Raw genomic sequence first — 72,089 nt, 5'->3', positions numbered from 1 at the left:
TGTCCTGTACTTGCTTGGCTGTACCAATGCTCTGCTGTTGGGCTGTTGCCCTTATTTATACTTACCCTTTTTCACCCAAAGAAAAGAAAAAAGAACTTATTTGCGAATGAAGGAATGTCGAAAATGTCGTGACTGCATTTGGACCTACCGAATTGCAAGTCCTTGGACCAATCATATTTAGATTTCTTTCACTTTTGAAAAGTAAAATTTTCAGTTTTCTGTTATAAGAGAAGAGTTTCCTTGGTAGGTTACATTTGGGTATCTTAATTTATCACATTTTGATATCGTAATGGCAGTAAGAGCAGATTAGAAGACTCAATTTATCTGTTGTCAAGGTGACAATCCCTTATTATATGCTTCATTTTCAGTTAAATAATTATTCAATTTATCATGGATTATCTAGAAAACTGGATATATATATATATATATATATATATTAGATGAAGATAAATGATTGCTGGTTTTTCATTGAATTTATGTTATTATTGACTGCTTATATATGTTAGGCTCCAAAGCTTTATGGGCTTGATTTAGAAAACCAGCTACATAAAAATTGGTTGACAATTAACCAGTTTCCTTCTTTGGGTGGATTACTGTGTCTATTTGTAACTGTGCATGCACATTAAGCACAACAATTTTCTATCTTAATATTTAGTGCATTGTTGCAGGTGCTGAAACAATAACTACTGGAATTTCAGGAATAAAAAATGCTACATTTAAATGTTCCCTTTCTGAGTTGAATTTTACAGATCAGGGCAATGGAAACATTTTAAGCAATGGCATCAACCGTCAAAGCGAAAATCTGAAGGGTGAAATTTCACATGTCTTAGATGCACGATTTAAGCTTGTAGGTGAAGGAACAAGAGAAAATGAAGAGAGTGAAGAGGTAGTGATAGAACTGGAATTCGAGAGGACAGTAGAGGATATGGACACACATGCATTGTATTGTCCTAATTGTAATTCTTCCATTACCAAGGTTATTCTTCGTAGAAAGAAACGTCGCGAGTGTCTATTGGGATGCTTATCATGCTTCACTATATTCATTCCTGAAGGTAAAATTTCATTGCAGTCCTGTCGATAGTTTACTCTTTGTTCCCATCATCTTTATCTGCTGTGCAGTTTGATATTACTTCTGAGCAATGATTAGTCATATAATGATTTGAGTAATACATTCATGGTTATCTATACTATATACTGCATTTTATTTTACATCTTTGTTATACTGAACAAGGAGTGAGTATCAAATTAATAAGGTAATGTGCAGCATAGTTTTCGACTTTTATCATCATTCTGTCACTATATAAGGGACCACAATGCTTTATTTGTGGGCATTTTAAGGTTTAATTAATTAGGTGTGCTAGTAGGCCAAAAACTTGTTATGCCACAAGCTCTGCGATTAGTCCACTGATCATGACACAAAGTTTGAAGCTTTCAGGTGATTCTCAAAGCCTCAAAACTTTTAAGCGGAAGCTTAATTTACTTAGAATGAGAAAATTTTAAATCAAAACCTGTCATAATAAGAGTTGGTATTTTCCTGACTGTTATTGGCAGCAACGGTTAGTGTTTAATGTTTATCATAGCATCTGACATCTTCTGGCCAATTCACATCTTCGATGTAGACCAGCTCACTCTTCTCTGTTTGTTTGTTTTTTTTTTTTTTTTCTGTTCAATATTCATATAACACATATCTTGTAAAAGAAATGAATTTATTTTGGTGGATTTTTTTGTAAAAAAGAGTTCTAACTTCCCATGTTTAAACTCCAAGAAATCATTGATTGAAGATATTACAAGTGTCAATAGCATTTACTAAAATCAAAAGCTGAGGCATCCTATGATTGAAGATATTACAATCACACCAAAATCCAAGCTTGATCCTTCAAAGCGAGCGGAGATGATGGGTGGCGACATCAGTGGAGAAGAGAGAGGAGGGGTGGTGGCAGAAGGAAGTGAGAGAGAGATGAAAAGAAAACGCAGAGAAAAAAAAAAAAATGAAAGGGGAAAGAAGATAGGGGCAAAGTGGTCATTTCATGATAGTATATATTTTGATTTTTTATAATAAATTAAAAAGTAAGGGTAAATTAGTAATTGTGCTCTTTAGTTGGTCGGAAACTAGCTTCCGGTGGCCTTTAAGGGGGCATTTTGCTTACTTTTGATAGTTCAAGGGGGGCAACTTGCTTCCTACAATAGTTCAAGGGGGCAACTTGCTTCCAAAAATAGTTCAAGGGGGCATTGTGCAACCAATGGGATAGTTTGAGGGGTTTTTTTGCTCTTTTGCCTAAAAAGATTTATCATAATTGTTGGTTATTTTCCAAGTAAAATAGAACTAGCACTGTAGCACAGTGCACGAGGCTCCTGCCACTGCGATGTACGCAGCCTTGTCTCTGCATGAGGCTAGACTATTGTTTAGAATGCATCATATATCTATCATCATATATCTATCTTCCTGTAACTTCTCTTCTGGTTCTATATCAGTAAGCCAAGAGACAGATATAGCCTTTGGCATATTATTTTGCCAAGAATGATTATATTGCTGATTTGTGTACTGCAAAGTTTTACTATTGCTGGTGTATCATTGGAAGTTTAATTACCACAACCAAATAGTCTGCAAACATTAAGTGTGTTTATGTGTGTGTGAGCACTAACAAAACAACTAACAAAATTTAAGGATGTGTACCCTCTCAACACAACACATCACTACTCAATTTATCATTACTATTAATTTTTTTTTTCTCCTCCTTTATAATAGGCACATTGTTAGGATTGCATGAGCTGGAGAGAGGTCACATGTCGTATTAAGTAACAAAGAAAGGATAATTAACAAGCATTGACTAATCATATTGAGCCCCATGCAAGGTCATTAATTATCTAGGAAAATTGTTGTAAGGAAATGTGAATGTCTGATTTAATTATGTAAGTACCATGATCAATGTTGTATTCTTTATGAAATCATGATCAGAAAACTAAGTTGACCTTGACCTGCATTTCTGAAGTCAATTAAGGAAGAAAAAAAAAAAATAGTATTAGTTATTAATCAGAAAAATCACATGGACAATCCACTATTTCTGCGCTAATAAGATGAATTTAAAGGAGGGAAAGTTGCAAATTCAACTTCTTTTGGAGCAAATATTACAAAACTAACAACTTTTATCAAATATTTACAAGATTTGATAAAAGACCAAAACTAATTACAAAACTAACACATTTTACTGTTCATTTTTATTTATGGACCAAAATACCCTTCAGCAAGAAGCTTTGTAGAGCGCAATTCAGTCATTTAATGGATAAGGGCTGAAGGGCATTTTGGTTCATGAATAAAAGTGAACAGTGAAATGTGTTAGTGTTATGACTAATTTTCTGTCTTTTGTTGTAATATTTTCTAAAAGTTGGTTGGTTTGCAATATTGGCTCCGAAAGCTGTTGAACTTGCAATTTACCCTAAAAAGAGGTCCCATGCAAGTATCATGTTCTGTTTGTTCATAGGTGAAAAGTTGTAGCTTGCATTCTTTCATCTCAGTCATAATATAAATTTATATATAATATTATATATATTTGTTCATATTAGTCATTGACCTAAATGTGATTATATAAGAAGAGTATGAGTGCTAAAGATGAGCTATAGAAGCATTGCAGCTCTCTTAGTAGAAGGTAAAGCAGGTGAGCCTTTTGTGCTTCTGGGAAATGGAAGTAATGGAACAGCGGAAGGAGGTGGAGGAGGAGGAGGGGGAAGTGGCTTTGCAAAGAAAGCATCCTTGACATCAAAACAATACTACTAAAGAAAGAGAGGACAAGGGAAGATTGGAAGAGACTGTTGACCTTGACAATGATAGAGGTAAGTCACAAACTTGTACTAACCACTTTTAACTATTTGTTCACTCATGCATTGTACTAAGTATCAAGTTGTTTTAATTTCCTTGCTTGCCATTTTAAGTTTACTTCAAATAGGTTCTGCAGACAACTCATGCAAAATGATGAAAATGACAGTCCCATCCTCATTGTCTCAAGTACCTTACCCACACTTAGACTTCAGATTCTGCTTCGCATGGAGATATTGATCTCACTATTTGATTTTAATTCTATCTATACTTTCTAGACTTCATGTTGTTGGCTATGCTTTGATAATAGTCTGCATTGTTGGCTTGTCCTGTACTTGCTTGGCTGTACCAATGCTCTGCTGTTGGGCTGCTACCCTTATTTGTACCGTTTCTCAATCAATATACTTACCCTTTTTCACCCAAAGAAAAGAAAAAAGAACTTATTTGCGAATGAAGGAATGTGGAAAATGTCGCGACTGCATTTGGACCTACCGAATTGCAAGTCCTTGGAGCAATCATATTTAGATTTCTTTCACTTTTGAAAAGTAAAATTTTCAGTTTTCTGTTATAAGCTCGGTAGGTTAAATTTGGATATCCTTAATTTATCACATTTTGATATCGTAACGGCAGTAAGAGCAGATTAGAAGACTCAATTTTTCTGCTGTCAAGGTGACAATCCCTTATAATATGCTTCATTTTCAGTTAATAATTATTCAATTTATCATGGATTCTCTAGAAAACTGTATATATATATATATATATATATATATATATTAGATGAAGATAAATGATTGCTGGTTTTTCATTGAATTTATGTTATTATTGACTGCTTATATATGTTATGGTCTAAAGCTTTATGGCCTTGATTTAGAAAACCAGCTACATAAAAATTAGTTGACAATTAACCAGTTTCCTTCTTGCTAACTAGCAAATGTTTCAGATTTTTTTTGTATTTCTTTGGGTGGATTAATATGTGTCTATTTGTAACTGTGCATTCACATTAAGCACAACAATTTTCTATCTTAATATTTGTTTCACGTACTGGAATTTCTGGAATAAAAAATGCTACATTTGAATGTTCCCTTTCTGAGTTGAATTTTACAGATCAGGGCAATGGAAAGATTTTAAGCAATGACGTCAGCCGTCAATGCGAAAATCTGAAGGGTGAAATTTCACATGTCTTAGATGCACAGTTTAAGCTTGTAGGTAAAGGAACAAGAGAAAATGAAGAGAGTGAAGAGGTAGTGATAGAATTGGAATTCGAGAGGACAGTAGAGGATATGGACACACATGCATTGTATTGTCCTAATTGTAATTCTTCCATTACCAAGGTTATTCTTCATAGAAAGAAACGCCGTGAGTGTGCATTGGGATGCTTATCATGCTTCACTATATTCATTCCTGAAGGTAAAATTTCATTGCAGTCCTGCTGATAGTTTACTCTTTGTTCCCATCATCTTTGTCCGCTGTGCAGTTTGATATTACTTCTGAGCAATGATTAGTCATGTAATGATTTGAGTAATACATTCATGGTTATCTATACTATATACTGCATTTTATTTTACATCTTTGTTATTACTGAACAAGGAGTGAGTATCAAATTAATAAGGTAATGTAATGGCATAGTTTTCGACTTTTATCATCATTCTGTCACTGTATAAGGGACCACGATGCTTTATTTGTGGGCATTTTAAGGTTTAATTAATTAGGTGTGCTAGTAGGCCAAAAACTTGTTATGTCACAAGCTCTGCGATTAGTCCACTGATCATGACACAAAGTTTGAAGCTTTCAGGTAAATCTCAAAGCCTCAAAACTTTTAAGCGGAAGCTTAATTTACTTAGAATGAGAAAATTTTAAATCAAAACCTGTCATAATAAGATTTGGTATTTTCCTGACTGTTATTGGCAGCAACGGTTAGTGTTTAATGTTTATCATACCATCTGACATCTTCTGGCCAATTCACATCTTCGATGTAGACCAGCTCACTCTTCTCTGTTTGTTTTTTTTTCTGTTCAATGTTCATATAACACATATCTTGTAAAAGAAATGAATTTATTTTGGTGGATTTTCCGGTAAAAAAGAGTCCTAACTTCCCATGTTTAAACTCCAAGAAATCATTGAGTGTTCAAAGACTAGGACTTGCATTGCTCAAGTTACCATAAATATAAAAGGTTTTGCCATCTATAAATGTGAAGGGAGGCATAGGGTGATAAAGCTTAAAGAATTGGAATAAATCCTTCTATCAGATTACATTGGCGTGGCAAAAGCACTACTAGTTCCTCTGCTCTTTACTAAATCTGTAGAGCATCAGAGGTCACATTACTGTTATGATCTTAATTAGTTTCTTAATTCAAGCGGGGGGAATTTTTGTGTTTGGAAGAAAAAATAACAACCCGGCATCAGATCCATCTCTTACCTTGAATGCAGCACAGCCTGATCAAAGTGGCCAAACATATGCAATAATGGAGTTCAAGGACCTGTGCCACCTGGGGATCACAGAATCGACGTAGTAGGGGAACCAGGTGATGCAATTAAACAGAAAATACGGGTTAAAAACTCTGAAGTAATGAGTTTTAGTCTTTCAAGTGAGAAATGTTAAGAAATGATTATTTGGAGATGCATACCAAAAAAAGGGATATTTTTAAAATGAGTTGAAATTAAACATTGGCAGCTTTCACTAACATTAGTAAGAATTTCTTTTAGTACACGGAATAGAAAATTGGAACTTATGCAGATGAAAAACCCATGAAAGGGGCCGAACCTCCCACAAAGCCACAGAGTGAAATTGAAGATATGAAGAATGATGAAGCCAAACAGCCTAAAGGTTTGTAAACTATAATCTCTCTGCAAATCCTGCTAACCGTGTCTAGTTGTGCTATTCTCTTCCAATTACCATTTTAGTCTTATATTTGACAATAGGGTTTTTCTGGTGTTTATTGGTACTTGTGAATCAGAAGTGGATTAGCCATATATATCATATATATATCAAATTAAACACAGTCCAATGTGAAATTTAGTTCTGCCTCGACTCAATGAATTTCCTTGTTTTATAATGCCAATTGATTGAAGTTCCAAAGTTATGCTTACATTATAATGTATAAATTAGTTACAATTTGCAGTCGAGATTAGTGTATGTAGTAAGTTAATGGTTAAGGGCTTCTGTTAATATTCATTTGCATTTTTTTTTTCTCATTACAAACATTTTCCATTTAGTCTAATGCATCATTCATATGACTTTCTTAACATATATTTGATATCTCGGACAGTTGTTCCAAAATATAATAATGCAGGAGCTGATGCGGCAAGGCTTGAAGAAGGGCAAGCCTAACCAGGAGAGCTTTATAGCGCACAGAAAATTCGTGATCATCCAGAAAAAGCAGCTGAAAGCGAAACAAAAGGTTTTGATATCCTAAAAAGCATTGTCTATGGCGGTTTAGTGGAATCAATTGCAAGCCTTAAGTGTTGTGTCATCTGCCGCTGGTGCTGGTGCTGTTGCTGATGCTACAACATGTAAGTGTTCAGAACTTCTATTTTTTTTGGTTGTCTACACAACTGTAGGAAAGGTCAGTATATAAGAGTTGGATTTAGTTCTTGATAGGTACTAAGTTTCATATAGTATCAGCTAGAATTTTTTCTATTTCCAAGTGTATTGATCATCAACTTCCTTTACATTTGAGGTTATTTGTTTAGCCCATGTTTATGGTCAACATATGGGTAATAATATAATTGATGAAGTATCTGATAAATTAAAACAGCAGTTGTTAATTGTGTAGAAGATTGTATAAATGCCAATCCTAAGGTTATTTGTATAAGCTAAATAAGTTCTTTATAACTATTAAAATGATATGCCATGTGCATGAAATATCTGTATTACAAAGCCATCATTACGTGATTCATCAATTGCTCATCTTCCTTTGAACTCAAACCTGATCTACTTTTACTTTTGAGTATATGCTGATACAATACGGAAAGGTTGGGATAGACTTGATACTATTTTGCATGAAGAGGCTGCTCTCGTGCTTAAAATCAGGTTCTCCCACTAGTCAACTCAAGATTTTTACCATTCCACCAAGCAATGACCCTGAAACAATGGTATATCACCTTTTGGAAAAATGTCTACCAGTTTATGGACCTACACTAGTGGACTATTTTTAGAATTTACCTGCATGATAATATCTCCTAATTATCTAGCTTCTCTGATCAATATGAAAATATATATATATACACATTTGTTTAGATGTAAGGATAATAGCATTTCTAGGATACTTGCACATTTTTGTCATATTATAATATTAATTTTGAGATATTTGCATCTGTTTCTCACACATTATACTGTTTTACAGCTATTGCTTTTCTCATTTTGGAAAACAAGTTGCTAAAAAGATTTTGTCTTGAGTTGTTTATATTAACTGTTCCTCTGCCATTTGATTTCAAGAAGTTGTTTACATTTTGCTAAAAGATTTTGTCTTGAGTTGTGGCAGTGAATATTGTAGCTTTGGGATTGGCAAATCTGATTGGTGGACTTTTCATCATTGGCCATAATGTGAGTAAGATTCCATGTCAACATTGCTGTGTGTGTGTGTGCGCGCGCGTGCGCGCTGAGCAATACAAACAGTTCACATTAGTGGCTGTTGGCCACCAGTAGTGAGTATAGTTTTCACTTCTAGAGGAAGATGGACTTGGAGTTGGAAATATAAACACTCCCAAACAGTTCATTTTTGTCTCCATAACATGAAATGAACAAGCTATGTAAACACTCCCAAAAATGAGAAAGGATCTTCACTAATCATGTATTTCAGAATCCTTTTTCTTATTATTTTACCCAAAAATGAGAAAGGATCTTCACTAATCATGTGTTTTAGCATTTTTACGACTTCACGTCATTGACTTGCCATTCTATTTTCTGTGAAAAATCCCATAGAATGGTATTTGACTTGTGAAGTTTGGGTTGTAAACATCCTGGAAGCCAATCCTTTGAAACTTTGTTTTTCTTGATTTTTCATATTATGTAATTCATTGATTAGTTTATGTTAATTTTTTTTATAATTTTCCATATTAGTTTCATCTTTAAATTTGCTAATCTTTTTCTGGAATTTGGACATACATGTTTATATCCACAAAATGCTAATATAGCTCCAAAATATCAACTTCTCCTTTCGCTGCCTCCACACGCTCCAACGGGCCTCAACAACTGCAAACGCCAAATACCAATCACGTCCACCAAAATGTTTGAACTTAGACAATAGGAATGATCTGAGTCATCATGTCGGACGTATTATCACTACTATGTGATCTTATCTATATAATAATACCCTCTTCAAAGTTATCGAGCACTTAAAAGTTACCGAGCAACGAGAATAATTATAAAACTTCTTCCTTCAAAATGCATTCACATATCACATTACAACAAGAAACAGATTGACCTGTGCTCATTTGGAGTAGTATTGATCACTTTAGGCACTATCTCCTTGTGAGAAGGAATTAATTTGGTGAGCCATCTCATTCAAAATAAGATTTAGAAATAATTGTAGCTTTGTCAAGTGGTAGATTGTAAGTCAGATTTTTCCTTTGAAGGAACTGTTTTGTGTGGTGAGAAAAATCCAAAAAAAAGAAAAAAGAAAACCAATGTATGTAACATATCTCTATTAAAATCAAGGTGATTTGTTGTTTATATAAAAGAATATTTAAAAAAAAAATTAATGTTTTTAATATTTCATAAAACATAGGAGTTAACAGATTGACATATGAACGATGAGACTCTCTTTGGTTCACATATTGGGTCCTTGTAAAATTTTCCTACATTAAATCGGTCAAAATGAACTTTCCTTTCATGCATGAAAAAGGTGGGTCCCAACTCTTCTTACTCGCGCAATTGCAAGGCAATGACAAATGACACTAATTTGAGCCAAAAACAATGCATGCGGACATATTGATGTTGACATTGTACGCCAATCAAACATTGTTAGAATGTAAGTTATTGTATACACGTACTCCCTCGATTCAATAGTGCATCCACTTTTCAATTGGAACAATTATTTTAGAATAATTAAAAATAAAAAAAGTGGACAATTTTTATAGGATGGAAGGGAATACTCCCTTTGTCTTAGTTTCCAAAAATTACGATTTTTTTTTTTCTTTTTTTTTTTTTTTTCAGACAGAGGAAGTATTATATAAGGGCTATATTACTCGAGTAAATGAATTCAATTTGAACGGCTACACTTAAAAAAGCTGGCCCACGTAGTTAATGAATATTAACGTATTAACTTGACTTCAAATGACTTCACAAGATAATGACTTGTCCGTCTATTTTTCATAATTTCCAACGACCACCGTGGGTTGGACGTTATTTTTATAGAAAATGAGAATTATTTGACATGATCTACAGTACCCAAAGCTTTATTGGTGTATTTAGTCTATGTTGATATGTCTGTGTATATGTATATGTGTAAATATATAATTATGTATATGTGAGGGAAGTTGCCTTACTTGACTTTGTGCCTCCACGCGGTAAGCAACCCTATAAATTAATGTGACATGAAATTTTGAACAAAACCAAATATGGCAGTTTTTCAAAAGCACTACATTTTCCTTTTCCTTATTCTTGTTTTCTCTTCACTTCCATCTACAATCATATCATCAGGAAGGACAGAAGCAGAAGCTCTTTTAAAATGGAAGAATAGCTTGTTATCTTTTAATAGTTCCATCACTTCATGGTTTGTCACCGACTTAAAAAATTATTGCAACTGGACTGGTATTGTCTGTCACAGTGCTGAAACTGTATCCGAGATCAACCTCCATTCAAATTTGAATGGAACACTTGCCCAATTCAATTTCACTTCATTTCCAAATCTCACCCATTTCAACCTCAGTGGCAACCAACTCAATGGGCCAATTCCATTTACAATTGGCAATCTCTCCATGCTCGTTGTTTTGGACTTGAGTGACAATAATTTTGAGGGTATCATACCTTCAGAGATTGGGTTGTTGACAAAGCTTGAAAACCTTAGTTTCTACACCAACAATCTCAGTGGTACAATTCCATTTCAAGTCAGCAATCTACGGAAGGTATGGCACTTGGATCTTGGAAATAACCATTTAGAAACTCCAGATTGGTCAAAATTCTCAGGCATGCCTATGTTGACTCATCTTTTCTTTGATTCCAATCAACTTACCTCTGAATTTCCAGATTTCATACTCCATTGCCCCAACCTTACTTTGCTTTATTTGTCATACAACCATTTCACTGGCTTAATACCTGAGTTGGTATTCACCAATCTTGCCAAGCTTGAATATCTTATACTCTTCGACAATTCATTTCAAGGGTTATTGTCAGCAAATATTTCAAAGCTTTTGAAACTCAAACATCTTGGTCTGGGTAACAATCAGTTTGTCGGACCCTTACCTTTGTCCCTGTCCAATCTGTCCAAGATATCTAACTTGCGATATTTACAACTTCAAAACAATTCCTTCACTGGTAAAATTCCACATAAAATTGGCCTATTGACAAACCTCACATTCTTGGATCTATCTATGAATTCACTTACCGGACCCTTACCTTTGTTCCTGTCCAATCTGTCCAAGATATCTAGTTTGTACATATCGGATAATTTTCTTTCCGGTGAGATCTCACCTTATCTTGTCACCAATTGGACTGACTTGGAAATTTTACAACTTCAAAACAATTCCTTCACTGGTAAAATTCCACCTGAAATTGGCCTATTGACAAACCTCACATTCTTGGATCTGTCTGTGAATTCACTTACCGGACCCTTACCTTTGTCCCTGTCCAATCTGTCCAAGATATATCAATTGTCCATATCCCATAATTTTCTTTCCGGCGAGATCTCACCTTATCTTGTCATCAATTGGATTGACTTGGAAATGTTACAACTTCAAAACAATTCCTTCACTGGTAAAATTCCACCTGAGATTGGAGTCCTGAAAAAATTGTGGTATTTGGACCTTTCGGCAAACCAACTCTTAGGTCCAATTCCTCCAACAATTGGGAATCTCACAAGCCTCGGTTACTTGAACCTCTTTCACAACCGTCTTAATGGAACAATTCCACCTCAAATTGGAGTCATGAAAGAATTGGAGTATTTGGACCTTTCGGCAAACCAACTCTTAGGTACAATTCCTCCAACAATTTGGAATCTCACAAACCTCAGTTCCTTGAACCTCTTTGACAACTATCTTAATGGAACAATTCCACCTCAAATTGGGAATTTGAAACTACTGTTTGCTTTTGATCTGAGCAAAAACCAATTAAATGGTGAAATCCCAGCTCAGGTTGGTCGCCTGACTCAATTGTCCTATCTAAGCCTCGAATCAAATGAATTCACGGGTGAAATTCCACCTACCATTTGCAACTTGAGCTCCCTCGTGGTTCTTAATCTATTTAATAACAGCTTGGTCAATGTGATTCCACAATGTCTGGGAAACTTTAGCCATGAACTCTGTGTGCTAGATCTGCGAATGAATCACTTTCATGGGACTGTTCCAGCAACATTTACGAAGTGTAATAATTTGAGAAATCTCGGCTTGAGTGGAAATCACTTGGAAGGGCGGGTGCCGCGAAGTTTGGTCAATTGTAGACACTTGCAAGTTGTTGATCTATCCAACAACAACATAAGTGACACATTCCCCCATTGGATGGATGATCTTCCAGAGCTGCAGGTTCTTGTCCTGCGATCCAACAGATTTGGAGGTGCAATAGATACTTCCACCAGTAAACTGCCCTTTCCCAAGTTGCGAATAATCGACCTCTCTCACAATGAGTTCACCGGCCCCTTGCCTGCAAAATATTTCAAGAATTTCAAAGCTATGATGAATGTTGATGAACATAAACTGAGTCGTGAATACATGGGGGACTATTATTATCATGATTCAGTTGAAGTGGTGGTGAAAGGGCTAGAGCTTCAACTTTCGAGAATCCTAACCATCTTCACAACTATTGATTTATCGAGCAACAATTTTCAAGGGGAGATTCCTGACTTCATTGGAATGCTTCATTCGCTCCGATTGCTCAACTTATCTCACAACAATCTTGCAGGACATATTCCATCGTCTCTGAAAAATTTGACTGGGCTTGAATCATTGGACCTCTCTTCAAACCAGTTAGTGGGGGAGATTCCTTGGCAACTGACAAGCCTAACATTTCTTTCATTCTTGAACCTTTCGCAAAATCATCTTGTTGGACCAATACCTCATGGTCAACAATTTGATACATTTGAAAACAATTCGTACTCTGGAAACCAGGCCTTGTGCGATTTGCCGTTGACAAAGAAATGTGCAGACGATGAAGAATCACCGCAGCCATCAACATTGCCACATAAAGAAATTGATTCAGATTTTGCCAGTGGATTTACTCGGAAAATTGTGGTGCTGGGATATGGATGTGGGTTTATATTTGGATTGAGTATGGGTTGTGTTGCCTTCTTAGCTGAAAAACCAACATGGTTTGTAAAGATTATTGAAGGAAAACAACACAAAACTGGGAAAGGAAGGAAGAAGAGTGGTCAAGGACGTGCTAGGAATGGAAATTAGCAAACACAACAAATCAACTAGCACTGGTAATGTTGCTTTCTAAATTATCCATTTTAGTTTTTGTATTAAAATCAAGTTCTATGCGTGGATGTTACTAAAATGTTCAAGAAATGTTGTTCTGTTATAATTGTGTAACATTTTGAAATCTCCTTTTATTTTTCTATTTTTTTGCGTTTTTCAACTTCGCCCCTTTTATTTTTCTATTTATTTGCGTTTTTCAACTTCGCTAAGAGAACTTCATAAACTCTCCTCACTTTTGACAACATACTCAAAAGCTTTCGAGTTCATGAGGCTTGTTAGCATTGGTATACTGACTTTGCATTTACAAGATATTAATACTGTAGAATACACTGGTCCTTGTGATTGTAATCGATCAACACTTAACACCTCCATCTGCTCCTAGAAAACAAAAAAAATTAAAAATCTATTCAGAAAATTGAACTAGGCAGATCCTAAAATTTAAAATGTTTTATATTGTGTTATTTTACTTTTTAACTAGTGAAACACAGTATAGTTTTTTCTTTAGTGCAAAAGCAATTTGAGAAATTTCAAATAAAATTAAAAAATAAAAAGTAAAAACAATAAGAACACCCTTACTGAGAAAAAGAAAATCAAGTTCACCTGAATTGACCTTTATTGAGAAGTTCAAGAAAATCCATGTTAGAATTTCAATTTTAATCATGCTTTCTTAGTTGAATCAAATTCTCTTAAATTCATAGTCTAATTCAATTTCCTTTTAAATCATGCTCTCTTAGTTTAATCAAATTCTGTTTAGTTAGATTCCTAGTCTAATTCAGCTTCCTTAATTAATTAGATTAAATAGATTCCTTATTTCTTTACATTCCTTTTCCAATCACTTTCTTACAATTTCAATCCACATTCATTTCCTTGCAATTCTTCTTAATTAAAAGTCCTTCTCTCAAGTCTGGTACACTAACTTCAAACCAAGCTTTTGGTTATCATTTTCTAAATTTTGCCAATTTAGTGGTTAACACTTTGTGCATCTTCTAAGAAATTTTCAACTTTTTAGGAATAATCTATACTGATTTAGTGGTCAACACTTTGTGCACCTTCTAAGAAGACGATATTGTTTGTGAACAGTGTCTAATATTAAGAGTAGACTAACTTATAGTGGTTGACTTGGCAAAGGACTCGTTCACATGTGACATGTAGGCCATGTCTTAAATGCAATTGCAAGACTAAGAGGAGTTTGGGCCACATTTTACATGCGTGGGCCATGTTTTAAATGAAATTGCAAGACTAAGAGGAGTTTGGGCCACCTTTTACATGCGTGGGCCATGTTTTAAATGAAATTGCAAGACTAAGAGGAGTTTGGGCCACCCTTTACATGCGTGGAAGACAAGTTCATTTTTATTGTTGAAAATGACAAAATTCCACCGAAAGAAGTCCGTCTCTCTCCCACCGCACTTTTCAACAAGCATTCTATAGTCATTGGTAAGGCCAGAATTTGCACAATTTATTTATTTTTATTGTCGAGCCACATTATCATGCATTTATTCTGACAATATATGTATGTGGATGAAATTCTTTCGTTGTTGGTCCACTTTTTGGGACAATGCATGAGGGGGACAGTCAACTATTTAGGTCTTCGCCCTCATGTTACCATCAATTTTATAGACAATTATGTAGTGGAACCCAGTTAGCTGAAGAAATGGACCTAGTCTTTGATTCTCAAGTGACATAATAAAGTGAAAATGAAACTCATGCTACTTCTAGGAACTTTATGGTTATGAAAGTGAATTAAACTCAACAACATATGAGAATGTCAGCAAACTAGATAAATTTTCTGTTCCTCCACTAAAATTAGTGCTTCATAGCAACAAGTAATGACCAATCTCTCCACTTGAATGGGTCAACCAGCGAACCTCAACACCTTCATGCTTTTGCTCTTTTGGAGTAAGAGTCTAGCATGCGTGAAAAACTAAGAACATGCAATTTAATTATCGTCTTTTAAGGTTCTAGCAATTAGTAGAATTTGTAAAACCAGAAGAAACACATATTGACATTGCAGGGAAAGAAAAAACTAAAGCTATACAAGGTAAATCAAGAAGGTAAATGCCTGCTTGGTTTAATTTTGAAAAACAGTTCTCAATAAGTAAGAAAATTATTTTGAGAGAATTAAAAAAGACCATTATCCGAAAAGAGACAGTTTTTAAAATGAATTTTCAAAAAATTACAACTAAACAAGTTTCTAACTTTCTGTACAGTTTCTGGTTTCTAGTTCTTAGAAAACTGAGGACATTTGAAAATCTTCTTAGAAAATTGAACCAAGCAGATCTTAAAATTTAAAATGTTTTATATTGTGTCATTCTACTTTTTCATGAGTGAAGAAACGCAGTATAGTTTTTTCTTTAGTGCAAAAGCAATTTGAGAAATTTCAAATAAATGTTTTTTTTCTTTTTTTTTTTTGTTAAAAAAACAATAAGAACACTCTAACTGAAAAAAAGAAAATCAAGTTCACTTGGATTGACCTTTATTGAGACGTTCAAGAAAACCCATGTTAGAATTTCAATTTTAATCATGCTCTTTTAGTTAAATGAAATTCTATTTAGTTAGATTCCTAGTGTAATTCAGCTTCCTTAATTAATTAGATTAAATAGATTCCTTATTTTTTCGCATTCCTTTTGCCGTCACTTTCTTTCAATTTCAACTTGTTTACAATTTCAATCCACATTCATTTCCTTGCAATTCTTCTGATTTAAAAGTCCTTCTTTTCAAACCAAGCTTTTGGTTTTGGAGCATCAAGTCAATCATTTTCTGAATTCTGATTTCGTGGTCAATACTTTGTGCGCCTTTCAAGGAATTTTCAAGTTTTTAGGAATAATAGTCTATATTGATTTAGTAGTCAACACTTTGTGTATCTTCCAAGAAGATTATATTGTTTGTGAACAGTTTCTGATACGGGCCATGTCTTAAATGTAATGGTGGACCAACTCAACGGTTGACTTGACGAAGGACTCTTCCCATAGCCCACATGTGACATGTGGGCCATGTCTAAGAAGAGTTCGGGCTACCCTTTTCATGCGTGGAAGACAAGCTCATTTTGTTCAATTTAAAGTAAAAAAATGATACAAGGACCAAATGGGTAAATCAAAGCGATAGTAAGATTGTTCATGTGTTAATAATAAGTTATTCCTTTTTTTCTTGGGACATTAAAATGTTAATTTTTAAAATAAAAATATATTTTTATCATCTTATCTCTTTCATCACCAGCCTTAAATGGTAATATTCGCACTTCGCAATTTTTAACATTTGGACTACACTCTTAAAAGAAGTGATACACTTTAATATGTCATGTAAGATTTGAGAGAATGATTGGGTTAATATGTCATGTAAGATTTGGAAGAATGATTGGGTTAATATGTCTGTCTTATAAGAAGTGTTCACTTTTTTTTTTTTTTTTTAATTAATTATCTTAATTGAAAAGTGGAACATCAATTTAACCTCTGTCAACTAGGGTTGCAACTTGGGTAGGCTAACCCAGCCCAACCCAAGCCCAACCCAAAAATTTTGAAATTGGGGCTTATATTCACAAATCGGATTCATGTTCGGGTTGGGTTTTGTCAAAACCCAGACAAATTCAGGTTGCGCTCGGGCTCAACCCGAACCCAACCCAAAATCCATTTTCTTTTTTTTTTTTCCCTCCTCCTATCTCTCTCTCCTCTCTACTTTCTCTATCTGCCGCCGGCCATGGGCGAGGCTTGAGAGTTGAGAGGGGAACTTAATTTATTTATTTATTTTTTTCTCCTTTCTCTCTCCTCTCTCTTCTTTTTCTTTCTCTTTCTCTTTTTGCCGCTGTCCATGGGCGAAGCTTGAACAATCTGGGTTTTGATTTTTTGAACAAATCTGAAATGATATGGCGAAGCTTGAACCAATCTGGCGAAGCTTGAACAAACTGGAACAGCGGGCGATGGAAACTGAAAGATCTGGATTTTGATTTTTTGAACAATCTGAAATGATATGCCGAGGTTTTGATTTTTTGAACAATATGAAATGATATGCCGATATGGGTTTTGAACTTTTGATTCTTGCATACAGATAGATAAAACTGAAATATATGGGTTTTGAACTTCTGATTCTTGTAGATTTTGTAATTTGTAGTTGGAAAGAGAGAGAGAATGGAGATGGAGGCGATAGGGGGTTAAAATGATTTGCCCTAAAAACATTTTGTTTTTGTTTTTTTTATTTATTTATAATAATATAATCAAATAATTATAATATATATAAAATAATATATTATATATATATATAATATAAATTTAAAAAAAAAAAATTAAAAAAACCTCAACCCGACCCAACTCGCCCAAAAATATTCGGTTCGAATTATGATCATAACCCATGTTGAGTACAATTCGAGTTGGACCAACCCAACCCACTTCGGATTAAAGTTAGGTTAGGACTGAACTGAGTTGGGCCAACCCAAGTTGCAACCCTACTATCAACACTTAACACCTCCATCTGCTCCTATTGTGCAATTTCTGGCCTTACCAATGACTATAGCCTTACCACGCATTTGTTGAAAATGACAAAATTCCACCAAAACAAGTCCGTCTCTCTCCCTCCGCACTTTCAAACAAGCATTCTATGGTCATTGGTAAGGCCAGAAATTGCACAATTTATTTATTTTTGTTGTTGAGCCACATTATCATGCATTTATTCTGACAATATATGTATGTGGATGAAATGCTTTTGTTGTTGGTCCACTTTTTGGGACAATGCATGAGAGGGACAGTCAACTATTTAGGTCTTCGTCCTCATGTTACCATCAATTTTATAGACAATTCTGTAGTGGAACCCAGTTAGCTGAAGAAATGGACCTAGTCTTTGATTCTCACGTGACTTAATAAAGTGAAACTGAAACTCATGCGATTGTTTGATACCACCAAAAATATTTTTTAGAAAAATAAGAAGATAAAAAATCAATATATGAAACAATATTGTACCATTCATGAAATTTGCTAACTATTTAATCCATACCATTCTATCAATCATTTTTAGTAAAAGTCTTGAATGCATGTGACATATGTGAACGCTCTGAGATAAGTTTGAAGATGATCAACTTTCATATGAGACATGTCAATAATCTCAAGAAGGGTATAATACTTATAATTTTCAGAGAATTTATTTATTTAATTTACTATTTTTTGAACTGTAATTTATTTAAATGTGAACAGTGAACAGTAAAACCCATGCAATTGTTTGGATACACCAAAAATATTTTAGAAAAATAAGAAAAAAAAAATCAGTATATGAAACAATATTGTACAATTCATGAAATTTGCTAACTATTTAATCCATACTATTCTATCAATCATTTTTAGTAAAATACGATATGAAAAAAAAATATTGAATACCTATGTATAAACAATATTTGTCACCAAATGAGCAATATCCAGTTGATGCAAACTCACTTCTCCAAAGGGGAAGTCCGAGGTTCCGTTTGTTTCGACATAATATATATATATATATATATATATATATATATATATATATATATATATATATATATATATTTTTGGTGTTTGGTAAAGGTTTGAGCCAAGCTCATCGGACTCAGCATGTAAAATAACTTGTCAAAATTGATGAATATGTTATTTTATAAAATTTTAATTAATTTTTTTTTAGTAAATATTTTTCGACAAAAAAATTTACATCCAAATAGAGCATAAATATGAACACTGTTAGAGTGAGTCCAAATGCTCATGCCAATGTTTTCTTCACGTCACTTCAATAGAAGTCTTCAGAATGCATGTGACTAGGGATGGCAATTTGACCACCCCCCCGGTTACCCGCCTAGCCCCATCCCATTTTTGACAATTTTGGAGGACTGTTTAGTTTAATTGGGCGGGGATGGTTTGATGTAATAAAAACCCGCGCAGGTTTGGTGTGGGGGCAGGGGAGGTCGCCCCGCCTCGGTTAGATAGACAAATTACTTAAGTACCCTTATTTCATTTGTATATATATTTCCTATATATATATTAAGTATTGTTGTGGTTTTGTGAAGGCTGATTATGTAATTGTTTGTTAGGAAGATTTAATTATATGGAAACTTCAAGAGAACGAATTTTAGGAAAAATTCAGTTTGCTGATCTGATTTAACTTCCTTATTGCTTATTGGTTTAAGGAAAATTCAGTTTCCTAATCTGATTTAACTTCCTTATTGGTTTTGGATTCTACAAAAGTCAAATTCTTGTGGGACAAGTTTGAGACTCTATAAATATCAACTCTAATCAAATTTTTTGTGAGTGTGAAAGTTAGAGATAAACTTTTGCCAATACAAGAGAGAGCAATTGAGAGAGATTGAGAGAGAATTCTCCATTGTAATTCTTCATCTTTTTCATAGTGAATTTGTTCGGTGTGCTACATGGACGTAGCCCTAAGATTTGGGTGAACCATGTATATCTTGTGTTCTTATATGTGATTTTTTTTATTCTTGGTGATTACTTGTTTATTCTTTGAACAACGCTGTTTATTTTGCGTCTTTGCCATACCAACTGGTATCAAATCTGGTTGATTATGCAGTGCAACTCCAACAACTGGTATCAAAGCCATTGGTTGAGGACCTAGGGCACAGAAGGTGTTTGACGAAATTCTGAAAGTCTTTTGATTAGATTTAACCGTTCGAGTGGGAGTAATGGCATCAGAAGATAAGATATCCATATCCATGATCAAGAAGTTCGATGGCACAAACTTCGGTTTCTGGAAGATGCAAATAAAAAACCTCTTATTTCAGAAAAATCTGTATTAACCTTTGGGAGAGAAGCCAAAGGATACAAAGAATGCAAATTGGGAATTACTTGATAGGAAGGCTCTTGGCACCGTCAGATTGACGTTGTCAAAGTCAGTCGCCTTTAACATTAAGAACGAGAAGACAATGAAGTCTCTCATACTAGCCCTTTCTAGTATGTATGAATAACCTTTTGCAGCGAACAAGGTGCACTTGATCATGAAGTTGTTCAATATGAAGATGGTCGAAGGTGGTAAGTTCAACGAACATCTAAATGCGTTCAATGAGATAGTTGGGCAATTAGAGTCTGTTGATAGCGATTTCAAAGATGAGGTCCGAGCACTGCTAATTCTAGGGCAGTTACCCGAAGGTTAGAGTGGCACAGTTACAGCGATTAGTAGCTCTGCAGGGAAAACCAAGCTGAAGTTTGATGAAGTTATGAGCATAATTCTAACTGAAGAAATCAGAAAGCAAACGACAAAGGTTTCCACCAGTGATTCGGCATTGAATGTTGAAAGCAGAGGCAAGGCTTCAAACAAGAAGAAGGGTAACGGTAATAAAAACAAAGGCAGATCCAAGTTAAGAAATGGAAGAACACAGTCTCAAAATTTCCAGAATTCCATAGATCTCAGTGACGTTGAGTGTTGGAATTGTGGAAAGAAGGGACACTACCATGTTGATTGCAGATTTCCAAATAAGAGAACCAAAAGAAAAACTGAAGCAAACGTTGTCTCAGAAGAATCATATGATGCATCGATATGCTCTTTGGAGAGCAAGACGGAGTTATGGGTTTTAGATTTCGGCGCATCGTTTCATGGCACCTTAAGTAAAGGGCTATTTAATAGCTATGAACTGAGTAACCTTGGCAAGGTGTATCTTGGTGATGATCAGCCTTACAGTGTCGTTGGCAAGGGTGAAAGACAAATCAAGTTGAATGGGTCAACTTGGAAGTTGAAGGATGTGAGACACATCCCTGACTTGAGGAAGAATCTGATTTCAGTGGGACAATTGTCAGATGAAGATTTTGTTACAACCTTTAATGGAGACTCGTGGAAAGTTTTCAGAAGCGCTATGACCATTACACATGGTAAGAAATCTGGTACTCTCTGCACAACTACCAGTGTTTGTGGGTCTATACCAGTTACAGAAAATAAAGAAGATTACAACCTTTGGCACCATAGACTAGGTCACATGAGTGAAAGAGGGCTCCGCTTGATGGGCAAGCCGAATAGGGTCATTTTTAAGACGAGTGGCAGAGATCTCAAAAAGGAAAAACTTGAGCTAGTTCACACAGATGTTTGGGGGCCAGCGACTGTCACATCCATTGGCAGAAAATCTTACTTCGTGACTTTCATTGATGACCACACGAGGAAGGTATGGGTTTCTTTTTTGAAGCACAAATCTGAGGTATTTGATGTGCTTAAGAAGTGGAAGGCCATGGTTGAAAATGAGACAGGTTTAAAGATTTAGAGGTTGAGGTTAGACAATGGTGGTGAGTATGAAGACACTGGGTTCCAGAAGTTTTGCAAGGAACCCCACAGCAGAATTGGGTGGCAGAACAGCTGAATCAAACATTGACAAAGAGAGCTAGAAGCATGCTTATACATTCGGGTCTATCCAAATAGTTTTTGACAGAAACAGTCAATATAGCAGCCTACTTAATTAATTGTGGACTATCGGTGCCTTTGGAGCATCGAATACCAGAAGAGGTATGGAGTAGCAAAGAGGTAAATCTTTCATGGTTGAAAGTTTTTGGTTGTATTACATATGCACATGTTAGTGACCATGCTAGGGGAAAGCTCGACTCCAAGTCACTAAAATGCATTTTCGTTGGGTATGGCGAAGATGAGTTTAGTTATCGACTCTGGGATAATCAGAACAAGAAAATCATCAGAAGTAAAGCTGTGATTTTCAACGAGAAAATGATGTACAAGGATAGAGATGCAGTACAGTTAACTAGTCTTGTACGGAGTAAGCCTGAGTTTGTTAAGTTGGATGATAATCCAGAGAGCATTGACGAGGAACAGACAAATGAGGGTTCTTGACCACAACTCACAGAGCATAGTTCACTGCGAATTCCAATTCTTAAGCCTGCACCTAAAAGGTCTACGTGACCTCATGTACCGAATCGAAAATATTTGGATTATATGTTGCTTACAAATGATGGTGAGCCTAAACACTATGATGAAGCATGTCAGGTTGAAGATGCTAGCAAGTGGAAACTTGCAATGGAAGATGAGATGAAGTCCCTTATCTCTAACAAAACATGAAAACTAGCCAAGTTATCTATGGGGAAGAAAGCTCTTCACAACAAATAAGTGTATAGAGTGAAAGAGGAACATGATGGTTCCAAAAGATACAAGGCGAGATTGGTGGTCAAAGGCTTTCAGCAAAAGCAAGGCATCAACTACACATATATTTTTTCCCAGTTATAAAACTGAGTACCATTCGTTCAATTCTTAGCATTGTTGCAGCAGAGGGGTTGCACCTTAAGCAGTTAGATGTCAAAATTATTTTCCTCCATAGTGACCTAAATGAGGAGATTTACATGCAACAACTGGAGGGTTCTCAGTCAAAGGGAAAGAGAAACTAGTGTGCAAGTTGTAATACCCCTAGTTTTCAAAGGGATTTTACTGTTTATTTTATTGTGTTTTTATTTTCTTTAATTTATTTACGTAGCTATATGTTATTTGTTCATTTGTTTATTAGTGTATTTGTTGATATAATTGGAATATTGGTGTCTATTTATTTGCATTAATTGGCTGGTATGTTTAATTGTATTTTTATTTTCTTTAATGGAATTAAATTAGTTTTAATTATTTAAATGCTTGGTTAGTTTATTTAAATGAGTTACTTAGTTTCGAGATTGCTGGCTTTACAAAAAGGGTCAGGATTCTGGTTGGGATGTTGGTTAGTTTTTTTTAGTAAATCAGCTCAATTCTTGGTTATTTCAAACTGGTGGGACATCAGTTCATATAGATAGAGGGGATTACAAGACAACTTGGATGCGATAAAGTGGTCGTTCAAACTTTGCATTAAGTTTTGTCTGGTGGAAGGGAATAGAGAAGTGGACGACCTCACCAATTGCTAGAATATTCATATCTTTCAATTCTTTGTTGAGTTCGCAGTTTAAGTTTAGCCTGTATAATAATAACACTGGCTATTATCCTAGAAATTTAAGGCAGTCAACTGCAAATATTGGGGTTGATCACAGTGAAGGGGTTACCTTAATCCGCTAGGGCTTAAGGTACTAATGCAGAATTTGGGGTTTCTGTTAGTGTTGTCAGAATGAATGCGATTTAATATCGGCACTTCTTTTTAATGTACTCGGATGATTATAAGGTACATCAAGACATCGAATGTCTGGTCAAGTGAACCGGATGATGTAGGATATGTTTAATTTGTCTATCTAAATTGGTTGGTTTTAAATTAATGTTATGCGTGTGATGTGTATGTTGGGACCATGTGTGATTTCGTTCTTCGTTAAGTTTAACATCGGTGTATGGTTGAATTAAGGCATGGTTGATTTGCCAAAATCTAACTACATAGACTTAGGGTGGCATGGTTTATTTGCCCAAGACATGGTTGAATGGTCGGCATAGTTGATTGGCCACGGTATAACACAATATACAAAAAAGGGGCATGGTTTATTTGCCAAAGTATAAATAACTATACTTAGGGAGGCATGAATTAGTTGCCAAATTATGAATAAATATGTATTTGTACGGATGGAACTGAGTCTACTCGAGAACGGAATTGAATTTTAAAAACAAATAATTCAGGGTTTCGTGAATTTCGAGGACGAAATTCCGTTTGTTAGGGGGGAGAATGTAATACCCCTAGTTTTAAAAGGGATATAAAAGGGATTTTACTGTTTATTTTATTGTGTTTTTATTTTCTTTAATTTATTTACGTGGCTTCATGTTATTTGTTCGTTTGTTTATTAGTGTATTTGTTGATATAATTGGAATATTAGTGTCTATTTATTTGCATTAATTGGCTGGTATGTTTAATTGTATTTTTATTTTCTTTAATGGAATTAAATTAGTTTTAATTATTAAATGCTTGGTTAGTTTATTTAAATGAGTTACTTAGGTTTAAATTATTAATGTATTAAATGGTAAGGTTAATTAGGGTTCTAGTCTGTGTTATCTCACGGCGACTAAACTGAGACTTAGTTGGGTTTTCCATGATGGATTAGGATTGGGCTTAGGGTTTTAGCGGGTGCTTATATATATATTGTTATATGTCTTCAAAAAAGGAGAACCTTATACACGTACAATATAATATAGAGAGAACAAAGAGGGAACAGAGGAGATGGTGAGGAAAACAGAGGAGGAAAAATTAGGGTTTCGGCCAAGAACCAAGGTTGAACCAAGGAGGGGAAAAAGGGGTATGATCATGGGTTAAACCTAGGGCAACAAAGGAGTGGACGACTGTGATACCCCTCGATTCTAGAGCCACGGGTGATCAAGTTCGAGCACAGATCCGATTGATACCAAATAATCAATATGTAAACAAGCAAGAATAAAAAAAAAAACTGAATTAAGAATAAAATAATAGTGCGCTGAAATAATTCTAGAATTAAAAAAATCCTCAAACTTTAAATAATAAATTAATATTATTTAAATCTTTCAAATCCGTACAACTCGGGAATCCATCTAGTGGACCCCTAATAATTCCAATGATAAATAAATTTACAGAATTAAAATCCAAAACTAAAATAAGAAAGAAAATTCTATGTGGTCAGAAGAGTGAGTGTCTATATTTGCATCAACCCAATCAAGCTTTAAGCCTGGAACTGACGAACACCTGAAAAATAAAAGTGGGTCAGGCCCACACGCAAGCTCCATTCTACTACAATCCATACATAAACCCGATACGCAGATACATCCTAGATAGCTCGGCAATATCTAAAATAGTCCATAAAGATATAGATACACACTATAGGATACTCACTAACCTATAGTCATCACACCTGAGTAGAAGGTAACACGCAAAACGCGCGTAGCATAGTCATGCACACCTAGACCTACCAGAGAACGTCATTAAGTCCAGTTATCCATCCAGTGATATACGCACCCTAACCGTGATCAGGAGACTCAAGCTCATATCACGGTAACATAAAGTATATATATAAATTCCACCCAAAACCAATGTTATGCCGGTCAACTGTTCGTCACCAAGACACGACATATAATTAGGATTTAAATATTATAATTAAATCCCTATCCTTCCTAATGCAGAATATAAAACAACCATCCGTTATGTCATTCAACTGTTTTAGTTGACAAGACATGCATCCATGTAGGATTTAACTGTTTTAGTTAATCCATTCCATATGTATGAATAGGTAATGATTAGTGTTTTGATCTAATTCCTTCCTTATATGCCACCGTCCCATACCGGTGCATATAATACATATGATTCGTAAATGATGCAACACTCATTTGAATATCAAGTACATCCAGAAATAATTATAATAGAAACTAGATATATGCATGATCCTATTATACATCCAGTATATGTTTATAACTGTATATCCTTCGTTTAAATTGGGAGAGTAATGATAAACAATTTAAACTATCCATATCCACATAATTGACAGAACAGAAAGTATAACAGTTCATCAATTAACATCCATAACACGATATAATGATAAGCAAAAGTATTGACTAGGCATATTATACCAACATCCCAAAAAATCCTTTCTGTTCTTTAAAATATGCATCAATATAGATTAACACATATACAATGATATTAGGCAGTCACTACAGTACCTAAAAATCATAACCCAGCTATTTAAATTGCTAAAATAAATCATAGCATTTAAATTCTCCAAATCGTCTATAAATTGATACAGTTAAGAGCAAGTTAAATATTAATTTAATTCAACCCAAGCATAGTTAATTTCCCAGTAAAATTCACTACCCCTATACTCTGTTTAACCATGATTAAATAGTATTAAATCATATTTACAAGAATCCCCAAGTTCCAACAGATAAGTTGCTTAACAATCGAAGAGCAACCTGTAGGACTTTTTCCAAAATCCACCCTGTCCATTCCTTAACTCATTTATGGAATATTGTTTCTCTATACTTTTACAGGTCCATAACAATTATTTACACCATTTAATAAATTTTAAACGGAGTGAAAATACCCTGTACAGTCCAAACACAGCCTAAAAATAAAAAAACATGAACTTCTGGGTGAGAGCAGGCTCCAATAATTGAGAGCCTGCTCTTTTAAAGTGAGAGCCGGTTCCCTAAACTAAGGGAGCCTGCTCTAGCAGCATGGAGCCGGCTCCATGCTCCCTTGGAGCCAGCTTCTTTGATAAGGGAGCTGGCTCCCTCTTTTGGGAGCCTGCTCTCTCCCTCTCTGAAACTTTTCTACACTTTTCTTCTTCATCTTCCTCGCTTCCGGCAATACCTAGGGCTCTGTAATTATTTTAATACTTGTTCTAGTGTTCAATTGATGTTCCAGATTAATTACAAGTCATCTTTATGCATATACAACCTCAATTTCAAAAGCTTACAAACATGCACAAAAAGATACAGTTTTAACAAAGCTTAAGGAACTATCAACCCAGTTTATTTCAACGAAGTCAATTACGTTTAAACATACACCAAAGATATATTTTAGCAATAATTAAACCTCTGGAGTCTACCTAGGCATGCACAGAACACAGGTTTACAGGAAGGAGATAGAATGAAACTTGCCTTTACAGCGTCGTCTCTAAGTTTCAGAATTCTCCAAGACTGTTCCTTCCTCTGATCACTGTTCCATTCCTCTGTTGCTTCTTGGTTCCATCCCGAACCAACCCCTTCTTTCTCCCTTAACCTCTCTATTTTCTCTCACACTTCTCTCTGTTTTTCTCTCAAGACACTATTACATGAATAAGTTGTTTTCCCAACCTTTGCAGACGTATAAGAATATATGTATAGATGTCCCAAAACTTAAGTTTGATTAACCTTATATCTCCAAGTTTTAATTAAAACCTAATATAAGTCGGCATCCAAAACTATATAAAAATAAAACCCTAATCCTATACCATATACAAAACCAAATAAAACAATTAATTTAAACAAATAAGTCATATAAAACACATGTCATTTAAACCATCAATAATCAAATAATTAAATTAAAATGATTTCTAATTACTAATTAATTTAAATAGACACAAATAATCAATTAAGCAAATACACATAAAACAATTTCACCAGTAATCAATTAAGGAAACAAAACACATAAATCACTTAATTAAATAAAAATACAATAAAAATTAAATTCTCATTTTATCCTTTTGAAAACTAATGGTATTACATTCTTCCCCCCTAACAAAAGTAATTCCGTCCTCGGAATTCATGAAATTCTAAATTAATGTCCTTTCAAAATACATTTCCGTTTTCGTGTGGCACAGCTTCTTTAGATGAGCTCCACCAGATCCCACCACATCCAGCAATATACAAGATTTCTATATTAGAAATAGCATAAATGTACAACGCCTAGGTTGTATCTATCAATGATCTAATCTTACCCAATATTTAGCGAAAGGTAACAAGCTCTATTCCTCAAAGTTCCATAGAATAGACGCATACAATTCCTATGCATCTATTACTAGCTAATTGGTAACGCTAAGCCATAGACGACTGCCTAAGTCGATAAGCAAAATCCATGAAAAATCAGTGCAATACGTAACATTGATCTTGCTCCAAAACCCATTGCTTCTTATATTGAAGTCCTCTCAAATAACCATGACCTGATAGAAAACTCCTATATACGAGCTCAATTATCTATAAAATCCGACTGCCGCCTCTAAACCGCACGCAATCTTTACCAAAAGAGAGTATTTATCCCCGATGTATCCTTAAATAAAAACAAGGTCCTATTATATAAGCTCGCTTTCATGCCAGACCAACCAGTGAAAGATCTATACAACATATTATCCAAAATTTCAAAAATTGTCGCACTAACCTCCTTGTGCCAACAATAGCACAGATGATAACTGAAAAGCTAAGTAACGCTTTCAATTACCCATGCCAACCTAGGATACATATCCTAAGCATATGTGCCATGATCAAAAATTATATCCCGATCACATTTCTCGTCTAGAGATGCGGAGCATAATTGTTGCTCCAACACCTTTTAAAAACTCCGTTGTCATAGCAGTGTTTAACTCCTATAAGAGATAACCACATATTATAACTCTGTTATCAGTGTAATGTAGAACTGACACAACACTCCAAAACAACCCGACTAACAATGATGTCCACAATCGAACTTGTGTGATCCACGACTCTTAAACCATATGGAATTAAAATTTCAGCCAATATCGGTACTTTCTACTAACCATCCACTCCTGAGTAGTCCTACTTCCATGGTGATATAGGAAGTGGCTACAACCTCCAATAATATCCAAGTATCAATTATCCACCGTTGCGAATAGATGATACCCTTGGAGACAGTGATATACATGTCTCTATTCGTACTGGCTCACCAAAACGAACCTGGTATGTCATGCTGCAACTCCTCACCATTTGACTGCACCGTAAAATTTTATAAATGTTACATTTCAATCACTCCCACCTTTCGAACATCATTAAGACCAACCATTCGTCCTTCTTCAGTACCCTAAACTCAACTGAGTAAGATACTACCTCCTGTGGGGTCAGCTCAAATATTCTAAGTTGACCACTTCCATTTCCCTAGTAATAACAAGTGTTATTATTTCCACATGCTAAACTGCAACGGATTGCGCAATAACCACCGAAGGTTCAATTACCATATCGATTGATAAGATTATCCACCTCCTTATCACTTTCACCAGATGAAGCTTAATGCAAAGTGTGAATCACCACATCTATCCATCTAAGCCGTCTCATGATCCGTGCTATTCGTAGGAACTGATATCTTACTAGTTCCACAATAAACAAAGTGAAACTGATTTAATTTTATCAGTCAAACAATATCCCTACCAGAATCTTGACCCTTGTGTAGAATTAGCCATCTCTCATCTAGATCCATGGAAAACTACTCTGTCAGTCCCATTTTAGTATAAGAAGTGGGTGCTAGGGTCTAATGATATCTGACGGTCCATCTAGATTATCTACCAGATATCAGACTTTGAGACAAAATCACTATGTCCCTCCTCCTACCTACCTCCAAACATCTACTTCCCTCCGTGAAACATCATGTTTCCTCCAAAATCAATAAAGAACTAAGAGTGGTGAACCTCAGTCCTTACATCCTCCTTCCAATTTGTCTAACAAAAGTATCTGGTAGCAGCAGCTTCCATATTTAAATGTTTCGTCTCACCTTCAAGTCTTTGACATCCTAATTCTCTAATTCAAGTAAGTGTCTATTAGACTTCCTGTCCAACTTCAAACGCGTATGAAATCTTTCCATCCCCCAAACAGTCAACAATTTTCGAGCAACAACGAGTTGTTGCGAACTGTGACCTAAAAAAAAAAAATTCCATATTATTTATGCAAATGAAGTGACTTGCTTCCCCCATGATATGCAACCCCAGCAACTCCTCCTAATGACACCCCCTTATGAACCAAAATTTTTGATTAAGAATTTACTGATGACTAGTTAGTCCATCAACTATTCTCAGTTGGTGTCGTTCCAATAAGTACTTACACAAGTACAAAATCCTCTTGCTGACTTGAAAACACCTGTTTAAAATTTACGAGAGGATATTCAACCAAGTCACTTCCTCCGATAAACCAGCATGACTTTACAGTTTATCAAATGAATACATATCATTTGACTCGAATTGCTAGTTTACTTATCCCATCCTGAAAACGTACTATACCTGCGCATGTTTAAGTTCATTAGATTGGCTCAAAGTAGATATACTTACCAAATCCTATGATCACATGCCCATAATCCTAGTGTAATTAACGCTATTCCTCCAAAATGGTAGTTGGTTGATCACACACTTGTGTCCCTAACTAAACCGCATTCCCGATCCTGAATAATTAAAGAAAAGGAAACACATAAAGCACACACAATAAATACAAAATATAACCCTACGTAAAACCTCGTTCCTCCTAGAAAAGAAAATTTCTTTTGGAAATCAACTATACCTGATTGGTTCACAATCTCCTTTTCCAGTTCCAGAGGTAATCATAGCTCAAAACAACATCCATTTGCCTTAGCAAATTACAAAGGCTTAACCTTTTATCCTTCTGATACACGGAATGCAAACCGTCTAATGTAGCTTTAAAAAGCAACTTAGACCGTCACAACTTAATCCCCATACTCCCCGGAACGTGATATAAAATTATTGTTTCGTTCTGAGAAGAACTTTTATCCGATCCTAATCTCCTGAAGAATAATTTTATTTTATTTTATTTTATTTTATTTATTTTTTATCTACCTCATTTAAAGGTAGCACGAAAGTTTACCTAAATGTAGGTCAATCTAGACCGACTCTACCAATCATTCACTACTCTACTAGTGAACAAGATCACTCTCGTGTGATCCTTGATTTTCAAGATTCAACACCCTCTTTCTTGGGTGTTTTGAAACCTTCTCCACTAGAATCCTCTTCGGACTCTTATTCCTCGGTTGTCTCTTTTCTGAGAACAACTGAAATCGTGTTGGTCCCTTTATGCGGTGACCTAAAACACCATCCGAAATCCTTTATTGGCTTATACTTCTAAAAGTAGCACCAACCGGAACTAAACCTTCGATCCCAAGTTCTGCTTCTGACAATGAACTCAATAACGTACTCCTTTACTCCTTTGGGTCTGTATTGCTGTCGCCTTAGACCCTATCCTCCTCCTAGTGTCAACCATTCTATAATTATGAAATATAATTGATATCAGCTGCTCCGCCTAACGAACCATAAAAGAGTATAATGAATCCTAAAATGGCTCTAAGTTTTAAGAGGCGCAACGTGGAAGTCATATAACGAAAGACACTCCTAAGGATAATAGAACCTGGAGTGCTCTGATACCAACTGTGATACCCCTCGATTCTAGAGCCACGGGTGATCAAGTCCAAGCACAGATCTGTAGGATACCAAACAATCAATATGTAAACAAGTAAGAATAAAAAAAAAAAACTAAATTAAGAATAAAATAATAATGCGCTGAAAGAATTCTAAAATAAAAAAATCCTCAAACTTTAAATAATAAATTAATATTATTTAAATCCTTCAAATCCGTACAACTCGGGAATTCATCTAGTGGACCCTTAATAATTCTAACTGATAAATAAATTTACAGAATTAAAATCCAAAACTAAAATAAGAAAGAAAATTCTATGTAGTCGGAAGAGTAAGTGTTTGTATCTGCATCAACCCGATCAATCTCTAAGCCTGGAACTGATGAACACCTGAAAAATAAGAGTGGGTCAGACCCACACGCAAGCTCCATCCTACTACAATCCATACATAAACCCGATACGCAGATACATCATAGATAACTCGGCAATATCTAAAATAGTCCATAAAGATATAGATACACACTATAGGATACTCACTAACCTATAGTCATCACACCTGAGTAGAAGGTAACACGCAAAACGCGCGTAGCATAGTCATTCACACCTAGACCTACCAGGGAACGTCATTAGGTCCAGTTATCCATCTAGCAATATACGCACCCTAACCGTGATCAGGAGAGTCAAGCTCATATCACGGTAACAAAAAGTATATATATAAATTCCATCCAAAACCAATGTTGTGCCGGTCAACTGTTCGTCGCTAAGACATGACATATAATTAGGATTAAATATTATAATTAAATTCCTATCATTCCTAATGCAGAATATAAAACAACCATCTGTTATGTCGTTCAGCTGTTTTAGTTGACAAGACATGCATCCATGTAGGATTTAACTGTTTTAGTTAATCCATTCCGTATGTATGAATAGGTAAGGATTAGTGTTTTGATCTAATTCCTTCCTCATATGCCATCGTCCCATACCGGTGCATATAATACATATGATCCGTAAATGATGAAACACTCATTTAAACATCAAGTACAACCAGAAACAATTATAATAGAAACCAGATATATGCATGATCCTATTATACATCCAATATACGTTTATAACCGTATATCCTCCGTTTAAATTGAGAGAGTAATGTTAAACAATTTAAACTATCCATATCCACATAATTGACAGAACAGAAAGTATTACAGTTCATCAATTAACATTCATAGCACGATAAAATGATAAACAGAAGTATTAACTAGGCACATTATACCAACATCCCAAAAAATCCTTTCTGTTCTTTAAAATATGCATCAATATAGATTAACACATATACAATGATACTAGGCAGTCACTACAGTACCTAAAATGATAACCCAGCTATTTAAATTGCTAAAATAAATCATAGCATTTAAATTTTCGAAATCGTTCATAAATTGATACAGTTAAGAGCAAGTTAAATATTAATTTAATCCATCCCAGTAAAATTCACTACCCCTATACTCTGTTTAACCATGATTAAATAGTATTAAATCATATTTACAAGAATCCCCAAGTTCCAGCAGATAAGTTGCTTAACAACCAAAGAGCAACCTGTAGGACTTTTTCCTAAATCCACCCTGTCCATTCCTTAACCCATTTATGAATTATTGTTTCTCTATACTTTTACAGGTCCATAACAATTATTTACACCATTTAATACAATTTAAACGGAGTGAAAATACCCTGTACAGTCCAAACGCAGCCTAAAAATAAAAAAATAAAAAAACATGAACTTCTGGGTGAGAGCAGGCTCCCTAAACTTAGGGAGCCTCCTCTAGCAGCATGGAGCCAGCTCCTTTGATGAAGGAGCTGGCTCCCTTTTTTGGGAGCCTGCTCTCTCCCTCTCTGAAACTTTTCTATACTTTTCTTCTTCATCTTCCTCACTTTTGGCAATATCCAGGCCTCTGTAATTATTTTAATACTTGTTTTAATGTTCAATTAATGTTCCAGATTAATTACAAGTCATCTTTATGCATATACAACCTCAATTTCAAAAGCTTACAAACATGCACAAAAAGATACAGTTTAAACAAAGCTTAAGGAACTATGAACCCAGTTTATTTTAACGAAGTCAATTACGTTTAAACATGCACCAAAGATATATTTTAGCAATAATTAAACCCCTGGAGTCTACCTAGGCACGCACAGAACACAGGTTTACAGGAGGGAGATAGAATGAAACTTGCCTTTACAGTGTTGTCTCTAAGTTTCAGAATTCTCCAAGACTGTTTCTTCTTCTGATCACTGTTCCATTCCTCTGTTGCTTCTTGGTTCCATCCCGAACCAACCCCTTCTTTCTCCCTTAACCTCTCTGTTTTCTCTCACATTTCTCTCTATTTTTCTCTCAAGACACTATTACGTGAATAGGTTGTTTTCCCAACCCTAGCAGACGTATAAGAATATATATATAGACGTCCCAAAACTTAAGTTTGATTAACCTTATAGCTACAAGTTTTAATTAAAACCTAATATAAGTCGGTGTCCAAAATTATAAAAAAATAAAACCCTAATCCTATACCACATACAAGACCAAATAAAACAATTAATTTAAACTAATAAGTTATATAAAACACATGTCATTTAAACCATCAATAATTAAATAATTAAATTAAAATAATTTCTAATTACTAATTAATTTAAATACACATAAATAATCAATTAAGGAAATACACATAAAATAATTTCACCAATAATCAATTAAGGAAACAAAACACATAAATCACCTAATTAAATAAAAATACAATAAAAATCAAAAAACTAAATTCTCATTTTATCCTTTTGAAAATTAGGGGTATTATAATGACAGTCAAGAGGTCGCCGGAAAGTCTGGACATAGGACGGTTAAAGGTTTCAAACCAAAACTACAGAAGCAAGTTCTATTCTATCTCTCTCCCTTTGGCTTGTGTTCTGTGCTTTCTTAGATGTTCTCTAGGATCTTAAATGGATATTAAACTTATCATGCATGCTTAGTATAGGTTAAATTAATTCTTTGTATGTGTTGAAATTAAACTGAAATCGTTCTTGCAAGTTTGGTTTCATTTTTAAATCTTTACGCATGTTAAATCGGTAGCACTTTTAATCTCTGTAATTGATTCCAACTGGTATAATCAAACCCCTGGAATGCTACTGGATATTGCTTGTCTGTATATTTTTAGATTCATCGGTATTGTTTCTGCAAGTTATAAATTATAGCCTGTTTTTGAAACGTAGTTTAATTGGCAAGGGTTTTTATGGTTCTTTTTAATGCAAACTGGTGGGAATGAATAACTGGGATATCACTGGATGTGTATTAGATTCTTAGGGTCAATATAAATAAGGAACAGAGGATGTGGAAGCAGCCAGAGATGAAGCAGAATGTTGTGGAAGTTGTAGAGGTTACAGAAGGCTCTCAAAGGAGTAATAGCCGGCTCTCCAAAGGAGAGAGCCGGCTCTAGGGCAAGGAGAGCCGGCTCCCACTTGTGGGGAGCCGGCTCTATGCAGAAACTACACCACTAGGTGTAGTTCTGATACTTTTCTGAGTTGCAGGGGCTGTGGGGTAAATCTGGGACTGTGGTTGGGCTTCTAAATAATTTTAAATAACATTGTTAAGTCTCAGGATGGTTAGGGTATGCAATTAAACTCAATTGATGCCATGAAATATAATCGTTTAATTGTATGTTGTCCGTGGAACTAAAGGATTTAACGGTGCATTGCTGTTCTAGCAAGTATTAACGGTTGGTGTGGTTATACTCTAAGTATAATTTATTATGATATGCTCTATTAGATATCGGTATTGTAATATATCAATCCCTGGATTTTTATTTATTTAATCGCATACTGTAGCCGAATAGGAAGTTGTTAACTGCTTGTCGTAACTTTGGCAAGGTAAAAAGGATTTATATGGTTGCAATCATATACAATTGAAGGTAGTATGCGTGGTGGATTCTCTGATTTATATTATATCATTCTTTGAGATATAATTGACGTTTAATTGGTTGCTAACGTTGTCAACTGTTGGACTGTAATATGAGTTAGTTGCCGGACTATAATATGGGTTAGTTGAAATTTAAGTTAAATAAATTAAGTTATCAATTACATGAATGTATTCTGGATTTTAACTTGATGAACTATCAAACTTTGTCTCGTTAATTACATGGATGGATTCTGGATTTCTAGTTGATGAACTGTTTAGATTCTTTATTTATCAACTATTTGGAATATGTGGATTTTATTTGATGTACTACTTATAATGTTGTATCATATACGGATCATTTACATAATATGCACCGGTATGGGACGGTGGCATATGAAAGGACGGATTAGATCAAAACGCTAATCCCTACCCATTCATACATACGGAACAGATTAACTTAAACAATTAAATCCTGCATGGTTTCATGTCCTGTCAACTAAAATCGTTGAACGACATACTAGATGGTTGTTTATATTTCTGTATTAGGAAGGATATGGATTTAATTAAAACATTTAAATCCTAATTATATGTTGTCTCTTGAGCGACGAACAGTAGACCGGCACAGCAATATGTTTGGATGGAATTTATATATATAATTATGGCACCGCGATCTGAGCTTGAGTCTCATAGTCGACGGTTAGGGAGCGTATATGCAGTAGGATGCGTAGCTAGCTATATTGGTTGAGGTATACCCTGTTAGGTTTAGGTAGTCATGCCTACTCAAGTGCGTTTTGCATGTTGCCTTCTATTCAAGTTGAGACCCTCATCATAGCCTAATGAAAGTCCTATAGTGTGGATATAATTAATTATATTTACGGACTATGTAGATATGGTTGAGTCATCTAGAATGTATCTGCGTATCGGGTCTCTGTTTGGACTGTAGTTAGGATAGAACTTATTCGTGGGCTTGACCCACTATTATTTTTCAGGTAACGAACGGTTCCAGGTTGTAGAGCTTGTTCGTGCTGAGTAGAGACGGCTACTCATTCTTCCGACGGCGTAGGAGTTTCTTCGTGATTTAGCATTGGAGTTATTCAGTTATTGTTTTCAGTGTTGGATTTTATTAGGGGTCCACCAGATAGATTCCCGAATTGTATTAGAAATGGAGAATTTGGATGTATCAGAATAATTTTTTTTATTTATAAAATTTTATTCTGAGGTTTCAGTTTTTGGATTATTATTCTAGTTCTTTTCAGCAGTTTTTATTTATTCATGTTTATCTTAATTGTATTCTGTGTTCGTTTATTGCTAATTGGTTTAATATCCTTGGGTAATCGAGTGTAGGCCTGGCCAACCCGCATCCAGAAATCCGGGTGTATCACACAAGTTGAAGAAAAGCTTATATGGTTTGAAGCAAGCCCCGAGGCAGTGGTACAAAAAGTTTAATGGTTTTATGAAGCGACATGGCTACAACAAGTGCAACACTGGCCATTGCTGCTACTTCAAGAGGTTTAAGTCAAGTTTCATTATCCTTATACTTTATGCTTATGACATGTTAGTGGTAGGTTCTGATTTTGAAGAAATTAGCAAATTAAAGAAGCAATTGTCTAGTGAATTAGAGATGAAGGATCTTGGTGCAGCAAAATAGATTCTTAGGATGAGGATTAGTAGAGACAAGCAGAAATGTACTTTGCAGTTGTCTCAGGCTGAGTACGTTGATCGGGTTCTGAAGAGGTTCAATATGAATAATGCTAAGGCGGTGAGTACTCCTAATCACTTCCGATTATCTCAAGATCAGTCTCCGAAGACAGAGGATGAGAAAAACTTCATGGCTAAAATTCCTTATACCTCAGTTATTGGAAGTTTGATGCATGCCATGGTGTGCATAAGACCAGATATTGCATATACAGTGGGAGCAGTAAGCAGGTTCATGAAGGATCCTGGTAAGCTACACTGGGAAACAGTGAAGTGGATATTGAGATATCATGGGGTACCACAGACAGATGCCTATGTTTCAAAAGGGGTAAAGTGAAGTTACATGATTATGTAGATTCAGACTTCGCTGGTGAGGTGGCCACAGAAGAAATACTACCGGGTATGTGTTCATGGTGGGTACAACTGCAGTTAATTGAGTTTCACAAATACAAAGGATTGTAGCGTTATCTACTACAGAGGCAGAGTATGTGGCAATGGCAGAGGTCAACGAGGAGATGATTTGGTTACAAGGTTTGTTGATAGAGTTGGGATTCGAACAGGTGAATAATGTTTTGCACAGTGATAGTTAAAGTGCGATACATCTGGTAAAGAATTTAGCATTTCATTCCAGGACCAAGCATATAGGACACGGTATCACTTCATTAGATTTTTGTTAGAAGATAAGGTGTTGACATTTGAGAAAATATTTGGCACTAAGAATTCGGCTGACATGTTGACGAAAATAGTGACCATGGAGAAACTGAAGTTGTGCGCAGCTTCACTTGGTCCTTTAGCTTGCATATAGAGAAGCGCACCGACATGCATGGGACATGCATAAGAAGAAAATGTAATGGGTTTACAAGTGCTTCAACCTCCAAGTGGGAGATTGTTGTGGTTTTGTGGAAGCTGATTAGGTAATTGTTTTTTAGAAATATTTAATTACATGGAAACTTCAAGAGTATGAATTTTAGGAAAAATTCAGTTTCCTGGTCTGATTTAACTTCCTTATTGGTTTAAAGAAAATTCAGTTTCCTGATCTGATTTAACTTCCTTATTGGTTTTGAATTTTACAAAAGGCAAGTTTTTGTGAGATAAGTTTGGGACTCTATAAATATCAATTCTAATTAGATTTTAGAAGATGTGAAAGTTAGAGATAAATTTGAGCTAATACAAGAGAGAGCAATTGTAATACCCCTAATTTCAAAAGGATAGTCCTGGTATTTAAATTATTGTTTAAATTGCGATTTTTATTTATTATTTGACTAATTGTTTTGTTTAATTGATTATTTGCATAAATGGTTTTTAATTTCATTATTTGGTTATTTGTTTTGAATTTATTTGATTATTTGTTTTATTTGAAATTAATTGTTTTAATTTATTTAATTGGTTGTTGTAATTAGTTGTTTAAATTATTGCTTTAAATGGTATGCATTTATTTAATAGTTTTTACGTGACTTTTATATAGTTCCATTTGGTATACACATAAGTAGCCGGCATGATTTTAACCTAGGATTACTTATGGGCCGAATTATACATGGATTAGGGTTTATAGTTTAAGGTTATAAATAGGCTTATATGGTGGTTTAGGGTTTAAGAAAAATAAACCTAGTACGCCTTTGGAAGCAGAGAGGAGGAACAGAGGAATTTTTCAGTAGGAATTGCCGGGAACCTTCGAAGACGGCGTGGAGATTTTGAACAAAAGTCTCAAAGGCAAGTTCTATCCTTGCTCTCTCCCTTAGGCTTCGTGTTCTTTGCATACTTAATAGTTCCAGGATGAATTACATGTTCTAATAAAATAAAATAAAAAAAACATTACCTGTTCATGGTTCGAATTTTAATTGTGACAGTATGTGTTTTTCCTGCTAAATCGTATAACCTTGAAACTTGCCTGTATAGTTCTTTGTTTAAACCCATTTTAGCAATGTAATAGGGACCTAAACAAGGATTGAAACATACTAGGATCTAGGTACAGTTTCTAGGAACTTACACAGTGAAGCGCCGGAGGTGTAGACGAAGCCGGAAAAGAGAACACGGAGAAGAGGAGGGAGAGAGCCGGCTCTTTTTTTGGATTGGAGCCGGCTCCTTTGGACTTAGAGGCGGCTCCAAGTCACTTGGAGACGGCTCCAAGTGTTTTTGGAGCCTGCTCCATTCTTTGTTTTCCCGTTTTTCTTTCTGTTGGCTTCTCTTTTGATTTTCAGTGAGACAGAGGCTTGGTTATGAAGTTTCTAAGTTTTCCTAGGAGAGTTCAATACTTTAATGAATGGTTTAACAGTGGACTGGTGTGGGGATAAAGATTTAAGGGTGGTGAGTCTGCTCCATGGGTGTTCTCTTTGGTGTTTTATTTTCTGTTTTGCTTTTTCTTCAATTGCAGTGATAAGGCTTCATGGGGGGTTGATTTCCTATGTTTTAAATGGAAATTAAATACTGTGAGAAATGGTTTAGAGTAAATTTAAATTGCCAAGAACAGAATATTATAAAGCTGCACTCAGAGCATCTACGGTAAAATTGTATGGAATCAGTTTAGGTGTTCTGCAGAGAGGTATGGTTTTGGTTAATTAAATTTCTTAATGTTATTAGAAGTTTCTGTGAGAGCTTATTTCACTATTAATGGAATGTGTCTGTGCAAGTATAAAAACATATACATGTTTTAAGTCTATGTTGTGCTAAGATTTTATTGTAAAATTGAGTGCATAAACTTGTTGGACAGAAAACTACAAGTATGATAAATTACTTATAGTTATTTTTGCATGTCATGGAATTGAGTTAAACAATATCTATTTATGCTCTATTGGTTATATGGAAATTGGAAATGGAGTTATAATACAGTTACAGTCCGGTGTGATCAGGTTATGGTTTCTGTGTTGATTTAATTAAAGCATGTCTGTTAAACTACTTTATCATGCTTAGTTTAGAATTCTTGGGATAGACATTCATATGGTCAGTATGTTTATCAACTGGTTTAATTAAAGCATGTTTGATAATTACTTTACTATACCTAGTAGGGACTTGTTGATATTGTTATTTAATTGTCAATACCTTATCAACTGTTGGATGGATGGAATTGTATACACCGGTATGGGACGGTGTCATATTAGGTTTGGATTAGCTCAAATTGCTAAGTCCTACCTATTTTGGAGTAAGGGCACGGGTTATAAAATACAATCCTCCTTATATATATAAGTCGGTATGGTTGAATACGCCGAGTGACTTACTGGATTTCTTGTGGATGGTTAGAAACGAAGTTTAGATATATTTTTATGTTACCGTGTCATGAGCTTGAGTCTCAGTGTCGACGGTTAGGGTGCGTATATGCAGTTGGATGTGTAGCTGACTGTGAAGGTTGAGGTATACCCTATTTAGGTTTAGGTACTCATGCCCACTCAGGTGCGTATTGTGTGATGCCTTCTATCTAGGTTGAGACTCCCTTCATAGCCTAGCGAGAGTCCAGTAGTGTGGATATATTTATGTGCGGATTATTAGTTATTGTTGAACTATTTAGTATGTACATGCGTATCGAGTCTCTGCTTGGATTGTAGTAGGATAGAACTTGTTTGTGGGCCTGACCCACTCCTATTTTTCAGGTGTACGTCAGTTCCAGGCTTGAGCTTGTTCGTGCTGAGTAGAGACGATCTTCCATTCTACCGACGATGTAGGATTTCTTTTCAGATCTTGGATTTGGATTTTATCTTCCATTTTACTTTCATTCAGTGTGAGATTTTTATTAAGGGTCCACTAGAGATGGATTCCCGAGTTGTTCAAATTATGAATTTTTGGTTTATCAGATTTAAGTATTTAATTATTTAAGGATTATCTTTTAGTTTTCTTTTCAGCTTTAAACTTTTATTCTTAAACTCATATTTTTGTATTCTGTGTTCGTTATAACATATTAATTGTTTGATATCCCTCAGGTTTGGGCCTGGGCCTGATCAACCCGTGTCTCGGATCCGAGGGGTATCACAGCAATTGAGAGAGATTGAGAGAGAATTCTCCATTGTAATTCTTCATCTTTTTCATAGTGAATTTGTTCGGTGTGCTCCATGGACGTAGCCCTAAGATTTGGGTGAATCATGTATATCTTGTGTTCTTATGTGTGATTTTTTTTATTCTTCGTGATTACTTGTTTATTCCTTGAATAACGTTATTTATTTTACATTTCCGCCACAACAACTGGTATCAAATCCGGTTGATTGTGTAGTGCAACTCCAACAAGTATCCTATATAACAATATTAAAGTAACAAATGAATTTGATTAGAAGGAAAGTTGCAATGGTGAAGAACTGGAGATGAGGGGAAAAAAAAGAGCAAATTTATTTCAACAATAAATAAATTATAATTTTAAACGAGACGGGACGGGTACCCGCGGGATAAAAATATTAAACGGTTGAGGGAATGGGGTGGAAAGTCCTCCCATTTGTGCAATTTTGGGCAAGAATAGGAGCGAAATTTTTAAACAGTTGTAGGAGCAGGGGAGGGTACACCCGTCCAAATCCACCCCTGTTGCCATCCCTATAAGTGACATATGCAAAAAAAAAAAAAAAAAAAAAAAACTCAGCTGAGGACTTTAGTTGAGGTCATAGCCCATGTAAGCGAGACCCTAAATTTTTATTGTTGAGCCACATTATCCTGCATTTATTCTGACAACCATACATTTATGTGGATGAAATGTTTTGGTTGTTGGTCCACTTTTTGGGACAATGATGAGAGGGACAAACAACTATTTAGGTCTTCGTCCTCATGTTACCATCAATTTTGTAGCCAATTAATTTTTTTGGGGAAGGTAATTTTATAGCCAATTAATATGAGAGCAACCTAGTTAATTTAGTCGAAGAAATGGACCTAGTCTGTGACTCTCATGTGACATATTACAATTCATGAAATTTGCTAACTATTTAATCCATACTATTCTATCAATCATTTTTAGTAAAATACAATATATATATATATATATATATATATATATATCATTATTACTGTTGTATAGCTGAGGATCATATGCTTAATGATTTTCATATGCGTACAAGCTGAGGATCAAAATTACAAGCTGAGGCCTATCCGTAAGTGAGTCTTGTTTTCTCTTTTTACTTGCAAGCTGAGGATCATATGTCTAATGATTTTCATATGTCAAAATAGGGTTTGAATTTGTAAAAACAAGAAAATACACGTTGATAAATAAAAAATAAGTTGTAAAAAGATTGAATTCCTATGTATAAACAATATTTGTCACCAAATTAGCAATATACAGTTGGTACAAACTTAATATGAAGGTTTGAGGTTCCGTTTGTTTTGACATAAAATTTATATATATATATATATAAATATATATATATATATTCAGTGTTTAGTAAAAGTTGAGGCCGAACTCATTAGACTGGGCGTATAAAATAATTTGACAAAAATTAATGAATAAGTTCTTTTTATAAAGTTTTACTAAATACTGAATATATATATATATATATATATATATATATATATATATATATATATATTCAGTGTTTAGTAAAAGTTGAGGCCGAACTCATTAGACTGGGCGTATAAAATAATTTGACAAAAATTAATGAATAAGTTCTTTTTATAAAGTTTTAATAATTTTTTTTCGTAAAATATTTACGACAAAAAATTTTTACATCCAAATAATTGGAGCATAAATGTAAAGAGTGTTAGAGTAAGTCGAAATGCTCAATGTTTTCTTCATGAAATCTTATGCGAATAACTCAGCTGAGACCCATTTACCTTAGAAAAATAAAAAATAAATAAAATAAATAAAAAAAAAAACTCAGCTGAGGACTTTAGTTGAAGTCTTCCCATGTAGGCAAGATTCTAAATTTATTTATTTTTATTGTTGAGCCACATTATCATGCATTTTTTCTGACAATATATGTATGTGGATGAAATGCTTTTGTTGTGGGTCCACTTTTTGGGGCAACGTATGAGAGGGACAGTCAACTATTTGGGTCTTCGTCCTCAAGTTACCATCTATGAAGCACGGACACGGATATGAGATACAGGTACGACACGACACGGATACGGCGACACGACAAATTTCAAAAAAATAGGACACAGACACGGCGGGGATACGCCTATAAAATTATATATATCTATATATATATATATATATATATAATTATATATTCAAAATATAATTACTAGAATCTTGTACAGATAAATAAAATAACAACAAATAACAGAATCAATTTCAATAATTTCATCTCTGTTATAAGAAAAATATAGACAAGACAAAACAGAAAATAAATAAAAAATAAAGTTGATCAAATTTCAAACGAAGATGTGCAGAAGAGACATAACTATAATGAACTAAATATGTATATGAATAAATATGTATACTTTCAGTCTTTCACAAAGTTTTGTTCATGTAACTTTTATATATATATATATATATATATATATATATATATATATATATATATATATATCTTGTTCATGAAGAGTGATAATTGAAGTATATGAGAGACTGAGAGGAGTGAGAAAATAAATCTTGTCTCACAAAAGTGTCGGACCATGTGTCCGAACCTCGAACACGCGTGTCCAATAAAAAATAATATTTGGACACTTTATAGAAGTGTCGGACACGTGTCCGAGCTTCGGACATGGGTGTCGGTGTCCGAAAAATATCCGACACGGGTACGGAACCCCTGAGAAGAATGTCCGTGCTTCATAGGTTACCATCAATTTTATAGACAATTATGTAGTGGAACCCAGTTAGCAGAAGAAATGGACCTAGTCTTTGATTCTCACGTGACATAATAAAGTGAAAGTGAAACTCATGCTACTTCTAGGAACTTTATGGTTATCAAAGTGAATTAAACTCAACAACATATGAGAATGTCAGCAAACTAGATAAATTCTCTGTTCCTCCACTAAATTCAGTGCTTCATAGCAAGAAGTAACGACCAATCTCTCAACTTGAATGGGTCAACCGGTGAACCTCAACACCTTCATGCTTTTGCTCTTTTGGAGTAAGAGTCTAGCATGCGTGAAAAACTAAGAACATGCAATTTAATTATCGTCTTTTAAGGTTCTAGCAATTAGTAGAACATGTAAAACCAGAAGAAACACATATTGACATTGCAGGGAAAGAAAAAACTAAAGCTATACAAGGTAAATCAAGAAGGTAAATGCCTGCTTGGTTTAATTTTGAAAAAAAGTTCTCAAGAAGTAAGAAAACTATTTTGAGAGAACTAAAAAAAAACCATTATCCAAAAACAGTCAATTTTTAAAATGAATTTTCAAAAAATTACAACTAAATAAGTTTCTATACAGTTTCTGGTTTCAAATTTTTAGAAAACAGAAAATATTTGAAAATCTTCTCTGAAAATTGAACGAAGCAGACCCTAAAATTTAGAATATTTTATATTGTGTTATTTTATTTTTCCACGAGTGAAGAAACGCAGTACATAGAATATTTTTTTTTGTTAGCGTAAAAGCAATTTGAGAAAATTCAAATAAATTAAAAAATAATAATAATAATAAGAACACCCTAACGGAAAGAAAGAAAATCCAGTTGACAGGAATTGATCTTTATTGAGAAGTTCAAGAAAACCCATGTCAAAATTTCAATTTTAATCATGCTTTCTTAGTTTAATCAAATTCTCTTAGATTCATAATCTAATTCAATTTCCTTTTAAATCATGCTCTCTTAGTTTAATCAAATTCTGTTTAGTTAGATTCCTAGTCTAATTCAGCTTCCTTAATTAATTTGATTAAATAGATTCCTTCTTTCTTCACATTCCTTTTCCAATCACTTTCTTTCAATTTCAACTTGTTTACAATTTCAATCCACATTCATTTCCTTGCAATTCTTTTGATTTAAAAGTCCTTCTCTCAATCTACAACCGTCTGGTCTACTAACTTCGAACTAAGCTTTTGGTTATCATTTTCTGAATTCTGTTAGTGGTCAACACTTTGTGCACCTTCCAAGAAATTTTCAAGTTTTTAGGAACAGTTTGTGCTGATTAGGAGACAATATTAGTGAAGGAGGTGATTCCACTCCAACCATGGTGGATTGACTTACCGTGGTTGACTTGATGAAGGACCCTTCCCATAGTAGACATGTGACATGTGGGTCATGTCTTAAATGCAATTTTGCGACTAAAAAGAGTTTGGGCCACCCTTTTCATGCGTGGAAGACAAGTTTATTTTGAAATGGTTTTGACGATCTATTTTTATTTCTTATTTTTCTTTGTTCAATTTAAAGTAGGTGTGCAACTTGAGCGGGCCAACTTGTCCCAACCCGAATCCAACTTAAATTTTTTGAAACTTGGGTTTTAAAATTCACAAATTGGGCTCAAATCGAGTTGCGTTTTCTCAAAAAAAATTTAAAAAAATCCAAATTGCAATCCAAATATATATATTTTTAAAATTTTTTTTTTTCAAATCTGTGCTTTTTTAAAAAAAAAAAAACTTTCAAATCATGCTCTCTTAGTTTAATCAAATTTTGTTTAGTTAGATTCCTAGTCTAATTCGGCTTAATTAATTCCTTCATTTCCTTATTTCTTCACATTCCTTTTGCAATCACTTTCCTTCAATTTCAATCCACATTCATTTCCTTGCAATTCTTCTAATTTAAAAGTCCTTCTCTCAATCTACAATTGTCTGGTCTACTAACTTCGAAGCAAGCTTTTGGTTATCATTTTCTGAATTTTGCTGATTTAGTGGTCAACACTTTGTGCACCTTCCATGAAATTTTCAAGTTTTTAGGAACAGTCTCTGCTGATTTAGTGGTCACCTTCCAAGAAGGCAATATTGTTTATGAACAGTCTCTGATATTAGGAGATAATATTAGTGAAGAAGGTGATTCCATTCCAACAATGGTGGACCGACTTACCGTGGTTGATTTGACATGTGACATGTGGGCCATGTCTCTTAAATGTAATTTTGCAACTAAGAAGGGTTTGGGGCCAGTGGGCCACTCTTTTCATGTGTGGAAGATAAGTTCATTTTGTTCAATTTAAGGTAGGGGTGCAACTTGGGCGGGTCAATCCAGCCCAACTCAAACCCAACTTAAAATTTTTAAAATTTGGACTTTAAAATCTACAAATTGGGCTAAAATCGGATTGGGTTTTCTCAATTTTTTTTTTTAAAAAAACCCCAAATTTTCAATCCAAATTTATTTATTATTATTATTTTAAAAAAAAACTTTCAAATCTGTTTTTTTTTTTTTATTATTATTTTTTTTTTACATTCAAATTAAATTTATTACCAAGCCAAAGAGGTCTTGGGAGTCTTTTTGGTTTTCAAGAGGCTGCATCTTGTTGCCTTTTAGTTTTTGATATATATTTTACAAATCATAGTGTGAATGAAAATTATCAGAGAACCAATTTTTTTTTTTTTTTTTTTTTTCAAGAACCATTTTAACTCCCGTATAATTATGAAACAAAAAGTTACTTCCTTTTGTTTTTGCAACGCTAAAGAAATTCAAGACAATGAGAGTAGCAACGGGCCAAGAGAAAAAAAAAATTATGTTAAAGCTAGATGCATGTGATAATTGTATGCAGATGCTCACTCTTGACTCGGCCGCATGCTTATGTTCAATGTAAATGCAACCAATGGCAGTTTAATCGATAGAATATGGTTTCCATTTAGTAAATCTGGTAAATATTTTGTATTTGTGCTTCAATTGGTTGCTAGTTGCCCTTCTTTTTTCAATCCTCTTCCCAATGCATGCCAAAATTAGTTGAAAATGTTTATTTGAGAAGAAAAAAAAAAAAATAGGTAAGCTTGTGCAATTAGTTAATACTAAGCTTGTGCAATTAGTTAATACTTTCTTATGCAATCTGATGTTTGGCACAAATTTTCTTTTATGTTTTTCCTTTCCCAGGTATTCTTGCCAAAATCATTTTGTTTTTAGTGGTGTATATGTTTTCTGTGCGCTTTTACATTTAAGATTGTTTTTAGTCTGTATCTCTACCATGAAGGAAGACAATGTTTTTGATGATGCATCTACTCAAATCAGGAAAACCTCTTCCCAACTTGAATTGTCTTTTGTTTTATTCATAGGATTTATGTTTATATTGTTTTTACGACATTTGAAGAGACTTTTTATTAGAAGCTACAACTGCGCCTAACATAATATATATATATATATATATATATATATATATATATACATACATACATTTATATTCCTCCTACGACATCATGCAAACTCCAAAGTACCCAAAAATTAATAATTGAATACTTAAGTTATAACACCAACGGGCGTGAAAAAAAGAAAAAAAAATTTAAACAGAGATGTAATTTGCATATTAATTTGAAAAAAAAAAAAAAAAAAAAAAAAAAAAAAAAAAAAAAAAAACGAAAAAAAGGGGTTGAATGGGTTAACCTTTGGGTTTGGGTTACTTAAAAGCCCATATATGGGGTGGCATCGGGCTGGCCCAACCCAACCCAACCCAACCCAACTACGGGTTGATTTTGGATTGGAACCGGGCTAGGTTGGGCCTGCCCAACTTGCCCCTCTAATTTAAAGTAAGAAAATGATACAAGGTCCAAATGAATAAAACCAAAGAGAAAGCAAGATTGTTCATGTGTTAATAATATGTCACTCCTTTTTGGCATGGGACATTAAAAAGTTAATTTTTAAAACAAAAATGTATTTTTATCATCTTATGTCTTTCATCATCACCCTTAAATGGCAATATTCGTACTTTACAATTTTTTACATTTGTACTACACTCTTAAAAGAAATGATAATTTAATATGCCATGTAAGATTTGGGAGAATGATTGGGTTATTTAAACTCCGATGTATTTGTACCTAGTAAGAGTCAAATTTATGACGTCCAATTTTACGACTCACCCTTTAAGACCCCCTTAATCTCTTAGCCACACATGCTGCGAATTATTTTGGGAGAGGTGTATGCGTATATTATTATTGAGTCTTGAGTTTCTTAAAAGTCTAAATTCTCGAATTAGTTTAATCAAATTGGTTATTGACTCTAGAAAATATTGATACGAGATCAGGAAATCCAGCTTGGGGTTCCTATTGATGTCATGATCAGACCTGATGAAAATAAAGTTGTTCATGCCAATTCTTTATACACAACAATTGTCACTTGCGGCTGTTTCTTTATAAGTTGTATGCTTTTATTTCATTTTCTCTAAATTTTATGGTGTAGACTTGCAGTCTTTGTTCTTTTCTGCACTACTTTGATCCAATTAATGTCCAAATGACGTATTTTTCAAGAAAATGTGCAGGAGAAAATTTTAATTATATATATATATATATATATATATATATATATATATATATATATATATATTGGAGCTTTAAGAATATTTTTTAAGTTTTTATTTCATATTGAAGGTAGCAGGAACATGGTGCATAAACATGCACATTTTCCAGGGCATTTTGGTTGCGTGTCATTTGTGCCATGCAGGTTAGAGACATGTACATCGGACTAAAATAATTTTTACACTAAATTATTGCAGTTAATTGCTAGAAATGTTTGGAGATACATTCTAACATAGGAATCTGGAATTCAATAATTCTCGAAATATTTATTTTTCTATAATATTTTGTTTAGTATCTTATCACTTTAAGGTTGACACATATCACCAACATTAGTGAGGGATTTTTTATTTTTTGGGGGAAATTGTGACACATATTGAATAGAAAATTGGAACTTATGCAGATGAAAAACCCATGAAAGGGGCTGTACTTCCCACAAAACCAGAAAGTGAAATTAAAGAGAGAGAGAATGTTGAAACCAAAAGGCCTGAAGGTATGTATACTATAATCTCTCTGCAAGTCCTGCTAACCGTGTCTAGGGGTGTTATTCTCTTCCAATTCCCATTTAGCCTTATATTTGATAATAGGGTATTTCTGGTGTTCTATTAGTACTTCTGAATCAGAAGTGGATTAACCGTGTGTGTGTGTGTGTGTGTGTGTGTGTATATATATATAGAATAAAACACAGTCCACTGTGAAATTTAATCCTGACCTGCTCGAGATTAAATTCGTTGGTTTATAATGCCAATTAGTTGTAGTTCCAAAGTTCTGCTAAGATTATCATGTATAAGTTGGTTAAAATTTTCGGTTGAGATTAGTGTAGATGGTAAGTTAATGATTAACGGCTTCAGTTAATATTCATTTGCATTTTTTTTTCTAATTGCAAACATTTGGCACATAGTCTAATGCATCATGCATATGACTTTCTGAACATATATTACATACATTTGGCATAAAGTCTAATGCATCAGAAGCTGATGCAACAATGCTTGAAGCAGGGCAAGTCAAACCAAGAGAGTTTCACAGCACACCGCATAGTACTGTTCATCCAGCAAAACCAATAACTGTAAGTGAAAGAAAAGGTTGTAAAACATTGGATATCCTAAAGAGTATTGTCTATGGCGGTTTAGTGGAATCAATTGCAAGCCCAAGTGTTGTGTCGTCTCCGCGGCTGCGGATGCTACCACATGTCAGTGTTCAGAACTTCTGTTTTCTTTGGCTGTCTACACCACTGTAGGAAAGATCAGTATATACTAGTTGGATTTAGTTTTCAGTGGGTACTAAGTTTCATTCGCATTAGTTAATTTATTTGATTTTGTAAAAATGTAGTTCTATCAAAGCAAAAGAAAAAGTACCAGAGTAAAAGATATACTCGGTCACGTTGCGTTATCACTTGTTATTCCATAATGTTTTTTAAAATTTACTTATTTTCTTGTACAATTTCTTTTTGACCTAGTGTTACTATATTACAATTTGAAGAATGCGGATTTTAAGTTTTTCGTGAATTTTAATATATTAAAAATAATTTTGGTGATTATAATACTCCAGACTTGAACGGTGCATGTGTTGTAAGGCCCGTTCCAGAGTTGAACGGTGCATGTGTTGTAAGGCCCGTTCCAGACTTAAACGGTGCTTGTGCATTATTTTTTTGTAGGGAACGAAGGATGTACATGGACCTTTTTTTTTATTATTATTATTTTAACAAGTACATGTACTGTTCACATTACAGCAAAGTGGCTTGTTAATTATACATGCACCAAGGTTCCAAACAGTGTGGGTAGGTACGAGAAAATCAGTGGGACTGAGATTCTGACCAATCATAATTCATGGAGACCTAAAAGAATTGACGATATACACATGCTAGTGTGTGTATATGTATGTGTATACTAAATTGACGATGTACACATGCTACTGTATATGTCTATATATAGAGCATCCTCTTTATCTCCTACTAATATACACACACAAACAGACGAATCTCTCACTTTACTCTCACCACCTAAGAGTTGTGAGCCTGAAATTAGACATAAGTCACATAATAGCCGATTGATTAGCTCAGACAAAGAAGAAGAAGAATATGGGGGCAATGGATAACAAATCAATAAAATGGTTTTCATGGAAATAATGGAGAACTGAAAATGGCTTCGGCCATGACTATCAGAGGTGTTCAGTCCACAGTAATGGCAAATCTGAATGAAGCAGATAACAGGCCGATGATTCCTCTAGCCCAAGGTGATCCATCCTCCTTTACGTGCTTCCGAACCACTCCTATAGCAGAAGAAGCCATTGTGGATACTGTCCGCTCTGCTAATTTCAACTGCTATGCTCCAGCTGTTGGAATCCTTCCAGCAAGGAGGTATACATGCAAATACATATATATATATATATATATATTCCGACATTTTTCATGTATATATGGATTTGTTTCTATTGCATGTATGTTTCTATCATTTAGGTGCATTTTAGGATTAGTTTTTATAAGTTCAACACACTCAACACACAAAGTGCTTCTTTGTCTTGAAAATTGACATGGTAAAATTTTAATTTTGTTTAGATTACTGAGTGCTTGAAGAGCTATATCAGCCTCACCTCTGATCCTGCAACCATTATTCAGGTATGTAATTCAAGGTGCTGCTTTCTGAAGACCATATTTATTCATATACACTGCATAAAATTGCAATACTGTTAGTGTTCAAATTTTAACTACAAACCCAACTTAATTGTTATGGATCATTTGGCAGCTATTTACTTGGAACCTAAAGAAATCAAATATAAGTTCAACTATTGTGGAAGGATATATGTGATAAAAAGGATATCACCTAATATTCTTAACCATGAAATTTTGTAGACTTTATAATTTAGTACAAAATACTGATAATATGGCTTCCATCATTGATTAATGCATTTGAAAGGACATAAAAATTTAGACAAAAGGTGATGTTTAAGATTGAAAAATTAGTATCATAAGAAAATGAGTGAAAATTAACAGGAACTCTAAAATGAAAGTATTTCTTCTTTGTTTTTCTATCTTTTGGTAGTGAAATCCAAGTAATTTTCTCTAGAAAATTAGCTATTTATTTATACCCTAAATTTGTCATCAAGATAAAGTTTGCTTATTGTTAGCTACATGGATAAGATCAAGAAAAGAATGAAGTTAATTACTTTGAAAATGTGATGGTTTTGATACCTTTCTGGTTCAATCAAAGTTCTTGATTCCTACCAAAAAAAAGGCTGCTTATTTTACTTACATGCTATCATCTCACCTCTAATAAACTTGCTTTTAAACCATCTAACAAGTAATGAAATTATGTGGTCCATATGTATTAGGGAGCAGTTCCTCAGATCATTGAGAGAACACCGGAGGTATGATCAAAGAAGCTGCAGATACTTGTTACGACAGACTCGAGGAAATTCCTTGCATCACCTGCCCACATAAACCAGAAGGATCCATGTTTGTAATGGTAGCGACGTCGCAAATTTGTAACTGTTCTATGTTTTAAAAGTTAATTATTTGACCATCTTTGCACTGATCATTTTTATGTTTCATTGCAGGTAAAGCTAAATCTGCAACCATTGGAAGGCATAAATGATGATATTGAGTTCTGTATCAAGCTTGCTAAGGAGTAATCTGTTATTGTTCTACCAGGTAAGAAAATTCACTTGGAATTGATTCTTTCTGAGGCCCTTTTTTAACTAGAATTGTTTGTTTCCGTCCATCATATCATTTTTGTGCTTCTATGTCCCATTCCATGTATAATTTCTACTTGTGAAGTTAGAATTTGTGATCATATGATGTTTATACATAATGCATTGTAGTTTCTAATTAAAACTCAGCATATGAAATTAAATCATAAGATTTGAGTCTTGATTGTTAGTTACGCTATGCGAAATGAACGTGGAATATGTGTTAAAACAAACAACGTGGAATATGTGTTAAAACAAACATCGTGGAATTGAAATTAAATTTTCTTTTATTAAAAAACTTATAATAAATAAATAAATAAGTAATATGTGTTAGAGTTTTATAGAAACTCTTTTAAAATCTCTTTTTATATCAATTAATAAATAATTTTTTATATTAATAATAATACTTATCTAATTAGATTTTATTTTATTAAAAATTCATAATAAATAGATAAATAGGTAATTTGTGTTAGAGTTTTAAAGAAACTCTTTAAATATATCTTTGTCTAATATGTTATAATTTTATTAAAATACAATAGGTCATTTGTGATAGAGTTTTATAGAAATTATTTTATTTTCTTTAAACATATCCTTTTCTAATTAGATTTAATTTTATTAAGAAACTCAAAATAAAAGCTAATTTGTGGTACAGTTTAGAAAAATTATTTTATTTTATATATCAATTAATAAATATTTTTTATATTAATAATTCTTGTCTAATTAGATTTTCTTTTATTAAAAAATTCATAATAATAAAAAGATAAATAGGTTAATTTAAATTTTATTAGAAAGATTTTAGAATTTTATAGAGTTTTTTTATTTTATTTTTATTTTATAAAAACTCTTTTCATATCAATTAATAAATATTTTTTTATATAAATAAATAAATACTGAAACTCTTTGCACATTTAATAATAGTATAAATAATAATAAAAAAATTATATCAATTAATAAATATTTTTTATATAAATAAATAAATACTAACAAATAAATAAATAGGTAATTTGTGTTAGAGTTTAATAGAAACTCTTTCAAAAATTCTTTTTATATCCATTAATAAATATTTTTATATTAATAATTTTTTACTAATTAGATTTAATTTAATTAAAAAAACTCATAATAAATAGATAAAAAGGTAATTTGTGTTAGAGTTTTATAAAAACTTTTTGAAAATCTCTTTTTATATCAATTAATAAATAATTTTTTATATTAATAATACTTATCTAATTAGATTTCCTTTTATTAAAGACTCATAATAAAAACTAATTTGTGGCAGAGTTTTAAAAAAATAGATAATTTGTGATAGCGTTTTATAGATATTATTTTATTTTCTTTAAATATATCCTTGTCTAATTATATTTCATTTTATTAAGAAACTCATAATAAAAGCTAATTTGTGGTAGAGTTTTAGAAAAATTATTTTATTTTATATATCAATTAATAAATATTTTTTATATTAATAAATCTTGTGTAATTAGATTTTCTTATATTAAAAAATTCATAATAATAAATGGATAAATAGGTTAATTTAAATTTTATTAGGTAGATTTTAGAGTTAGTTAATTTGTGATAGATTTTATAGAAAACTTTTATTTTCTTTTATTAAAAAAACTCATAATAAATAGATAAATAGGTAATACGTGTTAAAGTTTTCTAGAAAATCTTTTAAAAACTATTTTTATATGAATCAATAAATATTTTTATATATTAATAATTCTTGTCTAATTAGATTATCTTTTATTAAAAAAAACTCATAATAAAGATAATTTGTGGTAGAGTTTTAAAAAAATATTTTATTTTTTATATCTATTAAAAAATATTTTTTATATTAATAATTCTTGTCTAATTAAATTTTCTTCTATTAAAAAACCTATAATAAATAAATAAATAAATAGTTAATTTGTGTTAGAGTATAATAATAGACACTCTTTTAAAAACTCTTTTTATATCAATTAATAATTATTTTTATATTAATAATTCTTATCTAATTAGATTTTCGTTTATAAAAAAATTCATAATGAATAGATAAATATGTAATTTGTATTAGAGTTTTATAGAAACTCTTTGAAAACCTCTTTTTATATCAATTAATAAATAATTTTTTATATTAATAATACTTGTCTAATTAGATTTCCTTTTATTAAAAAACTTATAATAAATAGATAAATAGGTAATTTGTGTTAGAGTTTTATAGAAACTCTTTAAATACATCTTTGTCTAGTGTGATACAGTTTGATTGAAAATAAAATAAGTAATTTGTGATAGAATTTTATAGAAATTATTTTATTTTCTTTAAATATATCCTTGTCTAATTAGATTTAATTTTATTAAGAAACTTATAATAAAAGATAGTTTGTAGTAGAGTTTTAGAAATTTTATTTTATTTTATATATCAATTAATAAATATTTTTTATATTAATAATTCTTGTCTAATTAGATTTTCTTTTATTAAAAAATTCGTAATAATAAATAAATAAATAGGTTAATTTAAATTTTATTAGATAGATTTTAGAGTTTTATAGAGTCTTTTTTTTATATAAAAACTCTTTTCATACCAATTAATAGATATTTTTTATATAAATAAATAAATACTTAAATACTGAAATTTTTTGCACTAACTTTTTTTTTATATGAATTAGTGAATATTTTTTATATATAAATAAATATCGAAACTCTTTGACAGAGCCTCTGTATCATTACTCTTGTTCCAAATCAATAACATGCTTCTATAGGAACTAATCATGCAATTGAACTCCTTTTTCATAGGAACTATTCTGCTTTTGATTTTAGTGTTGGTTATTTTTGTTAGGGTTTTATTAATTAAAATAAGTACTTAAAAATTATTAGCGATTAAATTGTGAGAAGGATGTGAATAAATATGAGAGCTAAAAACTTTTCCATCTGTCGTGTCTATGATATGAAGTAGCTTATAAATATCTGATTTTTTTCAATTCTTCTACTTTTATTCATGTTCTTTCTCTCTATCATATTTTATTCTATAACTTTAAATTTTGGGAACATGAAAAATTTGATGATTGTCTCTGTGTGAGCATACGCATGGCGGACACACTGTAGGTAGTGAGGCTGTAAAGGATTTAGGACAGTGCACTATATTGCTATCTCTCCATTATACAGGCTAGAAATTTTTTCTCTTACTTTAATTTGTTTTTCACCGATAAATTTTTATTTTTTTATTAGATAACCGGGGTGTCCGGGACTTTGTCCCGACTAAGTCACGGAACCCATGCAAAGCACCCCCCACACGAATTGGGTAAAACTCGAACTATGTCCGCAAACTTAAACCCTAAAAAATTGTTTACACCTAGAAAAAATCGATAATGAGATTTCAATAATAATTTACCGGCGTATAAATTTATAATTCTATGTAATACATGTGATAACATGATACGAATGAATAATAGTTTTGGTGATATGGTTCGGTAAATAGATTTATAAATAAGAATACACAAAATCCCCAACAATTTTAACTTCATTTGTTGAATCCTTTATAGGTTGCTGAGACAGCTAGCATGACTTGCAGGGTTTGCAGTGGGAATGAAGAATTGGCTGCGCATAACTTTTGCTGCAGGGCATCACTTGAAGATGGGCTTGGGAGAATTAGAGCCTTCTATTTGAGGTATGCCAAGAAGTAATAGAATCACTTTGTCCTAATAAAAATCATTAAGATCAACTCTTGAATGACGATCCATAACTATGTGAACTTTTCACACAAATTGTTATTAGAGTTATTTTAGTCACATTCAAGTCCTGCGATCAATTCTCTTTCTGCTAAAAATTTCAAGCCTGTGTGTGTGTACGTGTGTCTATGTTTACGTAGAATTAAAATGTTCTTGAAAATGTCTTGCAGAAATTGAGAATATGAGCCATTATTAGAGACTAGTAGCAGAAAAATGGTTCACCTGTAGAATATAACTACTTAGTTGTCTGATCTTGAAAGTGCCATTTGATAATCTTCCCTCCAAAAGGCTTTTAGAGACCAAGGATACAATAAAAACCTGCACATTATTATACCACCACCACCGAGGGCCGATGACCTAGTGATAGCTCCTCTCATTCCAAACCGAAACATGTAGGGTTCAAGTTTTCCCAACAGCATTGCGGGAGTTCTTTGTCAGGGCAAACAAATGGGTAACACCCATCAGTCGCATCTATTAAATTAAAAGGTTAAAAGTATAAGCAAAGTTTGGGAGAACAAGCACAGCAACAACAAGAAGACCGACCATGACAACTCAATCTTCGAACAGAAAAACATGAAAGTCAATCTTTCTTGGCATGCCTAAAGCAAAATGCTTTTATCCTAGAAAGACCATCTTCAAGAGATGATGGCTCAATGGCAAAAGTTATGCGGAGCCGGTTCTTCAGTCCCACAGCAACCCCTGGACAAGATGTCACCAATTTCAATGCTAATTCAGCAAGCTATTGAGAGCTCAGAAGCATCTCCTACATGCACACATACTATATGAAATTCATTAGTTGTAAATTGGTTTTTTTCTTACCCGGAAGAACAATCACGGATTCCTCCTTAACCAGCTTGACACAAAACTCCATATCATCATTAATTCCTTCCAACAATGACAAGTTTAGCTTAACCTGCAATGTATTTTGTTGGCAATTGGAAAAATCTTCAATTGTTTGTTTTAATTCATAAAATTAAAAAATTAAAATTAAACTCAAAATTTCTACATCCTTACCATTATAAACATGGATCCTTCAGGTTTATATGGGCAAATAATGCAAGGAATCTGCTTGAGTCTATCATAAGAAATGCGTGCGGCTTCTCTCAGTAAATTGACAGTATTCACAAAGAAGTCCTCTGTTGTTTTTTCGAGAATTTGAGGAACTGCCCCCTAGTACATGAAACACAGTATTATTACCTTTACTACTTAAAATATATTTAGAAAGCAAAATAATCAGAGGATATATGATTTTAAGCATGGATGTTGAAGCAGATATAATTGAAACACAATGCCTATCTAGATCTTTGTCTACTAGAATATCCAAATAATGTAAGCATTGACACATTATTAGACATAAATGAGAATAATGAACTGGATTAGACCAGATCAATATTGAATCATCAGCAAATTAGTGCACCATTTCAGAGGAAACAACCAATTAACTTTTTCCTATTTTATGCATATAAATACAAGGTTAATAAATTGAAAAAAAAAAAGAAAAAAAAAAAAGAAAAGAAAAAAAAGAACAGAAATGATCAGATCTTGCTAGAAGCAAGGTTAACTACGCGTTGCAGAGAGTTTCTTCAATTTTTCATTCCTTCTATGATATACTAATATCATCATACCTACCAAAAAGTAATTAATATCATCATAGTACAACTACGTCACTTAAGCAATGTGAACCACAAATGATGTCGAAGATCCACCATCAATATTTTAACAAAGGGAGAAAATAATGAATGAGGTAACCGTCACAGCAATCGGTCATTGACAAAAACTTTGGGAGATGATAAGATATGGTTGCTAACCAATGATCAAATATGTGAGCTTTTGGGAAACCTATTGGCAATGCTACCATTGTGGATCTATGCATCGACAAATTGCAGGCCAAGTTCAAGGCAAACGATTTGTGAAGTGATGTTCAGACATTGGGAAGTGGCTGGGAGGCTTGGTTCATAGGCCACCCTCTATGTTGATCTCATCCTGAACTGTTCCATACACTTTGCATGACCACACACACAAAAAATAATAAGAAGAAACGAAAAAGTTTGGGCTTCAATTGGATTTGATGGGCTTGACCCACTTCTCCTCACTTGTCGAAAATCTACCTGGCTGTAAAATTTGTTAGATGAACGATTAATTACCATTTTCACCAAGTCCCTCGGGCTATAAATTCCTTGTTCTCCTGTGGATTGATCTGGTATAGCAAGAACCAAGACATATTTAGTAGGCTATACATTGCAAATGACAAACTCCTATCTTTGATTCTTCGCAAAGCAACAAAATTCCACTTTACTGTATCAACCAGAAATACAATATATATAGGCTGGAGTCCACCTATAAATGGCATTTCATATTGTAACCTGGGAAAAACTGGGGTTGGCCTGTTGACAGACAACAGATGTCAATTTATATTAGGCTTCTCCACAATGTTGGGGCATTACAAGTGTGGCAGTGGAAGCTTAGGCCCTAAGAAGGCCTTACAGAGTTGCTCATCACAGGGATTCAAAGCTCTTCATATTCAACAGGATGAAGCTATTGTGCTTGCCCAAAAAAACCCGAACTACGTTATCAATCACGACTATGGAACTTAGTTCATGATTTCAGGTGGCTGATAAGCAGGAGAAGCAGTTCATCTTCAGCAACCCTTTAAGAGGAACAATTGCAGAGATGGCCCCCAAGAGGAAAATTCAAATTCATTCCTTACCATCTATTCAAATTTAATTAGCCAGGGGGTCAAGTAGAATAACATCAGATATCCTTTCTAGTTTCTATAGCAAATTTTGACTAAAGTAGAACTTAAAGATTTGATTCCTCGAGGCTTCTAAATCAATTGCTCCAACACTAATTGGCAATAAATCAACCTTTTTTGCTAATTACAACAAAACTAAGAGCTTAAAACATATATATATAAAATTGCATTTGGACTTCAGAAAGAAGCTTTTTGGAATACATACCTGAACGAAGGTTGCAGGACCGGAGGTAATGTTTAGATACTCCATAATGCTTTCAACAATCTACGACAGGGAAAGAAAGATAAAGATTCACTATGTGAATCCGCAATATTATCATTATAAATTTTGAGGTATATATCTGCCATGTATTATTCAAGTTCAATTATTTAGGGACTATTGCTTGGACATAGGTCCAAGTCAATGAACAGCCAGTTAGTGCAATATAGTGCCAAACGTTGGGCCATTCTCCATCTTTCTCACCTGGCTTCCTGCATAGGCATGACCAGTACTAGGTGATGGCCTTCACTGATACATATTTTGAGAAAGAATATGTAATCTACTCTATAGGAGCTATGTATTGCTTATATGGAGTTCAGGTCATGGAAATTTATCAAATTCCCAGTTATTTCATTTGCGCTTCTTTTAGTTAGAAGAAAAAAGATACCGGAAAGTGAAGTGAAAGAAAATAAAATAAATTTTCTAACATGTATTAGGTTAGAATGAAAATTCTGTAGGAAAGTTGCAGAATATTTCCGTTTCATGGTTTGGATAGCATGAAAGTTACAAGAAAATATTATTGAATTGTCTTTATTAATTTATATCAATTGAAATAACAAGTCTAAATAGATATGTCTCCAATTAATATTTTTCAGTATTTTTATAAAATAATAATTTGAAAATCTAAATAAACATTTTTTAGGACATTTAAAGAGAGATGAATTATACCATACTTTTAAAAAAATTAAAATTAAAATTTATGCATAAATACACTTTGTGACTGATAAAAGAAAATGACGTACTTTTAAGTTTAAATAACTTTCTCAAGAGGACAAAATTTTCTTTACAAGAATTTATAGGAAAGCCGACTTTCCGGAAAATATATATTATAGAAAATTATTTTCCCTCAAAGTTTTCTTATTCTTGCTATCCAAACTCTTAAAATGTTTAAAAAATAAAAATATATATAAAAAAATCATTTCCTTCACTTTCCAGTACTTTCTATCTAACCATGGAGCCTTAATTTTTTATTGTAGGAAGTAACATATTTCACTTTCTCTATGTCCCTGTTTCAGTTACAGTTAAGGATTTCCAGTTATAGTATTTCCATATCAGATTACCAAAATAGAATGTTAAACTACCTGATCATGTGTTCAAATATTGTGTTAGGATAAAGTGGAATTGTAAAACAAAATGGAATCATTCAATTCTCACGTGATGCCTAAAGGCCCAAAAAGTATAGCGAAAAACTAGAATGACCAAATTTAATTCTAGCTATGTTAATAAGCTACAAAGAAAATATATGGAAAGAGAGAAACCCCAGAGTTTTGAAGATAGCCATTGGGATCATTTGTCACTATCCAACCAAGTTGCCAACCGGGAACAATCCATCTCTTTGACATGGACCCGAGTGTGAGAATAGGCACTGTTGCTCCAAACACTCCCATTTGAACAAACGGGCAACTTCCAAAAGCTAGATGGCCATAAACTTCATCTGCAATCACTAATATACCAAGATTTCTTGCAGTCACCGCAACCTGAATTATCAAACAAATAAAGAATGACCAACTTTAAAACCAAAATCCATGATTACAAATATAGAGGCATTCTTATTTCCTAGACAATAGTGTAACCCACTTTTTGTAAATGTTCATAAGTGAAAACATTCCCACATGGATTGCCAGGGTTGATTATAACCATAGCAACAATTTTATGATCTGCTACAGCTTCTACGCCATCAACATCAACCTCCCAACTCTTTTCTGGAAGAAGATCAAAGTGCCGGACTTCAAGATGATTTAATGCAGCATGAGCTTCATACATTGGATACCCTGGTCTAGGAAGCAAAATATTGGCACCAGGGTGAGCAAGGACTGCTAATATGACTTCAATTGCTTGCTTACTGCCAACTGTGAGATAAACATCATCTGGAGATAATTTATATGGAAGATCACAACAGAGATGTTCTGCAATAGACCTGATCTAAAAATGAAATTTCAAGCATCAATTTAACAGATTAATCTGAAAATTCTTTCACCCATGATTGAGTTCTTCATATTTGGATACCATCGAAATAAGTTCATTTTCCTTACAATGACACTCTGTTTGATACAACGGATGGAAAAGTGGAAGGGAAGGTAGGACGGATAAGAAGGTATTTATAGGGAAAGAAAGGGTCTTCCCCTTCATTTGTTTGATTGAGTAGAAAGGAAAAGAGGAGGAAAAGAAGTGGATTTTCACTATTTTATTTTTATGCTGGGCACATGCCCTTACTCTTTAAAGGAATCTACGTTTTAAGGCATAATGTAAAAGGAGTGAGGGAGCCCTTTACTTCCTTTCATCCCACTTTCAGGAGGAACGAATGTAGGCTTGGAGAAAAGGATCTTCCATCCTCTAATCTATTACCTTCTCCTTCTCCTCCTACCAAAATAATGGCCTTTCCACCCCTCCCCATTTCCTTCCATTCCATTCCTTTTTCTCATCCCTCCCTCTTTGCAAACAGACTATTAGCATATAAACAGCATAAGTAGAAATATGACAATTATACATTAAGAGAATAGTGAAATTAGGAAGAAGATAACATGGAGATCGAGCAATGATTAAAGAGGACAAAAAACAACATAACCCTAAAATCCAAGATTGTCATTAAAGAGGAATAAGATGCTCAGCAAGAACCACCCAGGGCTGTATCAGCATTAAAAGAAATTTTAACCAATACAGAGTGTCAGGCTAGTAGCAAAAGTGAGGTCATACGTTTGGCACAAAAGAGAAAGAGAAAGGACCAGTTAAGCACCATTTGTTCAGCATATTTTCTCAGTCAATGATATTTTCCCAGTCTCAAAATCACCATTCTGACCATAATGTACTTGTTACGGAAATAGGAAATGTGGCATCAATGAGTGATAGCTTCACATGGCCCATTGCTACGTCAAATCTAACAGGGCTCATCTATATAAGAGTAAGATCCAGTTAGTTAGACGTTAAAACACACCAGAACAATTCTCCATCCTTGTCCTCTCTTCTCCTCATGGATCCTTCCCCCTTGGTGTGACAAGAATGCAATCTCCCCAGGTCACAAACCCTAACCCTAAAAAGTGCATGAATTTATAGGTTGATCATCAGAGTTCCTGTAGATTTCCGACAAGAATAGATAGCGAAGAACACCTGTATCTGGTCATATGATTTTACATCCATACAGACTTGCTCAAAAGAATGATATTAGTGGACTGAGAAAGAAAATGTCAATTCTGATCCATTTAGTATACCTATATTGTAATTTTGCCATATTTCTGTTAATGCATGAGGTGGGACTTAACCCATGTACCTTACGCCACATTGGTTGAAACTCATTTTCTTTTTCTATTTTTTAATTTAATTTTTTATTTTTAACACCATATTGTGAACTATTTAACAATCATCAACTCTATTATTTTTTCTTTAGTGAATACCTTTGCCTGGTATATCACAAACTCTTGTGTTACAATAAAAGTATAACAGATGAAGTTATTTATTATAAAATGTTCAAACCTAGATATACAAGAAAAAATTTAACTCTGAAACACATTTCGTAATATTTCCAAAAATGCTTCAGTTCCAAATTTTTCTAGAAAAATGAGATCTCTGACAAGACACTATATGGGAGGCGAAACAATTATTCCGGACTGTACAATTCACAGAATAGTTGGATCGGATCTTTGAAGGCTGCGTAGATCCAGCTTTCTATGGACACTCGATTGACACATAGGAAAGGATGTCAATATGCCTCTAGTCTTCATTGGCCAGGCAAATTCCTGTGGATGCAGGTGGGGATGAAAATGGCCACCCATCGACAAAAAAAGCCACAAACTATGAAGGGTAACAACATGGGATATGGATACAACATGATATGGATATGGTGATAAGACAAATACTTACAAAGTAAAATAAGGATACGGAAAGGACATGTCAATATATATTGTATTAATGTAAATATGTATAAAATTAAAATATATATTCCCATGTATAAATTTAAAATAATAATTATTTGTCATATTTTTACTAACATTTCCTTACTAAAAAAATTTATGATAAACAAGTTGAGAAGTGAGAGTTATATTTCATGGATAAATTTTAGACTAAATTAGTCATGATATTTATATATATATATATATCAATATTTCTTTTTGAAGAAATTTTTAACTTTTCTTGATAAATGTGTTATGATATTATAATTCAAATAATTATTTTACTTTAATGTTCAAAGCTTGTTATATATGTCATGAAGTTTTTTTTTTAATAAGTATATGGTTTGTGAAGAATGTGACAAGTAGGAGGAAGTATCACAGAAGTATCGGATACGTGGCTGAATAAAAAAATTTATTTTCAAAATTTTGAATACATTTAGGAACTAGTGGACGTATATGTGCGAGTATGTCGGTATCGGATACAAACGCAATATGCGTACGTCCCCCTTATAAAATTATATGTGCTTTACATTTCCTTTGTCATGCAGTGTTTATATTATGTTAATGTTTTTTGTTAATGGAGTACAAGTATTTGTTGCAAATGAATTAACAAAAGATTTTCTCCAACAAAAGAACATGAAAATATTTTGCAAAAATATATGTATGTATACATATAAATATATAAGTTTATTAAAAGTTCTCCATTCCAAAGTTATTGAATATATAATACAGAATATAAAAATGTAACATGTGCATGGTTCTTTTCTCAAGAAGGAATTACATAGCATCTACAAACCTATGAGAGACTCACAGTGAATTCTAAAATAAAAAAAAATGGTCTTATCATTTGGCCATTATAATAACGTTCTACTCTTATAAGCTTTAGTATTGACCAAAACTTAATCCATTTATTTGTTCATCTAAAGAATGTTTGGTGTAACTACTTTTAGTTTATCTTTTGACAACATTATTATGGTGGTTTACATTGTTGTTCAAAGAAGAACAAAACATTTGATTGTTAAATGACACCTTATTTTTTCGGAAAAATAAATTCTTAGCAATAACATTTCCTTGGCCTTAACAAAGCAGACCTAAGAACTCTTTCCCTGCATAGCTTTAAACTTGAACGAAATGTTGATTGCCCTCTTATGTTGATTCCATATTTGGGCTTGTTTCCACTATAGCTCAGAAGTGAAGTGTTTTCTTAAGTTCTTTTTTCTTTTTTCAAAAAAAAAAAAAAAAAAAAAAAAAAAAACAACAACAACAACAACAATTAACAGTGACAAGAGTTGAACCCTTAATGCCACTCCTCCCTTTTATGCCAGCACTTTCCCACTGTGCTTTAACACCTTAATAGATAGTGTTCGAGCTCTTATAGAGACTCAAACCGAGCATGCAATGTAGCACCAGCTAAGTTAGTCGTCATCTCCCACCTCTTAACATATCAAGAGCACTAAAGGTTTACAAAAATTGACATTTCACACTCCTGTCTAAAACTGCCTACAAATCAAAGTTAAAAATAAAAATGAAAAAACAAAGATGATCAAATTAATATATGGGCGCAGATGGACATTGATCATCCTTTATTTTGAAGGGATATGCCAATGAATGCCTCAAGGTCACCTGTTAAGGTGCAACTGCGTATCCTATTTCTTTGAAGGTTCAAACTTGAGCAGTTCTATTGGGTAACAGAAATTTTACTGTTTCATATCAACTAATCAATAAACTAAAGCACTCCCATAACATGATTCACATATATGATTTTCTAAATATATTGAAGTATGAATGAAGATGAATTTCTGAAATCAATATTCATCAAAGACTACACGTTGAGGATTTAAAAACTATTGGGTTGATTATAAGGGCATAAATTATTAAAACCATTATTTAAAGTTATGGGGTTTATTTACTTCTACTTCATACTCTGAAACTACCAACAAAAAGGCTAAAAAAAAAGTTGAACTTAACATGAAAATGAGTGAGATTAAGCAAAAGAGAGAGACACCCATATAAACAAATCTTACAATTACCTCCTCGCTGGAAGAATACCAACACTTGGGGCGCGACCGTTGAAATCTGCAGATCTCAGAGCATCAACAATGGCGTCTTCGGCCACCGGAGTAGTCGGAAAACACGGAGACGCCGCCGGATCGCCACGGCCGGGTGGAATTATTGAGATTCTTCATGAGGGTTGCGACAACACCTTTGATAGGGAAAGCGAACGCTCGGTCCAGCTCTTCATTCGGTCGAAAACCCCAATTTGTCGATCCGTTCTCCATTTTCTCTGCTGCTTCTGTTGGAGCTCGTTATTGGGTTTTGCACTTCTGCTGTATGGCCAGTGCAAATGATTGCTCTTGAATCTTGAGTCAATAGGCGTAGCGACAAGACGAAGGAGGAGAGAAAGTCGGTACAGTACAGTGTTTTTATAAAAATATGTAGAGTAATTTGTGTTTTTTTAAAAAAAAAATTATGTTGAGTGATTTGATTTCTACGTAGGTACTCCCGTACAAATCTTTTTTGAAACTTAAACCTTGGCTATTTTGGTGGCTATATATATATATATTTTAGGGATTTTTATTAATACATGGGTTTAAGGCCCAAATACTATCATAAGATGAGGTCAACTTCTTAATTTATCAATAAAATGAGGGGACCATATAACTTTTTTCTTACAAATGAAAAGACTATACAAATATTTCTCTAAAATGAACTATTTTTTATTTTAGACCACACAACAATTTATATTGTTACTTTGGTCCAACAAAATATGTTATTATACCATAAAAGCTTTAAAACATGAAATAAGCTTACTGAAAGATCCTTGAACAAGCGGTTTAATATTAATATAGACTTAGAGATTTCTTTAGACAATATATCTTATATATAAATTAAATTTAACAAAATAGTATAGGCTCTGATACCAAAATTGAGTTGGATCTAACCAAATAGAAGCATGCAAAATAACATAGAATAAATTTAACAATTAAATCACAAAAATGACTACCGAACCTGATAACGCTCTGATAACGCCCTGTAAAAACGTCTGAACACCGGCAAGAACGGGCCAATAAGTCAACAGTTCGAGTCAACTCACAGAAGAAATTGCTAATTTAATACTAAGGGCGCTTATACTGGTTGAATTCAAGAAAATTCTAGTATCTACACTATCTGGCTAAATAAAATTTATATATTAGATCTTTTTGTCAATAGAAGTCCTTTGCCCCAAAGTACTGAAAATACTAGATAAAGGAAAGAAATTTTTTTGAACAGGAGCAAACTAGATGATTTATTTCATAGAAAATATATACATGGATACACACTGTTTATACATGGATACACTCTCACACTATTGTACAAAGGAAACTGAAAGAAGTCACAAAAACTCGATTACTCTAAAACTCGATGATCTTTACTTGAGTAGAGAAGTTCCTTTTATAGAAGAAGAGTAGGATGAATTTTCGGTTGAGCTTGAAGATGTTGCATAGACGGTTGAGATTCAAGATGCTTTAGAGATAAGAGCATGATTATTGCTGAACTGTCGATGTCGTCTTTTGGGGAATTATATCTACTTTTACTGTTGAGAATCTGCTTTTGGTGGATCTGCTTTTAACTGGACACTATTAAGAATCTGCTTTTCTTGGATGTTGGGGCTGCCTTTATCTGTACACTGTGGCGAACCTACTTTTTCTCTAAAATTCTTGCATATTGGACAAATTTCTATCGGTAGTGCTATCTGTTGGGCTGTCAACTCTTGCTCTTGCATGCCTGCGGGCCAAGTATTCATCAGTATTGTCTGGTGAGCTGGTTTCTTCATTTCTGTAGGCGAAATCGAACTATTCCAGCAACATTTTTTCTTCATTTATTATTTCTTCAACTTCTGGAAATATCTCAATATCTGGAGGAGGCTTAACGACATGAGGAATTCTTGCTTTGACAAAAATTTCCATGTTAATATTATGGTCATAAAGTCTGAAACCAGGGTTGTAACTTAAGTTAACTCGGCTATAGGCTTTATAGTACATCAAATGGTTAAAGGTAGCTGGTTCTATTTCGTTACGAAAGTTATTTATAAAATCAATATGTTGAGTAAGAACTTTAATTTAAGTGGGATCAGAATGAATGTAAATTCGATGCTGTCTCAGAATTATAGCTCCATTCTTTACCCATTCCGGGGGAGTACTGTGAATTTGAAGAAGGATTAGACTTTCTGGCCTGAAATTTTGGGTTAATTTTTGTTCGAAGGCAATGGCTTGGTTTAACCGGTTGGGAAAATTACCTAAAGAATTTAGATATTCTAATGGCATATCTTTTGGTATGGTAATGGTGTAGATCATTCCTAATTCTAACAGCTTGCTTAAATAACAAATGGTTATTTTTGTAGATAAAATGGTTTTTCTGGTTACTTCAAAAGGATAGAAGAAAACAATGTCTACATCTAACAAAATAATGGCCATAGGTACGGAGTTTCTTGTCTGTATAAATTTTAGGAAAAAATAGTTATAACGGGTTCCTTTGGGTGGACTATTGTTTTTGAGGTAGTTTTGGATATCAACCCATTCCTTAATACCATCGGACTTAATTTCTTCAAGGATAAGATCCTTGAGGTCATCAGGAAAGAGTTTAACTTGTTGTCTTAGGATTTCTCTGTAGGTTGGAGAGAACATGGGTAATAACCTGGTATACTAGGTTTGTGCTTACAAAAATTGAACTTTCTGAAGATTTTCGTCTTCATCAGTCATTTGCTCAGAAATAGTTAGTTTTGTGGGGTTTGCTGTCGTTTTTTGATAAGCTAAATTTAACTTTTTATAATGAGATATAAGCGTCTCATGTTCTTGCTGTAAATTCTGATATACTTTATTGGATGATACAAAATATTCACTTAAAGTATTTAGATTTTTGACGAGGGTTCTATCGGGTTATTTCTAGAAAACCAAATATTATCTAAAATAAGTTTTTGGTTAGGAAAAAGATTATGTCTAGCGCAGAATTGTTGAGCTAGGTTTTGGATAATCAAAGAGGATTAGAAGTGCCTGGTATAAGGCTATAACTGTTGTTACTCTGGATTTCCATTCCTACAAAATTTAACAATCAATCAGTAAACGGGATAGAATATCTGCTAAATAATTGTCTTTTCCTTTAACATGTTCAAATATGGGTTTAAAACCTCTTCCAATAATACAGTCAATAAAGAAAATCCATCTTTTTGTAGACATTCGTTGTGGCTATGCTTTGTTTGCAAATTTAACTATATTATCACAATCTGTTCTTATAAGAAATTCTTTATTAAGGAATATCTGAAAATTTTCTATAGAGTTAGTCACTCTTTGAATTTCTAGATCTGTTGAGGGTAAAGTAGATTGTGCTTTATTAAAACTTCTACTAGCATGGCGACAAATTTGTTCTTCATCTCGAGAAGATTCTTTTGTAAATCTTTGAAGAAGTAAACCTGCCCATCCTTGAGTTGATGCATCTGTTTGAATTATTTTATAACTATTTTCAAGGGAGAGTTGTAAAGGTTCTAATTGAGAGACTAAAGATTTAATTTTTTTAACTAACTCTATGTCTTGGGTATTAAAATATTTTTGACCATGTTTTCCTAATTTTGAATATAAAGGTCCTACTAACTGTCCTAATTTTGGAATAAAATTGTGACCATAGTTTAATAATCCTAAAAATGCTTGTAGTAATTTGGTTTCTTCTAATTTATCAGGAAAGTCTAAAATCTTTTTGACAATATGAGATTGTAATTCTACTTTTCCGTCCTTTATGTATAAACCTAACAACTCAATATCTTATTTTTCTAATATCATCATTTTACTACTTATAATGAGTCCCTATGTTATAAATTCGTTAAATATAATTTCAAGATGTTTTCTATGTTCTTCCCTAGTCTGATTGAAAACTAAAATATTGTCTATGTAAACACAACAGAATTTTGAGTGTTTATAGAATATAGTATCCATTTTGCGCTGAAATTCTTGCGGGACATTTTTTAATCCAAAAGGCATAACAAACCATTCATAATGTCCTTCGGGACATGTAAAGGCAGTCTATTCGATGGATTCGTCAGCCATACGGATTTGCCAAAATCTTGATTTACAGTCAAATTTAGAAAACCATTTTCAATCTTGTATTCGATTTATTAAAACATCTTTATTAGGGATTTTATAACTATCATCATAAGTATTATCATTTAATATTTTATAATTTATAACCATACGAGCCTTTTCTCTTTTTATTTATACATGATTTTTAACCATAAAAGTTGGACTCCTATATCTACTATTACTTTTTCTTATTACTTTTAGTAATAAAAGTTCTTTAATTTATTTTTTGAATTCTTCTTGATCGTCTAGGATATGAGGATTATTTTGTGTCTTTGTAGTTATAAAAGGATTTATTATATTTAATTTTGCTTCAATTTTATTTTTATACCAGTGTTTCTGGGGATCTTCTCCTAGAATCTATGTGGTTTTGGCTAGTCATATAAGATTATCTATGTTTAGTTTGGGGTTTTTTAATATACCTTTATTATTAAGGAAAATCTTTGGTTCATCTAGATGGCTAAGAAACATCTTTTAAAAATTCGGATACATCAAATAAATTTTCTGTAGTTTCTTCTGTCATAGGTAAAGTATTAACATAAGTAATGGCTCCTTTTTCTTTGTGAGGAATATAAGGATTTCTAGATGGAATAAAGGTTCCTTTCTTAAAGAACTGTAAACCTGTAAGGGTATACATGAATCCTCCTGTGAGTGAATTTATAAAATTTAATCCTAAAATAAAATCATAGGTACTAGGAATATTATTTACTACATAAGTTTGTGGTAAAACAAAATTTTCATTATTAATTAGGATAGGAATATTCTGAATACAATGGGTTATAGGTAGTTTTTCATTATTATATTGACTCATATTAACATTATAGTTTAATTTTATTAATGCTTCCTCTGGTACTAAATGTTTTTGAATTATGTTTTTAGATGCTCCAGTATCCAACATAGCTGAGGTTTGAACTAATTTTTCTCTAAATTCTAATGTTACCGGGAATTGAATTAGACTATATGGTTTATATATTGAATTTATAGATTCGACTAAAATATCTTCTTGCTTATCTTCATATTTTGTATAGCAATTATGACATAACAAAGTTTTACAATGGCTTTCACAGTAATGACCTTTTTTAATAGATGTATTGCACTGTTTACAATTATAAGAAGAAAATTAAAAACTAACTAAACTATACTGACATGATGGATTACTTATAGTGTAAACGAAATCTTCCATTGAATGAAGCCCTTGTTTAAGGTCTTCATTATTATCAAAGTTGTTATCTAAGCTTTCGATACTATATATACTTTCATTATCATCGTCAGAATCATAAATACTTTCTAGTTCATATAATTCTTTTATCTGTTCTTCAATATCTTCAAGTATGTTGATTTTTTCATGTATACTTTTGATAGTATTCTGCTTGTATCGATAAGGGCAATTTGGTCTTATATATCCTGGATAGCCACAAATAAAACATTTACAATGTCATTCTTTTGTGGGTAAAGTGTTTACCTTATTATCTTGGTCCTTATTATCTTTTTTATCTTTATTTATTTTTTGCTTTTTATACCAAGGCCATTTTCTAAATTGCCTAGGGTTAGTTTTATGATACCCTTCGGATCTGAGACACGGGTTGATCAGGTCCAGGCCCAAACCCGAAGGATATCGAACAATTAAAGTATTTTATAACGAACACGGAATACAAAGTGAAATACGAAATAATATAATAAACTGAAAGAAACTAAAAGAAAATCCTTGTATCATAATTATTCAAATCCGATAATCCAAAAGTCCATAAGTTTACAACTCGGGAATCCATCCATCGGACCCCTTATTAAAATTCTCAAACAAAAACTGAATTAATAGAAATAAAATCCAAAGCTAACATAGAGAAGATTCCTACATAATTAGAGGAATGAATATCTGTATCTGCTCTGCACGTCCAAGCTCTAACCCTAGAACTGACGAACACCTGAAAAAATAAAGGAGTGGGTCAGGCCCATATGCAAGTCCTGATCTACTATAATCAAATAGTAATCCGATACGCAAATACATCCTAGGAAGACTTAACAATATCTAGAGTAGTCCATATATGTATATAGTATACACTATAGGACGCTCGCTAGTCCAGTAAGTCTGTCTCAGCCTGAATAGAAGGCAACATGTAAATACGCACCCTAAGGTGGGCATGGGTACCTAGACCTACCAGGGAACAACACCTATGTCCAGTTATCCATCCTAGGCGATATACGCGCCCTAACCATGGTCATGAGACTCAAGCTCATACCACGGCACCATATAATATATATATAAAGTCCGTACTCCTCCTAATACAAAATACCATCCATCTGTGTAGTGGTTTGATATATGTATAACAAATCCATCCTGAAACCATAATATGTCATTCAATTTATTTAATTGACATAACACAAGTAAGTGATGGACTAAACATTTATGGCTAATCCATACCTTAATCCAAATTAGGTAGGACTTAGTGTTTTTAACTAATCCATTCCCAATATAGGTAGATCTTAATGTTTTGAACTAAGCCATTCCTAATATGACACCGTCCCATACAGGTTCATATATATCCATATAAGTAGGACTTAACTTTGTTATGGTTAATCCAACTCATTCCAAATTAGGTAGGATTTAGTGCTGAACTAATCCATACCTAGTATGTTACCATCCCATACCGATACATACAATCCTCTAGTTAACATAGTTGACAATACAATATTAAATAGTTATCAACCGTACTCCAAGTTATGCACAAGATATATGAATCCATATATATAAATAGCAAGCATTCAATACAAGGCCTAAAAACCATATCCAATGTTGTAAATTGTTATAATATATGCAAACATTTACATCCTTCAATAAGATCCATGAATTGATACAATTTAATACAATTTAAGTACCAATTAAGTCCAACCTAAGTATAATTGATTATAAATAAATCACCATACTTAAAACACTGAGGAAACATGATTATATATATCATTGAATCATATAATAAAAATCTGCTAAATTCCAGAACTCAAACTACACTATACAACTCAAACTTAAGTATACACTGTACAATTAATTATACACTGTACAACTCAAACTACGCACAGAAAAATCAAAAAAACAACATACTGTGAGAGTTCTGGACTAGAGCAGGCTCAAAACAAAGTAGAGCCTGCTATTTTAAGGATTGAGCCGGCTCTAGGCTCTAAGAGCCTACTCTAAACAGCCAAGAGCCGGCTCTAAGGATTTTAGAGCTGGCTCTTTCCCTTTTTGGAGCCTGCTCTTGCTCCCTTGCATGTAGTTGTCCGTTCCTACTTCATCTCCTTCAACTCCGGTGTTTACTTAGACCCTCTGTGACGTTTTTAATCCTTGTTCTAGGCTCCAACTCAGTCCTAGGTCCATCTTAAATCTCTTAGATCCAATCCCAACATGTATAGGATCTAATTTTTAAAGCCACGAACACAGAACCTCTGCTAGAAATTTTTAAGCAAGTTTTTACAGATTTAATTCCAATTAATTTTATGCAATTAAATACTGTTCTATGGACTTGTTTTAGAGTTCAAACTTAGTCCCAGATTAATTACGAGGCATCCAATTATAATACTAAGCTCAATTAGAACAATGTTTAATTGTAAACACAGAAGGAACAGATTATAGAATTTCAATGATTATGAAAAACAGTTAATACAATGAGATCAAATAAATTCATATATGCATGGAAGACATGTAAGTTATGTTTATTTCAATCCGTTTTAGCCTTTAATAAAACCCTGGAGTCTAACTAGGCATGCACAGAACACGAATTAAAGGGAAAG

General features: G+C 33.4%; 1 protein-coding gene and 2 pseudogenes across 1 annotated transcript; 2 read left to right on the top strand and 1 right to left on the bottom strand.

Annotated features, from left to right (window-relative positions):
• Positions 1 to 10,345: 10,345 nt before the first annotated feature.
• Positions 10,346 to 13,520, top strand: LOC132306667 (receptor-like protein 35). Its single transcript, XM_059804158.1, has one exon. The coding sequence runs from the start codon at positions 10,370 to 10,372 to the stop codon at positions 13,355 to 13,357; it is 2,988 nt and encodes a 995-aa protein (XP_059660141.1). The 5' UTR covers positions 10,346 to 10,369; the 3' UTR covers positions 13,358 to 13,520.
• Positions 13,521 to 51,293: 37,773 nt separating this feature from the next.
• LOC132309384 (tyrosine aminotransferase-like) lies at positions 51,294 to 55,248 on the top strand (annotated as a pseudogene).
• On the bottom strand, positions 54,957 to 64,674 carry LOC132306666 (nicotianamine aminotransferase 1-like; annotated as a pseudogene).
• Between the last annotated feature and the right edge of the window lie 7,415 nt (positions 64,675 to 72,089).

Source organism: Cornus florida, unplaced genomic scaffold (genome assembly GCF_030987335.1).
Source record: "Cornus florida cultivar Cherokee Brave unplaced genomic scaffold, ASM3098733v1 CherokeeBrave_3.0.0_Hap2_Chr05, whole genome shotgun sequence".
Lineage (NCBI taxonomy): Eukaryota > Viridiplantae > Streptophyta > Magnoliopsida > Cornales > Cornaceae > Cornus > Cornus florida.
Note: the sequence above shows the minus strand (reverse complement) of the source record. Positions and strands in the feature narration are given on the sequence as shown.

Coding starts and splice junctions, on each gene's coding strand:
- LOC132306667 (XM_059804158.1), top strand. CDS start 10,370: ATGGCAGTTTTTCAAAAGCACTACATTTTCCTTTTCCTTATTCTTGTT.